General features: G+C 45.5%; 2 protein-coding genes and 1 long non-coding RNA gene across 10 annotated transcripts; 2 read left to right on the top strand and 1 right to left on the bottom strand.

Moving 5' to 3' along the window:
• Positions 1-4898: 4898 nt before the first annotated feature.
• On the top strand, positions 4899-11704 carry LOC127308380 (uncharacterized). 8 transcript variants are annotated; one of them, XR_007856467.2, is made up of 7 exons: positions 4899-5433; positions 5647-5809; positions 6418-6461; positions 6731-7040; positions 9781-9888; positions 10906-10985; positions 11423-11704. It is a non-coding gene; the product is annotated as an uncharacterized lncRNA (long non-coding RNA). The 8 variants fall into 8 exon arrangements; XR_011746632.1 differs by having other exon boundaries at positions 6418-6493; positions 11426-11704; XR_011746628.1 differs by having other exon boundaries at positions 5647-5847; positions 11426-11704.
• Positions 11705-22543: 10839 nt separating this feature from the next.
• On the top strand, positions 22544-43410 carry LOC127310606 (uncharacterized). The gene is made up of 5 exons (XM_051341265.1): positions 22544-25066; positions 25604-25689; positions 25945-26033; positions 42184-42438; positions 43142-43410. Exons 1-5 carry the CDS (start codon positions 22544-22546, stop codon positions 43408-43410), a joined length of 3222 nt encoding a protein of 1073 aa, XP_051197225.1.
• On the bottom strand, positions 43407-44061 carry LOC127310607 (probable glucuronosyltransferase Os04g0650300). Its single transcript, XM_051341266.1, has 2 exons — positions 43840-44061; positions 43407-43739 (listed from the first exon to the last, which is right to left on the bottom strand). Exons 1-2 carry the CDS (start codon positions 44059-44061, stop codon positions 43407-43409), a joined length of 555 nt encoding a protein of 184 aa, XP_051197226.1.
• Positions 44062-72089: the final 28028 nt, after the last annotated feature.

The following is a 72089-nucleotide window of genomic DNA, read 5'->3' as shown; positions in this document are numbered from 1 at the left end:
TGGCAAAAAGATTTATAAAATAATTTTAAATTTTATAAGGGCATAAAACCTAGGAATAGCTTATTTAGCTCACAAAACACTATCCAACTTCAGCAAGAAAAACTTATACCTATGTATAGCTATTCAAATAAGGATCCTCACAAAATTAGATTCACTAATTTGGAAGCCATAAAATAATTTCTAGACTTGTTATACTAAAAAAGGGCTCTGTTTTGTTTCACAAATTCCTATAAATAAACTATATCTCAAAAAACTATGCCCTCTGGCACACTGAAAGCCTGAGGAGATACTAATCAAAGGGAGTTGGTTTTGATTTAAAACAATTTTATTTTTCAGAATAGAAATCACACAAAACCCTACTGGTTAGACCTATTTTTATAGACTACTCAAAAACCAGGAAACTCCATCACCCCATCTAGGGGATTACGACAAGGTGACCCATTATCACCTTATTTATTTCTCTTTATTGTTGATGGTCTCTCGAATATTCTCCAGAAATTTTCAATGGAAGGGAGAATTCAACCGATCAAAGTGTGTAGACGGGCACTGATACGTCTCCAACGTATCGATAATTTCTTATGTTCCATGCTTGTTTTATGACAATACCTACATGTTTTTTTCACACTTTATAACGTTTTGATGCATTTTCGGGAACTAACCTATTAACGAGATGCCGAAGTGCCAGTTCGTGTTTTCTGCTGTTTTTGGTTTCAGAAATCCTAGTAAGGAAATATTCTCGGAATTGGACGAAATCAACGCCCAGCATCTTATAATTCCACGAAGCTTCCAGAACACCGGAGAGGCACCAGAGGGGAGCCCTGGGGGCCCCACACGTGTGGGCGGCGCGGCCCAGGGGGGGCGCGCCCCCCTGTTGTCTGGCCGCCTCGTCAGCCTCCGACTCCGACTCTTCGCCTATAAAAGCCTTCCTGACCTAAAAACTTCGGACGAAAAAGCCACGGTACGAGAAACCTTCCAGAGCCGCCGCCATCGCAAAGCCAAGATCTGGGGGACATAAGTCTCTGTTCCAGCACGCCGCCGGGACGGGGAAGTGCCCCCGGAAGGCATCTCCATCGACACCACCGCCATCTTCATCACCGCTGCTATCTCCCATGAGGAGGGAGTAGTTCTCCCCCGAGGCTAAGGGCTGTACCGGTAGCTATGTGGTTAATCTCTCTCCCATGTACTTCAATACAATGATCTCATGAGCTGCCTTACATGATTGAGATTCATATGAGCTTTGTATCACTATTAATCTATGTGCTACTCTAGTGATGTTATTAAAGTACTCTATTCCTCCTCCATGATGTAATGGTGACAGTGTGTGCATCATGTAGTACTTGGCGTAGTTTATGATTGTGATCTCTTGTAGATTATGGAGTTAACTATTACTATGATGGTACTGATGTGATCTATTCCTCCTTTCATAGTTTGTCGGTGACAGTGTGCATGCTATGTTAGTACTTGGTATAATTGCGTTGGTCTATCATGCACTCTAAGGTTATTTAAATATGAACATTGACTGTTGTGGAGCTTGTTAACTCCGGCATTGAGGTGCTCTTGTAGCCCTACACAATGAATGGAGTTTGTCATCCAACAAGAGAGTGTAGAGAAAGTAGCATTTATTTATTCAGTTATGTGATCAATGTTGAGAGTGTCCACTAGTGAAAGTATGATCCCTAGGCCTTGTTTCCAAATACTGCAATCATCGCTTATTTACTGTTCTACTGCATCTTTACTTCCTGCAATATTACCACCATCAACTGCACGCCAGCAAGCTATTTTCTGGCGCCGTTACTACTGCTCATATTCATTCATATCACTTGCATTTCACTATCTCTTCGCCAAACTAGTGCACCTATACATCTGACAAGTGTATTAGGTGTGTTGGGGACACAAGAGACTTCTTGTATCGTGATTGCAGGGTTGCTTGAGAGGGATATCTTTGACCTCTTCCTCCCTGAGTTCGATAAACCTTGGGTGATCCACTTAAGGGAAAACTTGCTGCTGTTCTACAAACCTTTGCTCTTGGAGGCCCAACACTGTCTACGGGAAAAGAAGCCAACAGTAGACAGCAAGCTATTTTCTGGCGCCGTTGCCGGGGAACGAAAAGCTACACCACAGAGATTTCCTCCCACATCAACCACGCGCCAGTTGTAGACAGTCAGGCACCTGGTGTTTCACACCTTTTATTTGCTGATGATAGCTTGCTATTCTTCAAAGCCACTCTTGATCAACCAAGGGCCGTTAAGGAGGTTCTGCATATATATGCAAAGTGTACGGGGCAATTAATTAATGCTTCAAAATGCTCCATGTTGTTTAGTGAGTTTTGTCCAGAAGATACACGGAAGAGTATTAAGGAGGAATTGAAAGTGGATCAAAGCCACTTTGAGGAGAAGTATCTAGGACTGCCGACCCCAGAAGGGCGTATGAAAGCTGAAAAGTTTCAGCCAATTAAGGAGAGGTTTTCTAAGAGACTCACGGATTGGTTAGAGAAATATATGTCAACAGGAGCTAAGGATGTTCTGATTAAAAGTGTCGCACAAGCAATACCCACTTACGTGATGGGGGTGTTTAAGATGTCGGCACAATTTTGTGAGGACTATATGAAGATGGTTCGTGATTTTTGGTGGGGAGATGAAAGAAACAGAAGGAAAACCCACTGGTTAGCTTGGGAGAAACTCACATGTCCCAAGACATATGGTGGTTTAGGATTCAGGGATATGAAATGCTTTAATTAAGCTCTGCTAGCGCAACAAGCATGGAGATTAATCATGTTCCCAGAGAGCTTGTGTGCACGGGTTTTGAAAGCGAAATACTATCCTAATGGGGATCTACTAGACACAGCCTTTCCTAAGGATTCATCAACACCATGGAAAGGAATTGTGTATGGCCTAGAACTCCTGAAGAAGGGTATGATTTGGCGAATAGGAAATGGAGAGGCAGTAAAGATCTGGAGACACCAATGGCTTCCACGTGATTCAAAAGTTAGGACCATTAGCAAAAGGAAATGGAATAGATTGACATATGTGAAGGAATTGATGATAGAGGGGGAGAAACAGTGGGATGAACCACGTGTTCGGCATTTGCTGCACCCTGAAGATGCTGAAGCGGTACTGAAAATTCGAATCCCCCAGAGAGAGATGGACGACTTCCCTGCATGGTATCTAGAGAACAACGGCTTACTCTCAGTGAGAAGTGCGTACAAGTTTGCATGGTCTCTCTCAGATGTGGACGTGCGAGCTGTGTCATCGAGTCACGCACCTGATGGAGAGAGGAAAATCTGGAAAGCTCTATGGAAAACAGAAGTTCAGCCGAAGATCAAGATATTTGGGGTTTGTCCCGTGTGCGGACATGAAATTGAGGACAGTCACCATGCTGTTATCCGATGCACTAAAGCAAGGGCACTTAGATATGCAATGAGGAAGGTATGATCATTACCAGATGAAAGTATGTTCGAGTATACAGGACAGAACTGGTTGTTAGTGCTGATGAATACGATTCCAAGCGGCATACGCGCAAACGTCCTGATGCTTTTATGGAGATGCTGGCACCTCCGTAACAATGCAGTTCATGAAAATGGCAATGCGACAATCGCAGACTCAGTCTCCTACCTGTCCAATTATGGTGCATCTTTGGCAGCACCTAGTTTAAGCCATAAAGATAAAGGGAAGGGACTATTGTATGCGTGCCCGGCACCCCCTAGCGTTGAGGCATGGGTGATGACAGTAGCGAAGCAATGGATTCCGCCTCCTGAGTATTGGGCAAAGGTTAACGTCGATGCGGCTTTTAATCAGGAAACGGGTGACTCGAGTGTTGGAGTAATTGTAAGAGACTGCAGGGGCCTGGTTCTCTACGCGGCTGCACGACCTATTCCAAGATGTGTGTCAGCGGTAGAAGCTGAGGCCCTGGCGTGCCTACACGGTGCAAAGGCGGCTCTAGAGAAAGTACACATGCCAATAATCTTAGAGGCTGACAATGCGGAAGTTGTCACGGCTCTTCAGCGACAAGTATCGAACCGTGCGAGTTGGTCTCCGGTGATGGCGGAGATAAGGGGTACGTTTGAATGTATCCAGCAGGTGCAAGTGTACAAAGTAGAGAGTGTTTGTAATAGGGCGGCTCATGATTTAGCTAAACTGGCAATGAGTTCGAGAGTTGATTCGGAGTGGATCCTCCATACTCCTCCGATGATTTCTGAACCGTTACGTCAAGAATGTAATTCCCTGTTTCGATAATTAATAAAACTCTCTTTCCCCTAAAAAAAACCAGGAAACTCCTGCAAGTGAGGCTTATACCAAAATAAATCCACTTGGATCTACTTTACAAAAAAATTGTGTTGGCTCCCAAAAAGCTTCTAAAACTTTAAATATTGAATTTATAATGCTACTGCATATTTTCGAAACATTGATTACAGTGAGATACATGAGACAGATATGTGGTGGTTCTTGGTCTGAGGTGTTTGAAAATTATCGGGGGGACATTACAAAATTGAAATCACTTGATTTGGAGCAATACGCGATTTTTGGTGAATTAAAAGCTACCGGATTCAATCAGACAGGAATTATACAGAGAATGACAGAAACATGAAAAAGGGGGAAAAGGGCCGGGCGGCACCGTGCAGCGCTGGACCCAGCTGGGCTGCCAGTGGCCATGCACACAAACAAGCTGGATGGAAGAAGTCAAACAGTAGTTCACGTTGCATCTTTACTATTATATTAGAGTTGGTCGTAGGTCATACAACACGTTTGGTGAAGGAGATTGAGATCATCCGGACCGTTTAATCTACATCCAACAGCACCGTTAGTCGATCTAATGTTTGGCTTAATAATTACGTACATGTGCCACCGATAAGTGAAAATACCGCTTCGGCAAACCCAAAAAAAGGAAGCAACGACCCGACCTCCCCCCATCGAACCCTAGCATAGGGATAGGGTCCCGCCGCCGCCGTCACATTTCTCCCCCGCCCAGCCGCTCGAGTGTTGTCCGCGCCGCAGGAGGAGTGGACTGCGAGCGCGCTTGTCATGTCATCCCCACGCGCCCCACGCAGCTGACCCCCGCCGCCGCCTCCCACGCAGAACGCCGCCGCCGAGCTCCCACGTACACCGTCGCCGCCGGCCAGCGCTCTGCCCCGCCCTCTGTCGAGCTCGCTCGGCCCTCTGCCACCTCACCCCTCCCCCCGCCTGCTCCGGCCCGGCCCTCCTCGCGCGCCCGCACGCTCGCGGCCGGCCCGCCATTGCCTCCCCTGCCCTCCACCGCCGCCCCCAGGCCTCGAGCCGCCGCGTTGTTTGCTCCCTCCCGCTTGCCCCCCCCTCCCCACGACCAGCTCGACGGCATGGCTGAGCACCACCGCCGGGTCGTCCCACGGTAGGCGCGGGCGGCCCGCTGCCTGGCCGACCACCTCCAGCCCGATCCCATCCTACAGCCCGAGCGGATGAGGTGAGATATTGTCTTCCCTTCGTTCTCCTTTTCCTATTTTTTTTTAATAATCATCATGAACCCCTGGAAACACATATGTTGGGTGGTGCTTTAGTGTGGTGGACTGCATCTCATGAACATTTATTCTTTTTTTCTTCTACTCTTATAGCACAGTTTGTATTCTCAGATTATTGCTTTCTGCTAATATATGCCATCATATTTGATATTGGACAGGAGATAGGTTTTCTCTTCTAAATTGTGATGAATGACTACCAAATTTCCTGCTGTTTCCGATATGGTGATTTAATTGATGAATCCGTAGCTTCAGCAGAATGCAACAGAGCAACCATGGGTGGTGTAGGCGCGCACTGTTTCTTGATGCCATTGATTGGCCAAGGTGCTAAACAACCTTCCTTTCCGTTTTCTGTGCATCAGGTTTGGTGCTTCCGACTGGTCAAGTGCATTGATTTTCCTTTCTAATACCCCTTAAGTTGGCTTACACATATGCATGTGCTAGCGATGTTATGCATAAATGGTCAGCTGCTTGTGTTCATAGTATAAACATTGTACATAGTATTGTGTTCAAATGACCATATATGGTACCAAGTAAAGCATTTCTACTTTTTAATTACCTTATCTTTCTTCTCCATGAAGCTCAAATAAATCGTTCCATCGATCAAGTCCAATTGGATATCGCCATCCACCATAACCATCATACACGCAACCCAAACCTGACTTGACACTCTATCGATCAAGTCCAATTAGATATCGCATATAAAACATGTCACATGTGTCGCAAGAGAACAACATTGTCACTGCATCCATGTTTTAGCATAGTTCTTATGTTCTCTTCAGATCGCTTGTTTTGATATACACGAAGCGTGGGGGGCTCCCTTTGACTCTTAATTATTGGAAGTAAACTTGACTGGTTGGGACGCACAATCCTGTCCAAGAATAACTTAGTTATCTTGAAGAACCCACTCTAAACTTTATGTGTTTCTGTAGGTGAATCTATCTTCCCCATCTGAAGAGGGCTGCATATGTAAATGGTGTGTGTTAAAAAAAGATTAAATTTTCAGTAGTGAGTATATTAATCAACTTTTGTGTTATGTTACATGGTTGCATACTTTTGTGTACTTTTTGGTTGGGGAATCATGTACGTTATTTTATGTTTAAGATGTTGTACTGTAATTTCTATTGCTCACCTCCCAGACTTCTTATAGGTTGTTGGAGCTGTTATGGATACTGTGTGTTTTACTGCTACATAAGCTTAATTTTTCATATATGTTTGTCTTTTAATACATGTTACATTTTCCAGACAGAGGAAGTAGAAATACACATATCATCATTCAACGATGCAGGCCAACGCCCCAACGTACCCAGCTCGGTCGTCGTTGATGCCCCTCACCTCCATAGTGGACGCCGACCGTCCTAGCGCTGGCCGCTGCCGCCTACCGTACCCAGCTCGCCCTGCCTCCAAGTCGCCGGCCTCCATGACGCTGTGTTCCCGGATGCCATGTTCCAGGAAGAAGATTCCCTTCCCGCAGCGAGGACGCGGGCGCCCCTCACCCAGCTCGACGGCGTACTTCTCCTCCAAGGCGGTGGGCTACCATCTCTGCAGACAGAAGGTACCTCAAGTGCATATTCTGAACCTACCATCTCTGCATATCGTTGTGCACATTTTCAAATTTAAACCACAATTATGCATACGGAAGGTATAGATGTGAGAATTGGAAACTGACACATCAGGAAATGCATGATTTCTAGGGCATAATCGTTCTGGGATTACTTGTTACTCCAATTACATGATAATGTTAGCACGTTCGATATTTACTGTTTTTCTGTCAATTTGATGCATAGTTGTTGGCTTCTATCTGTTTCTAGGCAGCGTTCGATGAGCTCATATGAAGTTCCAGCCATCAAAACAAGTTTCATAAACCAGCTATCAAAACAAATTCAGTGAATTTCTGTGCACGCATATCATCTTCAACAATTTGTTTCCTTTTGGTCTGTTTGTGCTTCGCCATATTATCCACATCGGATGAAGCCCGGTGATCAGGGGGGTACGTGAGCACCCCCTAGCTGCTCAACACGTGTCTAACACCATCTATTAATCCGTTAGACATGTTTGGCTGTTGTCGTTTCTATCCGACGCAGAGTAGAGAAAAATGATTATTCATGTCCCATCCGTGCTTTATCCCTTCCACCACTCATTATCTCTCTGGCTGGAGTAGTAGTGCCGTGCGGAGAGGCCGACGAGCACGCAGCTCGGGCACAACATCTCCACAACATCTCCCGCGCGCATGGTGGCTGCCGCCCGCGCCTCTCGGAGCCCTAATCCCATATCTCTCCTCCTACTATTTTTCTCTACTGAGCCGGAGATGGAGCAAGTTCCTGCCAAGGTCAACGGCCGAAAGAGCAGAGGCAAGGTGGTTCAGGGGCATGGCCGGCGCCGCCCTCGAGGAGGAAGGCCGTCCGGCCGCGCCGGAGGAAGGAGATCCTCGCCGGCAGCGGTTGCAGGCGGCGCTGAATACCTGCGTCGCGGGGTGGGAAACGATGGCACAACGGCCGCTGACCCTCCTCTCCTGCTCTACATGCGGTGCGGGGTGGGGATGAAAAGAGCTCGTGGTCGACGCCCATCTCCGTTCCTCGGGGGCGGACTTGATCCCTTGCCGCCGCCCTTCCTTCCAAATCGCCGCCCTTCGCCGCGGCGGCGGCGCGGCGCTCGGCCTCCCCCGATGCGTACTCAGCGGCAACGACGGTGGCAGCAAAGGCGGCGGCTTCGTCGGAAGCCTCCTCCTCTCGCTCGTTGGTTGGGCTGCGGTGGTGTCCTCGCACCCCGACCGCCCGGCCGCCGCTCGCCACCGCCACGCACGCATCGGGGGAGGGAGCCGCCACTGCTCACGCATCGGGGAGGGCGCCGCCACTGCTCACGCATCGGGGAGGGCGCCGCCGCTGGCCGCCACCAACCACAAGCAGATGGTGGTGCACGTGATGAGGCGATTAACCTGGCAATGAGGAAGAAAGTAGTGGTGCGCATCCTGCCCCGGCGCTGGACCTCGCCGGAGCTCCCAGCCATCCGCTCGCCGACGCCGGAGATCCGGTCGAGAAGCTCCAATAGGCCACCTCGTCAAGCCCCGCATCAGCTCGAACTCGTCCCCCTCCTTTTCTTTCGCTTTGCACTGTCGACATTTGCAGCTCGCCAGGCCCGCGTCGAAGAAAAGTAGATTCCAAGCTGAAAAGTTGACTTCACGCCGTGTTCTCACCGTGAACATCTCTGTGCTTTGCCCACATCTCAAAGCAAATCGGACGATAAACAGTGCGTGCGCACGTACCCATCTGAACACCAAATTCACTCTCTTATCCACATACATGCGTTGCACTCTTAAAATGCTTTTACATCACTTGCGGTAGTTGATTTATGGCATATATAATAGTGTGCAATTATAGATGTACACAAGATCAGTGAAGTACGCTATCCCAAGCATTCATAGCTGTCAGTGTGTAGTCCTTGCCATCGGTGGTTGACATGAAAATCACATAGAGCAACATGTTTTAAACCTGCTGGGAGACCTTTAAGTTTATGGAAAAACTGTATGTGCAGTAACTTAAGACTACAGAACAGTAGACGACTCTCTCCGAAACTTAAAAACCAGTCTTCCAGTTGTTTCACCTGACTGTCTTTCTTAAACAAATTTATAATCATGCGAACCTGCATGTTACATATAATCATATATATAATTTCAAATTCTAGAGAAATTTATAACTAAAATTATACACAGACATTATATATAATGCATCAACTGAAGATGAATTTTGTTGCACTTGCAGACTTTAGTTAAGTATAAGGAACCGTTGCTTCTCTAACAATGCAAACAACATGGGCCGAGCTTATCCGAAAAGAACACAAGCTGCAAGAGCAAAGTACAAACTTTGCAAGAGCAAGCTTGAGGATAGAAGCATCTATTTTTACTTGACCCATGCAGAATCATCTGTGACATTTCACTTACTAAATTAAAAAGTCAGGGAGTGCTATCACAAATGAATCGTTCGCCATCTCCTATCAAAAAACCACAAAATGGAACCATCACAGTTAATTTTCAAGACACCTGGATCTTCTTTATGTGGAGCTTGCCATGGAGCGCTTGACATCTTCTTTCCATCCGAAGACACCTTGTATCCAATCGTTAGTATCCAGCATGAAAAACCAGCAGCTCAGGGTCTCTGATTTGCATTTTATTCCTTTTTCTGTTTTCATAGCTATTTGGATAACAAGACAATTGTTTTTACTATGTGCATGTATGCAGAATCATTGGAGGCTCTGTGTTTTCTTGGTAATACTGACACTGTGGTTGATGTAATGCCTAGCTTGCTAGATGTTCTCCGGTCATGCAGCCATTCAGGAGAAGCAAAACGGTGGAGACTGGAGACTGACGTCATCAACATCGGTATGAAAGCTTACATATATTGATGAAGGTATACATGAACCAAATCTGAACTGATCCTTCTGTTTACACGAGCTGTGTATGTACAGTAGTAGAATTTTTGCTCACTTATTCATATAGCTATCGATATAAGTATGCTGTTGAAGCTTGCTGGGAACAAAACGTTTTTTGGAATAATAAGAATGGCATTCTTCACCGATGAGATATTTAACCTTTTTTTTGTTGAAGCTCCTATCTCCATCACTGTAAATAGGTCTAGACAATGGTGTACAGTTAATGATGGGTACCTATTATAAGAAATATATATACACTTTACCTATTTGTAAGAAAGCTGGTAACGTGTTATTCATTTACTATATGAGAGGCGATCCATATAAATAGTAGGGCAATGAAAATTATTTATGTTTTTCTTCATGAAAAAATGCTATCTTCATGTTTTCAGTAACAATTTGTTTGGTATACAATGGCGTATATCTCAATAGGAAGCCAAGAAAGTGGAAACTTCTACCGGAGTATCTTATTCTCACATGACAACTGAATACTTTTATTTATTGAACCCCAATTGGGATATTTAGTAGCACTGATGGTCAGATGTATATAGCTCAAATATATTGTGTATATTCTCAAGCTGTAGAATTAGGTATTTATGGGTGTATAAAATAACTCAGAATGCTATGCCCTGAGTGTGTCATGATGGATCTTGCAAAGGTTTGGTAATTTGCTTAGGTTTTAAACTAGGTTTAGTGTTTTTCATTGATCCATAGATGTACGATTCGGCAAAATAAAAGCTGTGTTATGTTAACTTAGAACATAGTACCTCGCTTAACTTTCATATTCCTCAGCAGATCACTATTCAGTAGTTGGTTTTGATGTTTCAAACTTTCAATGCTAAAATATAATTATTGTGTTCGCCAATAGAAAAAGATAATGACTTTCTGGAGGGTAAATTTTAATAGGTTACAGTAGACTTGTGGAAGATAAAAACTCAGATATATTTTATAAAACACCCCACGATATTTATTGTTTACTTCGATTGTGAAAATGACAGGAATATATGGTACAAGTCTCGGAATGTGGTGAAGCACTTCTTATGCATCATAACATGTTGTTTCAGAGAGATTTGATGTGGTACGTATTAGAACACCATTTTGACCCTCTTAAGCTCAGTCGTCCCATTTTAAATCATATTCTTGCATTAAAATACACATTACCCTTCCATGCTGTAATTAGATGAATTCGGCCCCTTTGTTTTTTTTCTTTGAGCTTAATTTTTCTTCTGCATGATTTCCGCTCATTTTACCGGTAGATTTGTTAATTAATGGTAGATATATATGTTGTCGCATCTGTTGTGTTTCCTCCTTGCTTACTTCTGATTTTATATAGAAACTTGACATGGTCAATTATTGTTATAAATACAATTTCTGAATGTGACGGGAAGATCCATCAAAGTAACATGGACCATTTTCCTGTTTCTTCATTGTGTGCCTACCTAGGCTCACACTATATGCAATCTTGAATCAAGATTCAGTATCATGTGCCACCTTCACCTACTTAGAAAATAATAGCAGGTGGTGGACAACATGAAGAGGCGTGACGAAATGAATGACAGTAAGAAGGATGGCGTGCTACTGGACGCGTTCTTCATAATCGTGCATCTCGACCTTGTCTGATGCTTTCCGTCCTGTTGTGTTTGATGCAGGTTTTTTCTCATATTATTGCTCCAGTAATTAAATTTGTTTGGTAGAAACTTCACAAGTAACATTGTAGATATTATCCTTTTCTCGTCTTTGATTGAGTAACTATGAATATAAACATTCTATGTACACATGTTATTAAAATGCTGGAATATTCATGTGCATTATGCTTACTTGTGTGGTGAGGTACAAAACTTGGGGGTCCGTAGCAACGCACGGGCATTCAACTAGTATATATACAGTGGCAATTCAAAGCAGACTAAAAGAAAAACTTTAATTTACATCGATCAGAACATACAAGGCACTGCAGATTTGGCCAAACATAGCCGGCCCGGAGCTGCGCCACTAATTATACTCCCTCCATCTTAAAAAATGAGTTGCTCACTTTTTCTTCGAACGTATCTATAACTAAAATATATCTATATGCATCTGAATCTAGATAAATTTGAGCAGCTTTTTAACAACGGAGGGAGTATTTCCTCTTCGTGATCTGCAGCAGCATCGCCCTCAGTAGCGCCGCGCCTTGATGCCTCGCGCGGCATCCAGCGTGATCGGCGATGTTAAGACAGAGACCTGCAGCACAAATAAGCTGTATGGCGTGCTGTCCATGGTCTTGAAGAAAGAGGCACCCTGCGCCACGCTCTCGGTGATGCTTGAAAAGGAACCGGTTTCGTTAGAAATGACTTTTCCTGGTTACTATGACAGTGACCAGTGTCTCTTTACTGTCTAGCTCTTTTCATCACGGTCGGGCAATTCCCGGCCCGAGCTTTTACTGCGTGCACAACAATTTATTCCGGTACCTAAAACTTCGTCTTGATACGGCCGGTTTCGTGCGTGGAAAATGATCACCTCAAGCCATCATTTCGGAATTCGACAATTGTGAGCTTGTTCGTGGGTTGTCACGTATTGTAGGCCGGAGAGAGATGAGTGTGTGTGCGTGTTAATAAAACGGCTAGAGAATTTTGAATTCGGAAATGAATGATCTGCTTGTTGTAGAATGCTTCCCGGGAGAAATCGGTACACACGGACGTGTGGCCTGCTTGTCGGGCTACAAACTTGGATCGGTACAGCGGCGGGTGAGACCACGAGACAACGACGATGATCTCATCAGCCGAGACGGTTTCTGTACATGGTGCTTAACAATTACTTTCTTCGATTTCTTTTAGTTAACTTAAATTTAGTACAATTTTATATATAATCGAGTTAATTAAAAGAGATTGGAGGGAGTACATTTCATTCTCTGACCATCTTACACCAAGACCAAGTAAACCGTCCTACAATTTATTTGCTCTTCTAGAAGCCAAACATGGCGCGACCAATCACACGAGTAGTGAGTACATGCAAGGTTGTGTGTATAAGTGATTCCTGATTCCACGGGTGAACTTACTGGATGAAGGCCCAATCAGCGAAAAGTTTGCATCTTTAGCCTAGTTATAGTGGTTAGTATCATACAGCAGCATGATATTACTGAATGATATTGTCTCTATAATGCATGGTGTCAATACTTTTATAGTCTTGCTAAATTTATTTATTTGTATAATGTTAATGCTTAATACAAAATAATGTACAAGATCTATTTGACATTAATTATTCTTGTTCTATGTACAATGATACGGTAACTACCTATAATAGCACTAGCATCACTCTTATCATAAATTACAGTGACACATAAGTTTTACATGTATGTAGAACCCCCACTAAACAGGATGTGGTCAAAATAGTGGCGCGGGAGCAGTTACACCGCCATACTCACGTGTTGTGCTTAGCTGACGTACATAGTGGGCAAAGTGTATTGTGTATGTACAAGTGAAAGAGCAAGCTCTATCTTTATGTTTTGTGTGTTTGCTAACAACACATGAATGAATTTTACCGTGTGTGCTCAAGTGTGTAGGATTCAATTAATTTCAGCACTACGGATGATAACCCACATTTTTCTATAGTTTCATTATCTAGTCATCTGGTTTATTTACTATATGTTTGATCTCTGGTAATGGTGGATGTATAAGATGGACATATATTAAATTTACGACAAACGATAAAATGTAGCAGAAAGTGTATCCGGAAGGTGTGCGATCCATCTTCTCTATTATCTTTAATTACCCACCTCCAGTCAGTTAAGTGCATGTATAAGATGAGGATACCATTCATCAAACGTTATTGAGCTTGATTCCCATGTGATAAGACAGAATCATTTTTTACTCCTTCAAAGTGCATTAGAAAGAGAATTACACTTTTTGTGGATAAAAGTTGAATGTAAAGGTTCACTTATTTGTGGATGGAGAGTAGCTAGCACATCTCCAGCTTGTGATCTCTATGTGTTTTTGGTTGAGTGCCACTCATAGGATACCATGAAAATAATATTTAACAAATCTCCAATGCAAAAACTACATCAAGCGAGGATAGTAATCAAGATATTAAAAAAACTCAATATAATATAGATAGTGACATAGTGTTTTGGCTCATATGATGACCGATTTCCTTATCGTACCCCCTCCTCCTCCTTTAAATTGGTTTCTTTAGTGTATCGAAAAACTTTTGTGCTCGGACTTGGATGGCCTTATGTATGGGTATATACTATATTCAGAATACAATACTTACCATGGTTTAATTTATTTGATCGTTTTTGTTTCAGCTGAGCCCCCTCTCCGTTCATACGACACCAGTGAGTGATGAATAAAGTTCTTGTTACCTGCATTTAGAAGAAGATATTGCTCTTTTATTCATCGACTATGGATTGGGATATACAATACGTAGAGTTTACAAGCCAAAGATTGTGTAAATCTCATGAGTGAGTAATCTACATGCAAGGTCATTTTGCTTAATTAAATGCTTTCTTGTATGACATGCGTCCTAGTTGGAAAAAGGCACAATCAACAAAATGCTAGGAAATTCGGTCAAAACCAAAATGTAGGGGTGGTGATTGCCATACTAAATAGCACAAACCCACCATGCTCATACAATGGAGCTATGTTATCTGGTTTTCTTTGTTATTTTTGTATCTTGGATGATGGAAATCAGATAATTGGTGTTATTTGTAATGGGACTTTTGTCGTGTGATTGACTCATTTTGTAGCCTGGTAGTAAAATGAAATAATCATCCCTTTATTCCTTCGGGTAATATTTTTGCGTTGTTATACTCATAATGATTTATGTTGGAAATATTTAATTATCTAGTACAATTTCACAATGGATATATAGTCCACCCTATAGGGTTCAACTCCACTGAACTCCAAACTTGATCAACAATGATTGTATACAATATTTGCGAACTACTGGGAACCCAGCAGTTGTATGCTCACTGTACCCAAGGATGTGTCCCAAGATATGATCACAATCAACTCAGGCATATATACATGAACCCTGAACCCTAGATTCTCCACACCATTTTATATTTCTCTTGACAACAAATTTTACCAATGCGGCAACATATATGTTCCCTAGTGCCTCCCATTCCTAACATCATTTGAACATATCCAACTTCTAGTATCGTCTGGAATATCGACCATTCTTGCTAGTTATAAGGGCAACTAATTCAAGGAAATCATCTAATATATATGTAGGAGGATGCATTTAAACAAACTACATGCACACACAAGTGAAAATGTTAAGATAAGGCTAGAGGCGGTAGTTCTTTATAAGATCGGGTCATGCTTGGACATGGATAGGATTGTAGGTGTCATAATTAGCAATCATTGCACCAACAATCAACATCGATGTAAGATCATACCTTATAGTTCTAGTCGTCCACCCTAAATCCAAACAAAAGTTTATTTGGTAATAGTTTATTTTATAAATTCGTAAGGATTTGGTTCATAATTCATTCCAAAGAAACCACCTAAAAAAATTTGTACTCTTGAAGGCAATTTCTTAAAGCATATGTAATTAGACCTGCTAAACACTAGCAATACTCCTCGCTATACAAAACACTCTATAAAAGCTTTGAGTATTAGAGAAAAAATTAGAATTAGGCTGTAACACATCATGGAGAGCCTAACTGTTTTGGAACCTACAAAATGGAGCGAGGTCTAGTTTAGTGTGCAAATATATGTGCCCAGTTGTCGTGTCCCGCCAAGCAGAGGTAGAAGGCACAAGTTGGATCCTTAGGAAGGCCAAGTACTAGTGGGTTACTATCCATTTTCCTTTTCAAATAAGAGAGTATTGGAATCCGATCTTGAGTAGTTTGTGACCTAGGCTAATGCACTGCCACATGATACCTAGTTTTAGAGGGAAGCATAATCTAATGCCCGTCTATGAGTATGAGTGTGCCTAACATCATCATCCTCTTTTATTACTACATTAGAGCATTCCCTTTTATGTTGCTAAATCCAAATCGGCTCACGGGTGCATACTCGTTAAGTGGAAATACATTTTGAAGTGCCAATTTTTTTTTTGCATGTATATCTAGATATTCTATGTTCACCCGCAAGTTTTCGGGGAAAAAAAATATTTTTTGTGTCTTGTGTAAAAAAGATTAATTTTGATGCTCCAACACAACTATGTATAGGATATTTTTTTGTCTTTTTACATGCCACATAAAATATTGTTTTCCCACAAAAACTTGTGTATGAACATAGAATGCCAGGATTTACACCAAAAAAATTATTTCAACATTTTTTTGGCATTTTAGAATTTATTTTTTAATTATTTTGTATAATAGGTTCATATGCACCTATGAGCCAAAACTCCAACTCCTTTATGTTCCTCTTCTTTACTTTTATGCTTGTAAATGAATACTTCTATTTGTATATCTAGTTTACCTAAAACACAAACTTACGAGTTCAAGGTATCTTTTGAGACATATATTACACTAATATGTGGGAAGTGTAGTATTTGCATGTAAGAAAAACGACCCACTTTTCTTGGCAAGTGGCATCAAAATCATGTGGATCATCACCCCACCATCCTCTACTTCGGTACCCCTTCCCTGTCTCCGGTGTCTTAATCAAGCACCTTCCATCTCATCAAGACCTTGGTGACCACTTGGAGCTGGGAAAATGCTTCCTCCAATACTCATTTAGGCATTCTCAGTTAGAGATTTGAGTCATGCCATGAGCTAATTTAAGAAGATATCATATTAGTATCTACAAGGGAATTGTTCCTTGGTGCCTCCCATTTCCAGCATGTTGTGCATGTTCAACTACTCCTAGTTCACATTGTTGATGGGTATGTATAAAGTGTAAGCACAAGACTGGGAAGGAAGTGGGAGTATCTCCTTTATGATAAATTTTATGGTCATGTTTAAAGAAGAGTACATGTTGGTGGGTACATTAAATAATATCAACCCTAAAATACATCCATGTTTTGTAGTAAAAAGATCACTCTCAAGTCTTCATGGCCATGCATACACTTCTATAAAGTCAGAGCATGTGGATGCTTGCTCCAATTCAGTGTACTCTACGCCTAGTGAAAGCACACGAGATACATCTCCAGAATGAAATAAATAAAGCAAGAAAATTTAGTTGTTGCTGCCTGGTTCACACAACTATGTGATATGTGTTAGTGTGTTTGGGTGTTGTGTGTGTCTACTTGTATGCTTGAAAATTAATGACCATGTTTTAGTCCAACATGTAGCTAATAGAATTAGACTTGTTCACATCCCTTATTGTAAGCTTCTTACTAACATGCTCCATCACCAACATTGTCACCACATAATAAAATCATTACATAGCCCCATCCACAAGAAATCATATACCTAATAATAAAGGAGCTAAGGTTTCTGCTAAAAATTTCGTCCAACTATTTTTAGGACAGTTATATACCCTCCCATCAAACCACATAAGGGCGTGTTCAATAGTTTAGACAGCCATCGACTGTAGCATTCCTCCACGTCACCTATAGACGATTCTGTAGACAGCTTGTGCAGTGGGACTGTATTTTCAGGAGTCTGTAAAAGCAACTAACAATCGAGTTCGTGGAGCACTGCAGAGAAGTTGTAAACTACGAATATCGACAGCCTATGGTACAATGGGGAAACAACCGTGGATAGGGAGCGCTTTTTACGCGTATCGATCGTCTGTCGAGTTCCAGACGACCCGAGTCTCTCTCCTCGTTTTCCCACCTCCACCTCAGCCGAAATCTTACGTGGATGCTCTTATAGACAGCTGACGCTGGATCATTGTACATGCCCTAAGGGCATGTACATTTGTTCCGTCGCCGGGTGTCTGTAAAATTAGTGCATGTCACCTAAAGACAGACTAGCAGACAGCGTATACAATTGAGAGTCTATAACAAACCAAAATTTACGGGAAACATGGGCTTAATTTTCCTAAGGAACAAGATCCAACTGACGTAATGAACCCGTACAATGGGAAGGAGGCTGTCTGTAAGCTGCGTTTTTCGTGGCTGTAGAGTGTAGACCGACTGTAATTTTACAGACGGACCAGGCAGTTGGTGCTTTTCTCTCTCTCCCACGTCATCTAATTTCCTATGTGGACAGAGTTACAGACAGCTGATTAGATACCACTGTATATGCCCTAATACAACAGAATGCCACGGTACCGGTTCGTAATACCGATTCATATACCGAGCCACCAAACCCAGCCCCTTCCCTCTCCCCCGCCGCCTCTTTCGCACGACCCAATCAAGCTCCTCTCCCGTGCGCTTCAATCTCGAGGGAAACATCGTTCCCCGTTACGGTCATCAGCATCGCGATGGAGGAGGGCTCTGCATGACCGTTCCCTCACCTCACCTGTCGGACCTGGGCTGGTATGCGCCGGATCTGGCGTCCACGTGTGGCTCGCGTCCGTCGTTCCTCTTGCATCCACTCGATTTGTTCAAATCGCCGCCGCGAGATCTGGACAAGCCATCACAACTCCGCCCGATCGTGAAGGGAATGGCGGAGAACAGCGTCTGGCAAAGGCAGTTGACTAGGATCTGCGCCGCGCCCCTGCCGGCACTAGACGACGACGAGGCGTCCCCGATCTAGACGCTGCTTTCCCAGAAGCAGGATGTGAAGTCCCTCATGGCCTCATGGCTCCGCCACATCTCACGTGCAGACCTCTGTACAAGAAAACAACACATCAGTGTCCGTCTGCTCATTCCTTGCCAGCCTTTCTTGCAATCAGAAACAAGCGCCCATTGTACATGTTCTATGGTCTGGCTGAATCGTGCTCCTTCAGACTCAATCGCGGAATCGAATAAGTCGATGGCCTGGAGAGGAACTTGTGGCACGGCGGTGGCCAGTGATGACTGACAGTCGTTGGTTGGTTCCCCTGTTTTATTGTTGCTGGTTCAGATCACAAGACTTACTAAGTCACTCCCATAAAAGAAATTATTTGTTTGTGCATCTACCCATGGAACATTCTGGCGGAAGCAAAGCCTTGCCGCATCAAGTGCGCCTCTTCACTCCATATCGAGAACCATGGAGGCACCGTCGAACTGTGCTATACAGTTTCATGGTTGCCCGGATGTTATTGCCATCAGTGTTTGCTCATTCGTTATCTGATGTTACTGTGCAATTGCGTGTTGTCTCCGCGAAGGAGTGTCCCTGGGCGGTCTTGATCCCCTCCTTCATAGTACGTGATCTAGCAATTCCCCTTTCGCCTGCCTGCTAGCTAGCACCGCTGGGAGTAGCTGCTCTCTGAACTCTAGATTGCATTCACAGTGTTTGTGTTCTGGAATCATCTTGGTTTCCCTATTCCTAGCAATTACACTGAAATTTTGATACTAATTCAGGTACAGTGAGAACAACCGCTGGTTTGATGAAGTTAAACTCAACTATAAATCATCTAGATTGTGAGCATTAGTTTTGTCTGAAGAAATATCCGTTGTGAGTAGTTTCAGAGTAGTTGATGCATGTGATCTATTTTAGATGGCCACACTTATTTCGTGCACAAGAGTTAACTGTCGGACTACCTCCGTTTCAAAGAATAAGACGCACATGTATTTCAAGATGAACTTTGACCATAAAAATTGAGCAACAAATTCTTGATTATATTATATGTAATTATCACCGTTGGATTCGTATTGAAAAGCACTTTCTAATGATGCTAATTTCATATAAATAATCTTTATATATTTGAAGTAATTTTTGGTCAAACAAAAGCACGTAAAACAAGGACGCCTTATTCCTTGAAACGGAGGTAGTAATTTATTTTTTCACGCTTGTGGCAACATTGATTTAAAAGAACATGCAGATTGGTCGGACTAGAATAGGGCTAAGGAGTTCATCCACACGTTTTGCTTGGCGACAATGGCAATAGAGTCTCGTGCAAGATATGATTTTCACCATAACTTGTTTAAAATTCATGTTATGTGATTTTCAATATTGGCGATGTACAAAAGACATGTCGATCAAGAACTCCATGCGTTCGATTGATGTAAGGATTTGAAAATACTGAAATGTTAGTTCATTTAATTTTGGTTTGCGTCCGTTGCAACGCACGGGTTTTTTGCTAGTCATTATAAAAAATACTAAACAACATTTATTGTTTATGTGTGGACCATCACTCGATCATGCAAATTAATACGTTGAGTATAGATGCACTTACATATACTTGTAGAAGTGTGCGCATTTTAAGCTAACTTGGCAACGTAGGTTCTACCCTATGATGTCAAGCGTCTTTCTGATATTGGGATCTATAAAAACGAAATCAAGAGTTTTTAAGTGGAATGGATTGTCAAAGTCAATAGTATCTGATAGAAACTTGGAAGTATTATATAGTTGAGAAAAAAATTAGTAAACCACAACATATGGCTTGACTTGATCAAGCACACATGCAGGTTGCTGCAGTGCAGCCTGTGTATAACATGTCGCTCATGTGTGTACTTTAACTCTAGCAGGCTTCCGGTTGTATTATTCATAACTGCCAATAGGGAAAGTAACTTCTTTGGTATGTATTAGCTAAAGCCTTTCCAATTCCTTAATTTTGAAAGTTAACCCTAATTACAAAACACTCTTCTCAATATAGTGTAGGTCACGCGTTAGCAGAAGCATAGAGAATGTGATTGAAGTGAATCTGATGTTGCACAGTCTGTTAAAGAGAATACAATATATCGAGACCCTTCTCTATAATAGTTTTAGATAACCAACTTACAAAATACAGTATTCGGAAATCAGCAAGTCAACTATTTTTTCATAAATCATATTGAGTATCTCCTAAAAAAGACAAATTGAACCAGCAACTATTTTTGCTCAAACGTGTTGCACTGGCTAGGACTCTCCATATCAAACAAATATTTGAGGACTTAATTTTGGGTGGTGCATTTTGAGTACTGAGTTTGTATTTTTAGGGTGAAAATACTAGGTTTGACATGCATTTGTTGTTCCTAGATACTAGATGATACCCCGCGCGTTGCTGCGGATACTTGTAGTATTTTATTAAATTAAGTCTAATGTTTAAGTTAAAAAAATTTAAAAAATATCTCTAAGGGGCATTACACAATTAGCGCAAACCCAAATAGAGAACATATAAAATGCTATTATTTGTTGGATTAGGTGGCAATATTGTCATCGACAGTACTACTGAGGGAAATAACATAAGTTTGTTTTTCCGTGTTAACTCGGCAGGGATAAAATTCTTCCAACCATTACACGTTGAAGGGCTCAGTCACAGAAACATCTAAAGGTCCCTCGGCAAAAATTTCACTACACGGTAGTCCTTTTTTCTCTTCCCAAAGCTCAGTTGCAGATAAAATATTGAAACCTGTGGTGCAGAAATGGTTGGATTAGAAGTTGTCGGGCCGTTAAAAGTGTTTAAGGAGTATAAAATCTGAAGTGACTTGTAATGCTATACCCACAAAAGGTAATTAGTCAAGAAGTCTTGAATGTATTAGCTAACCGGTTACATTTCCTTAGCCTGCAATAGATCAAAAGGATACTCAACTGGATGATTACATAGGAACAATAGGTGTCAAAAAAAAAAATACATGGGAACATGATCAAATTAGGTTATGAAGACCTACATCAATCACATCAATGTTGAACGACATGTGTTGAATAGAAATTAGTAAAACAATTATCTAAGGTGGCACATGGAATTAATTATTTGGAAATTTCGACAACTGAAAACATAATAATAATAGTGGTGGGACTGTTAGAGTTTTTCTTAAGAGAGAACAAAACACATGTTAAAGTGATATTTTAATCAGGAACTCAGCATCTGACCTGGCCTCAGCGTGGCCGGATCAGCGCCCCCATTGCCCTGTTGCTCATCATGTTGTTCAGCTTCTCCATTAGCGAGGCAACATAGATGGAAATACATGGACTAACATTGCTGAAAGAGTTAGTTTATAACTAAGAAAATCAGAAAGTTCCATGATTAGCGATTCTGTCAGATATAAATCAAGCTAAAATATCTATCATACCTTTGAACACAGTGCATACGTTATATAATATTCCAGCAAGAAGCGACGGCTTGGAGTGGTGATATACCTGACGTTTATGTAGAGGAGCGCACATCTAATCTGTGATCGAGCTCTTTACCTGTTGAGATGGAAGATCTGAGAATTTATAACTGCTCCTTTTCGTCTTTGCTTGTTCAAATGAATAGTTGTGGCCAAAATCCATGAGCCTGCTGCTTCAGGCCTGCGACAACGTATCTACAGCAATAATGAAATAATCCCATATTATTTTGAATAAAGATGGTCCAACAAAAAATCCAACCAAATCAGGGGAGGCAAAACATCAAGCTGCTTTCGAGTGGTAGAGCCGCCCCATTGATAAACATTAGAGAGGCCCTGAGGCGGATAGAATATAAAGGGAGAAGCGAAATCTAAAGCCGACAACTACCAGAGTAGAGAGTGGTGCTCGATATGAGCGCGAGCAGGCATGGGTAGCCTTTTATACATGGAGGCGGCACCTGCTCAGTTTAATCTCCCGCGGACCATCGCCGTACGGATGAGTTCTTGGGAGAACTAACCCAGGCGGTGGCTGCGTGCAACTACCCGGTTGTTATCGGGGTGGATTTTAACCTCATTCGGACTGCTGATGAGAAAAACAACGACAACATCAATTGGTCGAGGGTGAGGCGGTTTAATGAGGCCATCGCGGCAATGGCCCTTCGGGAGCTGGAGCGGACCGGGGCTCGCTTCACTTGGACTAACAAGCGCCTTAGGCCGACTAGGTGTGTCCTCGACCGGGTGTTGGTCGCGCCGGCCTGGGAGGCGGCTTTCCCCCTGTGCTCGCTCACGGCGATCACACGGATTGGTTCGGATCATACACCTCTCCTCCTGTCTTGTGGCGAAGAGACAAGGCGTGTGCCGCCGAGATTCTTCTTCCAGACTTGGTGGTTTGGCGTTCCGGGGTTTGGGGACCTTCTCAAGGCGAAGCTGGGTAGCTTCATCACGGAGCGGGGCCCGCACAGATGTCACATTGAGCTCTGGCAATGCGTGGCCCGCAATACACGACAGTTCCTCAAGGGGTGGGGAGCCAACCTGGGTAGGGAGAAGAGGGATTTTAGGGAAAATCTACTTCTTCAGGTCACTAACCTAGATAGGGTGGCCGATACTTCTGGGTTGGATGAGGTCGGCTGGGCGCTGAGGTACCACCTCGAGGACCAACTTTCGGCCCTGGACAGGGCCGATGAGGAGTACTGGCGTCAACGCAGTCGGGTGCAATGGACGCTTCGGGGAGATTCTTGCACGGCTTACTTCCATGCCATCGCGAACGGTCGCAGGCGGAAGTGTTCGATCCCTAGGCTGCTCACGGACCAAGGGGAGATCCATGAGCAGCGGGAGCTCCTGGAGCACATCTACCTGTTCTATCAGGGGCTTATGGGATCGGAGGGGGAGACCAGGAGGTTTGCCCTGGGACAGGATCTTTGGGAGGGGAACCAAAGGGTGTCCTTGGAAGAGAACCATGAGCTCGAGCTGACCTTTACCGCGGACGATCTGGATGAGGTGCTAGCTAGCATGAAACAGGACTCGGCTCCGGGCCCTGACGGCCTCCCGGTGCTTTTCTTCAAACGGTTCTGGGGAACCCTGCGAGGACCGATCCTGCAGATCCTCAATGACTTTGCCCTAGGGAGGGTTGACGTGGCGCGTCTTAACTATGGGATTATCACTTTAATCCCTAAAGTGAAAGGGGCGGATCATATCAGACAGTACAGGCCGATTACGTTAATCAATGTTATCTTCAAATTTGTGGCTAAGGCGTACGCGATTAGACTAGCTCCGGTGGCGCATAGGGTCATTGACCGCTCTCAATCTGCCTTCATTAAGGGGCGTTGCCTACACGAGGGGGCGCTTGCCCTACATGAGATTGTGCATGAGTTACACATCAGGAAGCAAAAGGGTTTGCTCCTGAAGCTCGATTTCGAGAAGGCCTACGATCGGGTCAACTGGGACTTCTTGCAGGAGATACTACTCAGAAAAGGGTTCTCCGCAAGGATGGTTCACCGCTTGATGCAGTTGGTCAGGGGTGGCCATACGGCGATCAATGTTAACGGGGAAATAGGGCATTTCTTCCGGAACGCGCGCGGAGTGAGACAGGGAGACCCACTCTCGCCAATTCTCTTTGACTTCCTGGTGGATGGCTTGGCAGCGATCATTACCAAGGCCAATGCCGCAGGACATGTCAAGGGGCTTGTGCCGCATCTCATCCCAGGAGGGGTGACCCAACTGCAGTACGCGGACGACACCATGATCTTGGTGGAACCCACGGGGGTGGGGATTGCGAATCTGAAGACTCTGCTCCTATGCTTTGAGAACATGTCGGGTCTAAAGATCAACTTCGACAAGAGCGAGGTCGTGGTCATGGGGGTCTCCACGACGGCCCAGCAGCGGGTGGCCAACCTGCTGAACTGTCGCCTGGGAAAATTTCCCATCACTTATCTGGGGCTACCCATTAGTGATAAGCCGCTTAGGGTAGCGGATTGGAGCTTTCTTCCGGAGGTGGTGGCTCGAAGGGTCGACCCTTGGCAGGGGATGTACCTGGGGGCGGCAGGGCGCCTGGAGCTCACTAACTCCTGCCTGTCTAGCCTGCCTCTGTTCGCCATGAGCATGTACTTGCTTCATGACGGCACACACAAGGCCATGGACAGGCCGCGCTCACGCTTCTTCTGGGAGGGCGTCGGGGACAAGCGCAAGTACCATATGGTGGATTGGGCCACGGTTTGTAAACCTAAGGCGCTGGGGGGCCTCGGGGTCATGAACACCAAGTCCATGAATATCGCCCTCATGGTGAAATGGATTTGGAAGCTATATCAAGGGGCGGAGGGTCTATGGGCAGACCTGATCAGGGCTAAGTATCTGAGGGGCAGGGATCTATTCGCGGGAGGAGTCCCTGCCCACGGCTCTCAGTTTTGGAATGCGATACAAAAAGTTAAATGGCACTTCAAGCTGGGGGCTAGACATAGGGTCCGGAACGGGAGAAGGACCTATTTCTGGACGGACTGGTGGACGGGGAACGGACCACTTAGGGTGAGATTTCCCAGGCTCTTCAGCTGCTGTGAGTCTCCATTCATCACCGTCGATGGGGCAAGGGTGACCGATGGGGTGCCAGGGGAATGGCGCCTCCGCTTCAGAAGGCAGTTTGGCCTGGCCGAGACGGTGGAGTGGGACAATCTGTGCAGGGAGGTACAGGGGATTCCTACTAGCCCGGAGGTGGATGAGGTGTCCTAGGCCCTGGAGCCTTCAGGCATCTTCTCCACTAGCTCTGTTTATGCTAGTTTGGCGCAAGGGGCGACTACCGCGTCCTTCAAGGACGTTTGGAGAACCAGAGTACCACCGAAAATTAAGGTGTTTCTCTGGCAACTGATCCGTGGACGGCTGCCCTCGGGAGAGCAGCTGCTCAAGCGGCATGGTCCATCCAATGGGATGTGCGCGCTCTGCGGTGCGTGGGAGGACTGCAATCATATCTTCTTCACCTGCCCAACTGCACGACTGATGTGGGCTGGGGTGAGGGATCTCCTTTCGTGTGACTGGAACCCTGCAGGGGCAGGCGACTTCATCGCACTCGCTCAGGGCTTGAATAACCCCCTCCGTAGGCTAGCTTGGTTTACGTTTGCGGCGCTATGCTGGACTCTTTGGAATATACGGAATAAGTTAGCGATAGAGGGAAAGTTGATCGGCAACCCAGCTGATATCTTCTACCAATTGTCTTTACATATGCAGTGCTGGAGGGTTCTGGTCAGACAGAGGGACAGGGACTTGCTGGACTTGGCGGTGGGCGACGTCAGGAGGCTCTACGCTCGGACGCGGTCTGAGTCGACATGAAGACAACACCCCTACCGGGACCACACACGATGACTTCTCCACTTCGAGGGACCTGGGGTGTTGGTGCTGTATCATGTCATGTGTGGCGGGGAGCTATTTGAGTGTATGAACTTGTATTCGAACTTTCGATGGAGTATGTGGGTGTGGAGTTGTATCGAACCTTGTGATGTGTGGCTTTATATATAAAGCTGGGCCGGAGGGCCTTCTATTTAATCTTGAAGTGTCATGTTTATTTGCAGGGCAATCATGGCTGATGAATGCTGGGCATCATGTGGAGGTTTCAAGAGCATTTTTAGCGAGGAGAGCATGGGTCGCGAGAAGAACATAGGTTGTGGCGGCGGTCAAATACCATCGGGATTCGGGGAACACGAACACGAACGGACAGAGGGAAGGGCAAGCGAGTACAGAGCGCAGCGGCGATTCATCCGGCCCATGTACGGGGGTCTTGTCCAGCCCAATTGGGGACGCCCATGCCGCATACGAAGAAGCGACGCGCAGCCCATGAAAAAATGCGGACATGGAGACATCAAACCAGCTACCGAAGAGCGCAAAGCTTTGGCAAATTAACGATGACGTGGAGGCAGGAGAAGATAGGAAAATCAGGTATTGGGAGATTGCTATTTAGAGATAAAAGATTAGGACTGCTTCCTCTTCCTCTTGTGGAGTGCATTGACTTGAGGGCTTGGCCTTTCTCCATGGGCAAAACTTAAGATATGTTGGTCGGGTGATAAAAACACGTATGCATTGTTCTCTCTTGGAGGCATCGCCTTGGTAGAATCTCTTTTGTAGTCCGGGTGCTTTCGTTGGTGGTGGCTTGGGTATAGATGCTACTAGTCGTTGAGCACTCTGGCAGGTTTTTCTTTTGTTTTTCTTTCAGGTTGTATACATCCTTGATGTCTTGATTTGTTCTTGATATTATGTTGGCGAAGAGACTAGGCTTAATTGATATTTCAGATATTAATATATTCACGAAAAAATCTCTCCTTCCTCTGTAGAATTGACTTTGCCAGTGTACGGAACCAGATCTACACTTCATAAGCTCCATTTCAACAGATTTTGTGCGAACCAGCGGATGGTCTTATCTCTTATGCATCAGTATAATACTTCGAAATTTGATAATAGGATTAATTTACCAGATTGTTTCTCTAGAACTTGAGGTCCCTCCCCGCTCACCGTTGACCAATAAGTAACCAATAAAGCTCTTATTTATTTCCCTTTCTTTTGAGAAGAAGATCTTTCTCTTTTACTAATCAACTATGGATTGAAATACAAGGTTCGGAGAGCTTACAAGTCAAACATGAATCTTAGGAGCGAGCGAGCTACATTCAAGGTTTTTTTTTTTTGTTTAGTTTAAGTGCTTCCCAATTCGACCAAATACCTTCTTGGATGAAGGCATGATAAAAAAATGTTAGGGGCTCTGGTCATAATCGTGAATAGGGGTGGTTACTACCAATACTGAATATCACACAACAAACACATTGAGACCGTTATAGTTGACCTTGATGTTGGAAGAGAAGATTAGTCATCGGCACTATGAGGCTCCTGAGCACGCTATAGCTTCAACTTAAAGGATTATGGTTTTGTAAGGTTTTCAATCACATGAGAAAGAAGCTCCCCAAGTAGGCGCACAGGACATCCAACGACAAACCGAACCAACCGCACCCTAGACACTAAGGCATGGACTACCCTCCCGTGGGTAGAACCACCCACCTCGTTCTTTTATGCTGTGTTTGGATGCATAGAAAGTTGGCATGGAATTGAATTGGAGTAAGATTCCAAATCTGAGATGGAAATGAATTGGCTTCTAATTCAGTTCTGTTGTTTGGATGTCTTTGAATTTTGCTGTTGGAATTAAAGGACATAACTAATTCTAAATCCTGTTTGGATGTACATAGTATGGAATTTGATATTTTGTTGAACTTGGGATGAATCTGGGCCGGAGCGTCGAGGACGAGCACCTGCCGGCGAGCGCACTGGTTGGAGCTGCTAGGAGGGCCGCCTGCCGGCAAGTGCGCGGGTTGGAGCGCAGCGCCCATCTGGCGGCGAGCGTGGGTTGGAGCTTGGTGGAGGGAGGCGGGGAGGGCTACCTGCCGGCGAGCGCGCGGGCGGAGCATCGAGGACAGTGACCTGCCGGCGAGCGCGGCAGGGCGGAGCATCGAGGAGAGCCACTATCAACACCCGGATTTTTAAGTCCGGATGCCTATTATGTCATACATCGCAATCCCAGGAATATTGTTGTTGCGAGGCATAATAGTTAAGTATCACAGTCATCATTCATTACAAACCATAAGTCTTACAAATTTGGAATCACATGATCCATATTACACGAATAGTTGATCTATCGATCAACGAACAAACACAAGTTCATAGTTCATAGCGGAAGCGTAAGATACAAGGACTCTCTAGTCCACAGGCCAACGCTTGACGTTGGAAGACTCCTAGTTGTCGTAGGCGTCCTGCTGATCATCTCCTTGTTCATCTTCATACTCTGGCCATTTGAATAGCCAGGGACAAAGCCGTGAGTACTTTAAGTACTCGCAAACTAATACTAATGTAAATGCTAGACATTCTAGTATGGTTCGCTAAGCTCTAGTTTGTTTGCATAAAGCTAGTTTTAGTTCACAATATTTGAGAGAAGCTTATTCAAGTGCTAACTAACTCAAGTGGGAACATTAGTGTCATTCCCACCATTCAAGTGGTGATTTCAATTCAATTCACCACAAGTCATTTCACCATCACCTTTCAACACCATTTTCAAAGATATGACATCGGAAACTGTATGGCCTTTCCAACCGTCCGTAACCGTGGACGCGGCTATTCGAATAGGTTTACACTCTGCAGAGGTTGCACACTTGTGCCACAATATTTGATTTCATCCGTCGGGATTACCCCGAATCATCGTAACACAGTACGCGGATCATCAACCATAACCTTTCACTTACAAATCCTAGTATGAGCACCTCTCCCCATGAGCTTGGCCTCCCAGTGAAGACCAACTGTCAACCTGGGAACTGCACAGGGCTTGGCCGTACAATTCACCTCAACTTCACATCATTTCTCAACAACGGAGGCAGCCTCAAGCGTAACCCCTATGATGTGTGTTTAGAGGGAACCCATACTAAGACGCATAAACTTCCAGTTAAGCCCTACCCATAATCAGGTATTGTGGGGGTACTTAATAATTGGAAAGGTATCGCATTCAAACCAACATCATTGTTTATCAAAAATCACCATCTTCTCTTGGTCATATTCACCTTCAAAAATCATTCAATGGAATGTATCTTCATTCCAAGGTTTAAAAATTCATTTCAAATTCGCATTGTTCCCATCTAGAGTAGTCAAGTTTTATTTCATTAGCACTAGCTCTAAATCATGAGAGGTGCTATCTTGCTTTGCTTGGAAGAGACTAACTTCACTACTCTAGTAACCAACTTGTACTTTGACCAAAGTTAACTATAGAAGTAACTCATTTAGAAAACAAGTAAAACTGGTAAAGTAAAAACTTGGGCTAGGCTCATGTAAGAAAAGATAAGAATCATGGTGCCTTGCCCCAAGGGGCTTTGCACTTTGCAAGAATATTAGCTTGCCTTGGTAGTTCTCAAACTGTTCCTCCTCCTCCTCTTGGTAGCAACCTTCTTCTTCGGCGTACTCTCCGGTGCTACCGTCTAAATTTGAATACGAGTATAATTACTCACTAATTCAATGGCTATTCCATACATCACATATAAACACACAAACTATTCTATGCACACAAATAATCTACTTAGGGTGCATGGGGTGTGTTGTTTAAATAGAAATCACTTCTTTGTAATCCATATGTAAATGATAGTTTCCATAGGGTTTTTGAGAAATAATTTCCTCTCATTGAAATCTTCTTAAGATTTAATTTCTCCAACAATCATATATGAACTCATATTGACCTAAGTCAAATGTTCATCATCATTATTTGGAGAAATGATTTAAATGAGGTAGGTCACCTCATATCATTTAATATCACTACATATGATTTAAATCTCAAGTAATTCATATAAGAGAGTTTGGGACCAGGGGTCCAAACATCCCATGAACTCATGTGAGACAAGTTTAAATGAAGTATAAGACTCCACATAATTTACTTTAATAGTTTTGGACAATATCAACTAGTAAAACTAGTCCAATGATCCATTAATTAAACTAGGGCATGATCATGCAAAGTGACCACACCATTTTATTGCATAAACAATTAGTGTAAGTCAAATGTGAGCTATTAGAGTTGGAATTAACTTAATATCTATTTTGGTTGATTTTTAATAATTATTTGAATAGGGAAAAGTTCCTGCCTTGTTATTTTTATCAAATTAATTCTACAAAGAATCTGGTCATGGGACCAGTGGCATGTTGTAGATAATTTCTCTAGCTTTCCAACAATATAAAGTTCATCAAATTTGGTTTAGCCAATTTAAAACTATTGAATTTCAAAGTGGCAGCAGTATTGAAATTCATTTGTAATTATTTAAACTGGATTTGAATTAACAGGCCGGCGGGAAAACTAATTGGGCTGAAAGATTTAGAAACAGCCCAAACCAACCCAGTCCAGCCCAACCACGGTCCACAGACGCGCGGCGCGCTGACAGGGTGGGGTCCGCGCGTCAGTGACTCACTAAACCCGAATCGGTATGGGCGAGTGTGGTGCGTTGGATTAGATCGAGATCTAACGGACGTGGTTCATCGTCCCGCCGGCGAGAGAGTTCACCGGCGGCTCAGGTAGGGGGTCGGAGGGCTTACGGTGGCTCCAGCTAGGGTTGGCAATGTGCTCGGTGGAGTGGTGGACGACGGCGAAGCGACTGGTAGCAGTGGCGGAGCTCGAGGTGGTCTGGTTCGCCGTCGATTTCTGCAGGGCTTCCGCGGCGGCGATATTGCAATTGGCCCTTCTCCGGCGTGAATCAGATGAACGGTGGGGTGGTTGAGTGGCTGTGAGAGGTGGGGAGTCTGGTGGTGTGCTTGGATCAGCAAGGGGAGCTCTCCTTTTATGAGTGCTGCGGGGCAGGGTGGCGGTCGACCATGGCGCGGCGCTTCCGGTGGCTGGTCGAGCTAGGCGAGGGTGTAGCGGTGTTCTACGTGTCCAGGCGAGGTGAATGGCGGCGACAGCTTGGTCGGGGAGGGCCTGGTTGTGTCGCATTTCTTCCAGGTCTGTCGCGCCCGCGGCGGAGCAGGGTCTCCTTCTCCGGCGGCGGTGGGTGTGGGTCGTGGTCGAGGCGTTGTCTGGCGGCGTCCAGGTGTCGTGGTGATGCTCAAGGCGTCGAGAGCGGGTCCAGGGCGAGAGCGAGGTGGTGGCGCGGCGCGTGTACTGTGACGTTCGCGCGCATGTCCATGCGCGACGTCACCGGCATGGTGAGCGCGCTCTGGGCGCGCGTCGTCCGGTCCGTGTCGTCCTCGAGCGTGACCATGGCGATGCTAGGGTGGCGTAGGAGGTGCGTTGGCGTGCTGTGGCGAGGCGGCCAAGGCAGGGATGCAAGGGGAGAGAGGGGAGGTCGTCGGGCTCGGCGACATGGCCGGCATGGCCATGCCCTAGCTGCTCTCCTCCTCTCCTTAGCATTACTATGCATCATTTAGGGTTTGAGGGGACCAGGGGACACAATGGTGTAGGTCAGGGTAATTTAGGTGGAGTAGAATCACTATTTGCAATAGTTGCAAATAGTGCCCGATTTTGTAATTTGCAAAAATATCCAAATTTGAAATAATTCAAATGGTGAATCTTTTTGAAATGTGAGTGTTGATATAAGTTGTATTTGACCAGAGGTGAGTAGAGGTGGTGGTGGAAATTTAGAATTCAAGAATTGGCAAAAAAAAGCTAAGTGGAGAATGTTGCATATGTTATAAAGTTGTGACTTTGGATGAGCATTGCTCATGATCAAAGATAATTTTGGCATGGTGATCTTTACCAAAGTTGTTCACCTTGATGTTGACTTTGAAATGGTGCAAAGAGTTAGCAAGAGTTGGTTTGGGAAAATTGAATGGCAATGGCTCAAAGTGGTGATCAGACTATAATTGTCAATTTTGACCATTATCATATGTGAGCTAGATTTGTGTTTGAATTTCATTTGAATTGTGACTCTTTGATTCCAAAAGTTGTAATAAGTGTTTAATAACATTATTCAACTAATGGTGAAGATCAAATAGGTCTAGGGTCAAAATTTATAAAAAATGCCATAGGGCATATGTTAGGGTTTTTAGGGTTTTCCAATTATTGGTTTTTCTTCCTCTTTGATTTATTTGGTTGGTGATCTTCATATGATCACATTAGGGTTTTAGAGCATATCAAATACAAGTAATAACAATCATCATGGCATATCACTCAAATGCACAAGTCCTATACATGGTACTATATGCAAATTAAAAAGTTTTTGTTGGTTTGAAATTTTGCTTTCTGGAATTCTCTAACTTTCTTTTTATTGAAAATTGGGGTGTTACAAACCCTTCCCCCTTACAAAAGATCTCGTCCCGAGATCAAAAAGAAAGTTAGGTACTAAAGAGATCTGGGTACTCCTTCTTCATGAAGTCTTCGCGTTCCCATGTGGCTTCATCCTCGGTATGATTGCTCCATTGTATCTTCAGAAACTTGATGCTTCGGGTGCGGGTGGTTCGGTATGCTTCTTCCAAGATGCGAATCGGCACTTCACGGTAAGTCATATCCTGGTTGATATCCACCGATCGGTGATCGATGTTCTTGAACACTTCGGTCTTCTCCGGGACTTCAAGGCACTTCCGGAGGAGTGAGATGTGAAACACGTCGTGCACAGCCGACATCTCTTCAGGCAACTCCAGTTGATAAGATACTTCACCTCGGCGGCTGAGGACTTTGAAAGGTCCGACATATCGGGGTGCGAGCTTTCCTTTCAGTTGGAATCTCTGCATTCCTTTCAAGGGGGATACCTTAAGATAGACGAAGTCTCCGATCTCGAAGGTCATCTCCCGACGTCTCTTGTCGGTGTAGCTCTTCTGTCTCGATTGCGCCGTCTTGAGGTACTCGCGGATCTTGTGTACTTTCTCTTCGGCTTCACGAAGAACATCTGGGCCAAAAACTTGGCTCTCTCTGACTTCCGACCAGTTCAGGGGGGTACGGCATTTCCTTCCGTACAAGGCTTCAAAGGGGGCCATCTGTAGGCTGGCTTGATAGCTATTGTTGTAAGAGAATTCTGCGTAAGGTAAGCAGTCTTCCCACTTGGATCCGTATTCCAGTACGCATGCTCTAAGCATGTCTTCCAGTATCTGGTTTACTCTCTCAGTCTGTCCGTCGGTCTGAGGGTGATAGGCGGTGCTGAAATTCAGACGGGTGCCTAGTCCTTCATGCACTTTCTACCAGAACCTTGAGGTGAACTGTGATCCTCGATCTGACACTATCGATTTGGGGGTTCCGTGCAGGGCGACTATTCTGGAGATGTAAAGTTCAGCTAACTTTGGGCCTTGATAGGTGGTTTTGACGGCGATGAAATGGGCGACTTTGGTCAATCTATCGACAACTACCCATATTGAATCATTGCCTTTGCTGGATTTGGGCAGTCCGGTGATAAAGTCCATTCCTACGGAGTCCCATTTCCATTCTGGAATCTGGAGTAGCTGTAACAGTCCAGCGGGTCGTTGATGTTCTGCCTTGACTCTCTGACAGATGTCACACTTAGCGATATAGCTACCGATTTCTCTCTTCATTCCGTGCCACCAGAATTGTTCCTTCAAATCTTGGTACATCTTGGTACCTCCGGGGTGGATTGAATAAAGGGTGTCATGGGCTTCTTGCAGGATGACTTGTTTCAAGTCAGAGTCCGATGGTACGCAGAGACGTTCTTTGTACCAAAGAACTCCGGCTTCATCTACGGTGAATCCGGGGGCTTTTCCTGCGGCTATCTGTTTCTTGATTCCGTCGATGCTAGCGTTGTCCTTCTGGGCTTCCTTGATTTGGCCAACCAAGGTGGGTTGCAGTTCGATGCTGGCTAGGAATCCTTCACTCACAAGTTCAAGTCTGAACTGTTCAAACTCTTGATGTAAGCTGGGCTGTTCGGTTGCGAGCATGGAGTTCAACTGACACGGCAGTCGACTCAAAACATCCGCTACCACATTGGCCTTGCCGGGGTGGTAGTGAATCTCCATGTCGTAATCCTTGATCAGTTCGATCCATCGGCATTGTCTCATGTTTAGCTCCTTCTGGGTGAATATATATTTGAGGCTTTTGTGGTCAGAGTAGATCTCGCATCGATTACACATGAGGTAATGACGCCAAACTTTCAAGGCTAAGACCACGGCTGCAAGCTCGAGGTCATGGGTTGGGTAGTTCTGTTCATGTTTCTTGAGTTGTCTTGAAAGGTAGGATACAACCTTGCCTTCTTGCATAAGCACGCATCCAAGTCCAGTCTTGGAGGCGTCGCAATATACGTCAAAGGGCTTTGCGATATCTGGCATGATCAGGATTGGGGCTGTTGTCAGTCTACTCTTGAGCTGTTGAAAGCTCTCTTCGCATTTGTCGGTCCACTCAAACTTCCTGTCCTTTTTCAACAATTGGGTCATTGGTCGAGCGATGCTCGAAAAACCTTCTACAAATCTGCGGTAGTATCCGGCTAATCCAAGAAAAGCGCGGACCTCGGTTTGTGTGGTTGGGGCTTGCCATTCCATAACGGTTTTGATCTTTGCGGGATCTACGGCAATTCCTCCTGCAGACAAGATGTGTCCCAGGAATCCCACTTCTTCCAACCAAAACTCACACTTGCTGAACTTGGCATACAACTTGTGCTGTCTAAGGGTTTCTAGGACGATCTCCAAGTGCTGTTCATGCTCCTCTTCGGACTTGGAGTAGACGAGAATGTCGTCGATGAAGACAACGACAAACTTGTCCAAGAAGTTCATGAAGATCTTATTCATGAGATTCATGAAGTAAGCGGGGGCATTGGTCAGTCCAAACGACATGACGTTGTACTCATACAACCCATATCTGGTGGTAAAGGCAGTTTTTGGAATGTCGGTGGCTCGGATCTTCAGCTGATGGTATCCAGTTCTAAGATCTATCTTGGAGAAAACTTTGGATCCGGTGAGTTGATCAAACAAGTCTTCTATCTTGGGTAGGGGGTATTTGTTTTTGATGGTGACATCGTTAAGCTTACGATAATCCGTACATAAACGATTTGCGCCATCCTTCTTGTCCACAAACAAGACGGGGGATCTCCAAGGGGATGCACTTGGTCTAATCAGACCTTTGGCCAACATATCATCTATTTGCTTCTTCAGCTCCACAAGCTCGGTTACGTTCATGCTGTAGGCTCTCTGGGCTATGGGTCCAGTTCCGGGGATTAACTCGATGATAAACTCGATATCCCTATCCGGGGGCATACCGGGTAGATCATCCGGAAACACATCAGGGTAGCGACAAACGACCCTAATTTGATCCAGAGTTGGCTTGGATACACTTTGGTTGCAGGTGAATTTTCTGGGTAGTTTTTCAGAGACGTGCTCTACTACGATACCGGTGCTGCTGGTCATGGTTATGGCTTTCTTGGAACAATCTATCAATCCATTGTGTTTTGACATCCAGTCCATTCCTAGGACAACTTCCAAACCTTTGGTTCCAAGTATGATTAGATTGGCATAGAAATCTTCATCATGGATTTTGATTGGTACATTTTTGCAAAATTTTCTGGCTTTGGTGGTTGATCCGGGGATTTGAACTATCATAACATGCTTCAAACTAAGGGGTTGAATTTTACTTGTTGATGCAAAGTCTTCGGTGACAAAAGAATGAGATGCTCCGGAATCAAACAACACTCTGGCAGGGATGTGGTTGACAGAAAACATACCCAGTACAACATCTGGTGCTTCCTGGGCTTCTTCGGCGTTCATGTGGTAGAGGCGGCCGTTGCGGTTATTGGGGTTGTTGGGGGTGAACTTCTTGCCGGTGGAGACACGGCGTTGCTGCTGAGCAGGTGCAGCGGTGTTGCCAGCGAGCTTGGCAAGACGCTTGGGACACTCGTTGGAGTAGTGCCCCACTACACCACACTCATAACAAGTGATAGTGGTCTTGTCCTGCTTGTTCGCAACGGGCACGGCATTGCTTCCGGTTCTGGGAGCGGTGTTGGTGTTGTTGTTGTTGTTAGGGGCTCGGGGTGGAGCGCGGTTGTAGTAGTTGTTGTTGTTGTAGTTGTTGTTGTAGCCTCCTGACTTGGAGTTTCCTCCACTCCGGTTCTGATAACCGGGGCGAGAGTTCTGCATCTGGGGTTTGTTGTTTCTCGGAGTGAAACCTCCGCTTGAGCTAGGGCGAAACTTCTGGGGGTGGCTTGATCCACTCTGATTTGCCATGCGGTGCTTGCGGTTCTCATTGGCTTGGTTTAACTTGCCCTCCATCTGGATGGCGGAGTCGACAAGGGCTTCAAGGTCAGCGAAGGGGATGTTGACGAGGACAGTCTGCATCTCATCATGCGGTCCGTTCAGGAATCTCTCCTTCCTCTTCTCAACGGTGTCGGTTTCATCAGGGGCATACCTCGACAGTGTAAGAAACTTGTCGCGGTATTCAACCACCGTCATGCGACCCTGTTTCAGTTCACGGAACTCATCCCTCATCTTCTTGATAAGACCCGGGGGTACATGGTACTTGCTGAACTTGAGTTTGAAATCCTCCCAAGTCATGAATTGTCCTCCGTTCATGGCACGGGTGCTTGTCCACCAAGCGCGGGCTGGTCCAGCGAGATAGTGAGTGGCGAACAAGACTTTCTCGTTGGCCTCCACTCCGGCTACCTCCAGATTGTTCTCCATAGTCTGGAGCCAATCGTCGGCGTCGAGGGGTTCCTCGGTCTTGCTAAACACCGGAGGGTTGGTGTTTTGGAAGTTCTTGAGCTTGGATCCGGGGTGGTCATGATTTCCATGGCCTTGGTTGGCGATGTTCTGCAAGGCGATGAGGTTGGCTTGGCGTTCGGCTCTTTCGGTTTCCCGGTCGGCAAGCATGGTTTGCAGCAGTTGCAACATCGCGTCGTTGGTGCGATTTGGAGGGGCCATCTGAAGATATAGAAGATCATGAGATAAGAGGGAACATTCTATGGTTCATTTTGGTTAAGTTTGAAAAATTATTTGAAAACTTGTAATCTTTTCATGACAAACATAACATTCATTCATTCATTCCACACATGATACAAACTAACACACACATACTCCAATGGTTTTAAGAACCATTCTCATGCTACGATACAAAGGACGGGATACAACTCACACCTACATAAGTGAGACTAGTGCAACTACTCCTCATCCTCGACATCGATCGGGACGTAGTCGTCGGGTCCTGCCTCCAGGAACTCGTAGTCCTCCTCCTCGGTGTTCTCGTCCTCCTCAAAGTCGTTGTCGTTGCTCAGGAAGGCGTCTCCTCCCTGAATATCGATGCCTCCATCGTCATCCTCCAGCTGACGAATCTGATCCTCCTGGGCCTTGACAGTGGCCTCAAGTGACGCGATCCGGGCGCGAAGGCGACGAATCGTAGCGTCCTTCTTGGCACGCTGCTAGCGAAGGCTCTTGCGGTCGTTGTTGAGTAACTTGATCGCCTCACCCTGATCGGTGATGTGAGCATGGGTCTGGTTCGCGTAAGCGCGAGTGGCGTCGAGGTCCCTCTGAGTCTGGTAGAGCATGAAGTCCAGGTGCTCAGCATGGTGCCTCAACTCCGGGTGCGGCTGCAGCTCCATGGGCACTCCCGCGGCATCACGCCTCACAAGGTGGGCGTAGCGAGAGGCGAGGATGCGCACCACGTTCTGTCCACAGAGGCGCACAAGTGCCTCCTGAAGGCCACGTGCGAGTCCGTCGAGCCAGTTGCTCTCGCGGAAGGAGAAGAGGATCCTCTCCGAGGTGGGAGGCTTTGCCCCTCAAGTCGGCAGTGATCACCCACTGCAACTCTCCTCCGGGCGTGTCGTCCAGCTGAACCCCGTGGAACTCGGGGTGTGGGCGCCCAAGGAAGTCAGAGACGGCGTTGAGGTAGTGCTCGAAGATCAAGCTCCCTCCGTTCCCAAGCTGATAAAACTTGGTGTTGATGGGTTCATTCGGCTCCATCTGAAAGAGAATTGGATGAGTAAGTTAGAGAGTGCAAAGTGTGGCAAAATTTTAAGTTGATTCAAATAAGATAGAACATGATTCATCAAATTTTGGCAAAGTCTCAAAGACAAGAGTGTAGTAAATTTTCACAAATATTTTCCTTCATTTGATTTCAAAGTTAAGTTTTTCAGAACGCCCATTCTAACTAAGGTCTTCTAAGGTCAAACAATGGCTCTGATACCAACTTGTCAACACCCGGATTTTTAAGTCCGGATGCCTATTATGTCATACATCGCAATCCCAGGAATATTGTTGTTGCGAGGCATAATAGTTAAGTATCACAGTCATCATTCATTACAAACCATAAGTCTTACAAATTTGGAATCACATGATCCATATTACACGAATAGTTGATCTATCGATCAATGAACAAACACAAGTTCATAGTTCATAGCGGAAGCGTAAGATACAAGGACTCTCTAGTCCACAGGCCAACGCTTGACGTTGGAAGACTCCTAGTTGTCGTAGGCGTCCTGCTGATCATCTCCTTGTTCATCTTCATACTCTGGCCATTTGAATAGCCAGGGACAAAGCCGTGAGTACTTTAAGTACTCGCAAACTAATACTAATGTAAATGCTAGACATTCTAGTATGGTTCGCTAAGCTCTAGTTTATTTGCATAAAGCTAGTTTTAGTTCACAATATTTGAGAGAAGCTTATTCAAGTGCTAACTAACTCAAGTGGGAACATTAGTGTCATTCCCACCATTCAAGTGGTTATTTCAATTCAATTCACCACAAGTCATTTCACCATCACCTTTCAACACCATTTTCAAAGATATGACATCGGAAACTGTATGGCCTTTCCAACCATCCGTAACCGTGGACGCGGCTATTCGAATAGGTTTACACTCTGCAGAGGTTGCACACTTGTGCCACAACATTTGATTTCATCCGTCGGGATTACCCCGAATCATCGTAACACAGTACGCGGATCATCAACCATAACCTTTCACTTACAAATCCTAGTATGAGCACCTCTCCCCATGAGCTTGGCCTCCCAGTGAAGACCAACTGTCAACCTGGGAACTGCACAGGGCTTGGCCGTACAATTCACCTCAACTTCACATCATTTCTCAACAACGGAGGCAGCCTCAAGCGTAACCCCTATGACGTGTGTTCAGAGGGAACCCATACTAAGACGCATAAACTTCCAGTTAAGCCCTACCCATAATCAGGTATTGTGGGGGTACTTAATAATTGGAAAGGTATCGCATTCAAACCAACATCATTGTTTATCAAAAATCACCATCTTCTCTTGGTCATATTCACCTTCAAAAATCATTCAATGGAATGTATCTTCATTCCAAGGTTTAAAAATTCATTTCAAATTCGCATTGTTCCCATCTAGAGTGAGGGGTGCTATCTTGCTTTGCTTGGAAGAGACTAACTTCACTACTCTAGTAACCAACTTGTACTTTGACCAAAGTTAACTATAGAAGTAACTCATTTAGAAAACAAGTAAAACTGGTAAAGTAAAAACTTGGGCTAGGCTCATGTAAGAAAAGATAAGAATCATGGTGCCTTGCCCCAAGGGGCTTTGCACTTTGCAAGAATATTAGCTTGCCTTGGTATTTCTCAAACTGTTCCTCCTCCTCCTCTTGGTAGCAACCTTCTTCTTCGGCGTACTCTCCGGTGGTACCGTCTAAATTTGAATACGAGTATAACTACTCACTAATTCAATGGCTATTCCATACATCACATATAAACACACAAACTATTCTATGCACACAAATAATCTACTTAGGGTGCATGGGGTGTGTTGTTTGAATAGAAATCACTTCTTTGTAATCCATATGTAAATGATAGTTTCCATAGGGTTTTTGAGAAATAATTTCCTCTCATTGAAATCTTCTTAAGATTTAATTTCTCCAACAATCATATATGAACTCATATTGACCTAAGTCAAATGTTCATCATCATTATTTGGAGAAATGATTTAAATGAGGTAGGTCACCTCATATCATTTAATATCACTACATATGATTTAAATCTCAAGTAATTCATATAAGAGAGTTTGGGACCAGGGGTCCAAACATCCCATGAACTCATGTGAGACAAGTTTAAATGAAGTATAAGACTCCACATAATTTACTTTAATAGTTTTGGACAATATCAACTAGTAAAACTAGTCCAATGATCCATTAATTAAACTAGGGCATGATCATGCAAAGTTAATACACCATTTTATTGCATAAACAATTAGTGTAAGTCAAATGTGAGCTATTAGAGTTGGAATTAACTTAATATCTATTTTGGTTGATTTTTAATAATTATTTGAATAGGGAAAAGTTCCTGCCTTGTTATTTTTATCACATTAATTCTACCAAGAATCTGGTCATGGGACCAGTGGCATGTTGTAGATAATTTCTCTAGCTTTCCAATAATATAAAGTTCATCAAATTTGGTTTAGCCAATTTAAAACTATTGAATTTCAAAGTGGCAGCAGTATTGAAATTCATTTGTAATTATTTAAACTGGATTTGAATTAACAGGCCGGCGGAAAAACTAATTGGGCTGAAAGATTTAGAAACGGCCCAAACCAACCCAGTCCAGCCCAACCACTAAACCCGAATCGGTATGGGCGAGTGTGGTGCGTTGGATTAGATCAAGATCTAACGGACGTGGTTCATCGTCCCACCGGCGAGAGAGGAGTTCACCGGCGGCTCAGGTAGGGGGTCGGAGGGCTTACGGTGGCTCCAGCTAGGGTTGGCAATGTGCTCGGTGGCGTGGTGGACGACGACGAAGCGACTGGTAGCAGTGGCGGAGCTCGAGGTGGTCTGGTTCGCCGTCGATTTCTGCAGGGCTTCCGCGGCGGCGATCTTGCAATTGGCCCTTCTCCGGCGTGAATCAGATGAACGGTGGGGTGGTTGAGTGGCTGTGAGAGGTGGGGAGTCTGGTGGTGTGCTTGGATCAACAAGGGGAGCTCTCCTTTTATAGCGTTGCTTGAGTGCTGCGGGGCAGGGTGGCGGTCGACCATGGCGCGGCGCTTCCGGTGGCTGGTCGAGCTAGGCGAGGGTGTAGCGGTGTTCTACGTGTCCAGGCGAGGCGAATGGCGGCGACAGCTTGGTCGGGGAGGGCCTGGTTGTGTCGCATTTCTTCCAGGTCTGTCGCGCCCGCGGTGGAGCAGGGTCTCCTTCTCCGGCGGCGGTGGGTGCGGGTCGTGGTCGAGGCATTGTCTGGCGGCGTCCAGGTGTCGTGGTGATGCTCAAGGTGTCGAGAGCGGGTCCAGGGCGAGAGCGAGGTGGTGGCGCGGCGCGTGTACTGTGACGTTCGCGCGCATGTCCATGCGCGATGTCACCGGCATGGTGAGCGCGCTCTGGGCGCGCGTCGTCCGGTCCGTGTCGTCCTCGAGCGTGACCATGGCGATGCTAGGGTGGCGTAGGAGGTGCGTTGGCGTGCTGTGGCGAGGCGGCCAAGGCAGGGATGCAAGGGGAGAGAGGGGAGGTCGTCGGGCTCGGCGACATGGCCGGCATGGCCATGCCCTAGCTGCTCTTCTCCTCTCCTTAGCATTACTATGCATCATTTAGGGTTTGAGGGGACCAGGGGACACAATGGTGTAGGTCAGGGTAATTTAGGTGGAGTAGAATCACTATTTGCAATAGTTGCAAATAGTGCCTGATTTTGTAATTTGCAAAAATATCCAAATTTGAAATAATTCAAATGGTGAATCTTTTTGAAATGTGAGTGTTGATATAAGTTGTATTTGACCAGAGGTGAGTAGAGGTAGTGGTGGAAATTTAGAATTCAAGAATTGGCAAAAAAAAAGCTAAGTGGAGAATGTTGCATATGTTATAAAGTTGTGACTTTGGATGAGCATTGCTCATGATCAAAGATGATTTTGGCATGGTGATCTTTACCAAAGTTGTTCACCTTGATGTTGACTTTGAAATGGTGCAAAGAGTTAGCAAGAGTTGGTTTGGGAAAATTGAATGGCAATGGCTCAAAGTGGTGATCAGACTATAATTGTCAATTTTGACCATTATCATATGTGAGCTAGATTTGTGTTTGAATTTCATTTGAATTGTGACTCTTTGATTCCAAAAGTTGTAATAAGTGTTTAATAACATTATTCAACTAATGGTGAAGACCAAATAGGTCTAGGGTCAAAATTTATAAAAAAATGCCATAGGGCATATGTTAGGGTTTTTAGGGTTTTCCAATTATTGGGTTTTCTTCCTCTTTGATTTATTTGGTTGGTGATCTTCATATGATCACATTAGGGTTTTAGAGCATATCAAATACAAGTAATAACAATCATCATGGCATATCACTCAAATGCACAAGTCCTATACATGGTACTATATGCAAATTAAAAAGTTTTTGTTGGTTTGAAATTTTGCTTTCCGGAATTCTCTAACTTTCTTTTTATTGAAAATTGGGGTGTTACAGCCACCTGCGGGCGAGCGCGGTGGGGGAGCGTAGAGGACGGCGACCTTCCGGTGAGCGCAGCGGCCATCTGCCGGCGGGGCCAGGGCAACGCGCTGGCGAGGGCGGGGCAACGCGCTGGCGGGAATGGGGGAACACGGCGGTGGGGCAGCACGGCGGCGGGGGCGTTTGGGTGGGGACGCGAGCGAGGCGGGGAGGGAGACGAGGCCAAGCGGTACTTCTCGATTCCGAGCGATTCGGAGGGGCTGAGCTTGGAAAGTTGGGACGACTATTTGCACGCAACGACTCAGCGCTCGGAATTTCGGCAAGTTTCCACGCGAGGATTCCGAGAGCAAACCAAACAGCAGAATTCGCGGAATCGACCCAAATTCCAATTCCATGTCCAGTTTCCATACATCCAAACACAGCATAAGTAAATATCGATCAAGTAAGAACTAGCAAAATCATACTTCATTTGTCTATAAATAGATGGTTTGTCGAAATCTGGATGTATCTAAACCATGGAAAAAAATAGCGCGCTATTCCAACGCTAATAGCACGCTATAGCATATCTGGAGAGCCGACGCTACGCTTAGCACGCTATAGCATGCTAATAGCGTATTTTTAGACCCACGCTATTTTGTTATAGCGCGCTATTTTTTTCCTTGATCTAAAGACAAGTAGATAAATTTTAGACGTTTATTTATAGACAGAGTTACTACTCTTTTTACCTAAAATCTTGTTGGCGTGCGGCCGCCCAAACGATGCGCCGAGCGGGCGGTGTCGTGGCCACCTGATCCTTTTCAGGTGTCGTATTGTCCGGTGGGTGTAACCGTTGCTCTCGTCATGGGTCCCACATGTCGGTGACTGGGTTGGTGGTTTCGTCGTGAGAAAAATAACTACACCGCTGTTTCGAATTTGGGGGATCGTGCCCACTTCTCCACTCCGCATCCCGCAGTTCCCCTATCTCCTCTCTCGGCAGCGGCGGACCTCGCCGGCGATTGCGCGGTGATTTGGTGGTTGCCGGAGGCTGTAGGGGTCGGCGGGGTGGCGCTCCGCAACGGGGGCGACTGGATCGGAGACGCCGACCTCGGGAGCGACTGCCGCGGCGAGGAGGCGGGTCGCGCTCCGCAACGGGGGCGACTGGATCTCAGCGGCGAGTCAATCAGCGCTGAGGACGTGTTCCGCCGCCGCGCCGCCGTGCATTTCCGTGTCGCGGTAATCACCTCCTTCTCCCCTGCAGCACTCTAACCGCATTTTCGGTAGTAGTTGGTGTCTACCCGCGGCGAGGTGGCGCGGAACTCTAGATTGAGGTCGACCGCGCCGAGGTGAGGTCGACCGCTGCGAGGTGGCGCGGAGAGGGTGGGGGTGCTCGCCTTCCCGTTGATTTTTGCGATGACGGTGGGCGTGATGGCGATGACGGGCCTGGGCGGGCCGTTCCCGCGGGGGCTGCTGCTGCGCTGCGCGGTCTGGACGGCGGCGAGGATGTGGTGGGCCTTGAGAAGCTCGCTGGGGTCGGGGTGGGGCCACTTGCGGACGCCGATGGTGTGGTGGCCGACGAAGACGGGGCCGTGGTGGACCTGGTGGTGCGCGAAGGCTTTTGGTCTAGGCGACTGTGGTGGTGGTGGTGACGGTGGTGGATGTGGTGGTGGTGATGGTGGCGGTGGCGTTGGAGCTGGCGAGCGTGAGCGGCGGGGTGACGAGCGAGACGAGGTGTGCGGCGGGGTTGAGTGGCGGGGTGGGGAGGAAGAGGAGGAAGACGACGAGGCGGGAGAAGCGGAAGCCCACGGTCATGGATGTGGCGCAGAAGAGCGTGTGCAGGATGAGCCAGGTGGTGGGCAGCGACGGCTTGGCCAGCTCCGGCGCGGAGTCCGGCGAGGCCACCGACAGCGGGAGCTTCATGTCGCCGGGCGACGAGATTTCCTCGTGGCTACTTCGGCTGGCGCGTGTGAACTCTGAACCGCTCAGCTTTGCGAAGTGATTGCAGGTTGGGTTTGGGTCAGGCGAGAGGGTCGAGGAGTTTTGAGGTTTTTTTCTGGATAAGTTGATGTTGTAGTTGCTTTTTGTACTCCTGTTATTGCTAATCCAGGTGTGTTTGTTGCCTGTAGTGGTAGGAAACTTGCTTATGCACTGGTAGAAAACATGCTTATGCAGTTATGCAGTTTTGCAGTGGTAGAAAATTTGCTTATGTAATTATAAAAATCAATACAACTCTGGGTTGAAGACCACCATCTAGGTTGTTTATGCATATTGAAAACATGAGGCTATGTCTTCCTAGGTTCAAGTCTAAAACCAATCACACCTTATGAATTTTATTAGTTTTGATTCAGTTGTGTATTGAAAATAAAGGCTAGAACCTATACTTGAGTTTTCTTATAGACTGAATGAAGAGTTGTATTGATTTTTATAATTTTGTATTTTTGTTTGTTGCTCAACTAGAATTTTTTTTTGCCTGCCTTGTACTGCTATGTTTTTTTTGTTGCCTGTAGTGATATGTTTGTTGCTCTAGTGCTATGTTTTGTTGCCTCTTGTGCTATTAAAGTTGATATGCAGAATGAATCTTTTTTGTTTTGCATAGTTTGCTTTTATTTGGGTTGTTATTGCTCAACTTTGCTATGTTTGTTGTCTGTAGTGCTAGTAAAGTTGCTATGTAGATTCAGTTCTTCCTCCTGTAATTTTCATGTTGATAAGGTTACCTACTTATCATTTGTTTTTTTAGCAAATAGGTGTGCTAAAATGGTAGGAACTGATCCGTCTGAAGTAGCTGGGTCTTCTTGGTCACCAAAGCAAGTTCAGGTTAGTTTTCCTTTTAATCTCTTGTTTTTTTGCTTTTCTGCATTTGTATTCACTTAAATGGTTGGGTCCCTTTTTCTCCTACAAACTTTTATATGTGTTTATATGTGTGTTGACTCCCCAATGCAGCCTACCAGTCATATTGCAATGAAACAGAAGGCTGCGACTGTCGAGGCATCCTCCAAAAAGGAAGAAGAACAAGGAGGTACCACAAAAGGCTGGGGATGCTGGAGTTCGAAGAAGACGACATCGAAACGAGAAAGAAAAGGAAGTTAAGAAAAAAGGATAGCGCAGATGTAAGTTTACTTGTACTCACGATGCATCATTTCTTACACAGAGCATTTTTGTATAATTGTTGCATTGGGTAGGTTCTTTTTGTAACATGCAGTAAATTTAAGAGTTGATTGGACTTTTAGGAGTAACTTTTTTTCTTTTTCTATTTTTTGTGCAACTTGGCTATGCAGGAAATAAGAAACAGGGCATCACCATCCCGTTTCTTTGCTCTAAATGGTGATCTTAATGCTGATCAAAGGATTGCCATACTAAAGATGGACTTAGGTGGTCTTCTCAACATCGGTGCATGCACTATGCCTATTGATCTCAGCCAATGGGTTATGAAGTGTTACAATCATAAGAATTCAGAGTTAGTGATACCCAACAGGGGGAAGATACAGATTGACGCTGAAAGTGTTTCAAGAGTTTGGGGCTACCAAATTCTGGGCTGAAAGTTTGTTACGAGATGAAGATGGACATCATCAAAGCAATCAATGAGGACTACGGTTTTCCTGGAACGAATGCTCCTGAAAAGACTGCATGGTGTAAGATGATAAGAGATATGAAAGGTCTTTGCGACGACCGATTTCTCCGAGCTTGGGCTATTGTTGCTTTTGATTGCTTCCTTGCGCCTACTACCGGCCTTAAAGTTAGCCCACGCTGCTACCCTGCTGTATATGATACCAAGCTTCTTCCTCAGACAAATATATGCCAGTTTGTTGCTGATCAGATTAGGGTTGCTTTCAGCGCCTTGGGAAATAAGAAGTCCTGTACATTGCTGCGTATTTCATTTGGTGGTAAGTGTATTATTTCCTATGATGAACACAATACAGAGAATAGCATATATGAGGGAAATTATTGTTTACATTCAAACATTTTTAGTTGCTAGTTTTTGAGATATGACCAGCCTGTGTGTTAATTCATGGTTCCACTGTATTTAATCTATGCTGATTGCTTTTTGGTACATAGTTTTTGCACATGTCTTTGCTGTTAGTTGCCTTGTTCAAGTCATAAATTGCCTCCCAACTATGTATTGCATAATCCACCAAGAGCTCTTTTTCTGGTTTTTTATCAATGAATTTGTTGCCTTCAATCCATATTTAGTTGCTTAGAAATACAGTTTTTTAAGTTGCCTCACATGAAGTTTTTTGCTTTTTCTTTTTTTATGATGTTTTTGTGAGCCAACAAGATTTTTCGACAGATTTCATATATGTTTTTGTTGCCTATATTAGTTGTGAAGTTGCATGAATAGGAATTGTAGTTGCCTATATTGGTTACAAAGTTGCTATTCACTTCAGATATCGATTATGAATTTTGCATGAAAATAGCTACTGTATTTGCCTTGAATTTTGCAGTCACTTTATAACCTCATGAAAATAGCTACTGTTTCTTGTTTCTCCAATGCTTCCTTTGCCCCCTCACACATCCCTATTTTTTGATGAGCGAGATCTTTGTACCTTGATTCACTAGAAGTTGATGAGGTTATAAGTGACGCAATCCTCGTGTTGATGCAGGACAGACTCATTAATCAGCAAGGTGAAGAAGAAGGATAGGATTAGCCCTGGAGTTTCCGACAAATTACAAGTATGCAATAGACCATAAACTTCTTTTTAATTTTGCTAAGATAACTTTTTCATTTCTTAGAAAGTTCACAGTCTTCTTTTTTATTGCCCTTACACTGATACATTTTTTCCAATTTTCTTTTATGCATTTAAAAACCAGCTGAAGGAGAAATACAGGGACACTCAACAGGGTGGTCTTTTTGGAGGATTGCTAAAGGCTGAACAGTTTACTGCGTCTAATCTGCCACGAGACTACGACCAAAGTGTGAGCACCTAAAATAATACTTATTTCTTAGTTATAGCATAGTTTTTATATCATTCTTTTTCCACAACTTATAATTGTTAAGAATTTTGTTTCCTGATTTCAATTGTTACAGAAGAAAAGGAAAATTTCTGCGTTGCTTTATGGTCTGTGCTCTGAATTTGAAGAGTCGATGGCAAAGTTTGTCCAGGGGATTGGCAATCTTGAGCAACGTACTGCTGCTGGAAGCACTACTCGTGCCAATGTAGTACCGAAGGAAAAACCACAGAGGCCAAGGAAGAGGCAGCGTATGAGTCAAGAAGAAGAGGCAGCACTTCAAGATGATACTGATGACTCCGCAAATTCTGATGACGATGAAGCTGACAACCTGGTATTGAATGATGATGATAGCGACGATGACAGAAGGCAAGTAATTATCAAAACTCAAATGCAAAACATGAAACATTATAACAGGCAACTTCATGATCATTTAGATGCAATTTTAATTACTATTACAGGCAACTAAAAGTACAAAGCAGGCAACTTCATTACCATTTGTAGCAATTAATTTACCAGTACATGCAACTAGAACTGCATTTATCTGCAACTTTCCCAAATTTATTTTCCATCGCAATTATATTGTGCAAGTAAACTAATAAACACAGGCAACTTCATGACCATTTTCCAGCTATTTTTTTAATAGCCATTACATGCAACTACAACTGTTCAAACTGCAACTTTACCAAAATAAATAATCTATGCATAGTTTTTTGATTCCCCTTTTTCGTGTTAACAGGGAAGAAGATACCGAGGATGACAGTGAGAATGATAACAACGATGACAACCGAGCTGACGTTGAGGATGATGGGGAACAACGTGATGACGCTGATGAGGAGGAGGTTGAAGGGAATGGGGACGATGACGAAGAGGAAGAGGAAGATGAAGAGGAAGAGGAAGAGGAACAGGGAGATGATGATGAATTTGATGGTAAAGGAGGTGATGACGGAGATGATGGCGGTGATGGTGATGGAGGCAACAATGCTTGCAACTGGCGGTCGGGGGGACAAAACGACGATATGTATGATGATGAAGCTAGTGATGATTCTTTGACCAACGCGTACTATCTTAATACCAGGAGTAAAAGGGGCGATGCAGTACGGGTGACAAGAGGAAAAAGAAGGATGATGCTTAGATGTTTTGCCAACAAAGAACAATGGAGGATGCATCAGTGCCTGACTTGTGCAGATTTGAGAAAAAGAGTAAGCTTGCAGACATCCCTCCAACGGAAAAACATGTTGTTCTTGAGGAAAGGTCACATAATATCAAAGAAAATGTGTCCAAAGAACATTCAACCCCCAATGCTGCACATGAGGATGGATTGGCTTTCATCAATGATATGCAAGGTAGCCCGGGGGCATACATGGAGTTTCTTGGTCGAACTCCTAGTCACATGACAGAAGATGTGCAACATGATGAGCTCACATTGGGTAAACATGCAAGTGCCATGAAAAACATCAACAAACAGTCAGCTACTGAAGCTATTCATGCAGGTTTGCAGGGAACACATTCAAATGCCGGACTGAAGGCAACATCAGTCACAGTTGTTGCAACTTCCAGTAGTATACAGGCAACTAATCTTTGGGCCCGAGGCAACTACAGCTAGCCCGAGACAAGCGCAAATCCAAGAGCCTTTCAAAGATGTTCGTCAGTCCAGCTGCATCATCCACCACAGCAGGCAACTCCTACCACCATGCAGGGGAATACACTGAGATGCCGCGCAACTCATGCTGCCAGGGAGGCAACAACACCTGGACCTGTTTGTACCTCACCAACTGATCATGCAACAAGTGTTGCAAACAAGGCAACTACCAGTTCACCTGCAGCAACAAGCCCTTTGGAACATGCAACTCCAGCCCTACAGGTGCCAGTTGTGCCCAGCAATAGGGTGCAGTTTAGTCCTCCTACACGTCAAACATGCCCACCGCCATCTCCACACACAGCTCCTCGAGGGTCTTTGTCGCAGGATGAGGTATACAGTTTGATCAACAAGAGCATCGCGTCACCGGACATGCCCCAGCATATGCAGCGCAGCAAATCTGCTGAGACAAAGTGGAAGGAACAAGGGAATTATAAGATGAAACTCCCGAGGTCCAGGTCTGGAAGTGAGCTTCTGGAAGGGTATTGCAATGCGCCAACATTCAATCTTGGCCCGGAATTCGATTTGACTGAAAATCAAAAGGCTGCAACATGTGCATCCGCAGATGAAGAGTATGATGCTTTGGAAGGAATTGATCCTGCAGAGATTGAGAGGGTTTGTATTGCTGCCGAGCAAGCACGCAGACCTGTGCACGAGCAACAAAGAAGCGAACGAGAATTCAATATCTCCAAACAGCTTTCAAACACCTATGAAAGAAGCGAGAGAATGTTGCAAGCTGAATCAATATCGGGTGGTACAGAAGCTCAACGGTTCCTCATCAATTCCAGAGGAGGATAATCAAGCTTCCACCGTGCAAAAAATCTCCATTTGTCAATGTTGATAGCACCAAAACGGTTCAGTGCTCAATTTGAAGTGAACAAACTGTATGCTATGGTAATCCAGTATGCAGTAAGAAGCACTAGGCAACAGAATTCAGATGACAAAAGGTTTCTCCTACCTACAACATGCACTAGTTTTCTTCCATGAATCAATGATGCATGCTTAGTTGCAAACACTTTTTTATTGCAACTTATCTAATTTGGGGTTGTCTTTCTCCCTTCAATTTCTTTACAGCCCTCATATCGTGGACTTTGGTGGATACCATATTACGGCCAAGGAACTCGCAAACTCAATGAAGCCAGGTGGTTGGCTACATAGTGCAGTTATGGAAGTGGGAATTCAGGCAATCACAAAGAACATGACACCATCATCTAACAAGGTCATCATGCCACTGAGGATAGGAGTAAGTACAAGTCATGTACAGTATGAGAAACTTTCTTTTGTGTTTTGGACATGAAAATGCTGATTACTATTTTTGTTTTTTTTGTTTCGTTTGCAAAGACTTGGTTGCAGAACCTCGACTTTAACCGCCATGAAATGAAGGAGCTGTTCAGTTATGAAAGACGTTTAGATAAGAAAGACATGGTATAACTTCCTTTCTTTTCTCTATTTTTTTAAAAAAAATCTATTGTTTTGCATTTTTTCATGGTTGCTGCTAACCATGCAATTCATGCTAAAAACATGCCATTAAATACTGAAGCAACTTTCTTTACATACAAAGTAATTTCAATCCCATTCCAGGCAACACTCTCTCTTGTTTAAGAAGCAACTACTTTTAGTGACTCCAGTATTATTTATCACCAACAAAAACATTTACAGGCAACATTCTTTTCTTTTGTATAGCAAATACTTCCAAACAATAAGTAATTTCAAACCATACCCATCCAACATCCTTATTACTACTATGTGTAATTTAGAACCAATTCAAGGCAAATACAGTAGCTATTTCCATGCAAACTCATAATCAATATGTGCAACTAATAATTTTTTTTAAACATGTTTTGTACTTCTGGTGTTAAGATAGAATGAAAAGAACTTTGTACTAAATTTCATGCAACTTCAAGGCAAATCTGAGCAACTACAGCTACTATTCATGCAACTTCACAACTAATACAGGCAACAAAGCACATGTCTTCTCATGAATAACCTTTTTTTTTACTAAATTTTTGCTCTGTTTTATTTTAAGCTCTGACCAAACAGTAATTATATATGTCAAACTACCAGGTCATGATACCTGTCTGCGAACCACTAAACAAGAAGACAAAAAATGAACCTCTCGTTAACCACTATTGGTTGTTAACTGTGAACATGAGGGACAAGAGGTATCAAGTGCTCGATTCATGGAGGTCATTCAATGACAAAGCTCTAAGGGAAACTTACAAGAAGATCCGCACTACTCTGTCCATTCTATGGGAGGAGAACTACAACAAGTCTAAAATCAAAATAGATGATTTCATCTTGCAAGAAATAGCAGTGCCAAAGCAAACCAATAAGTAAGCAATACCACTTGTTTTATAAACTATGTTTTTATGCTTTCTTTTCCACTTTGTGTTTAACATTCCATGGTCTTTTACTCACTGCCTTTTTATTTACTTGTTCTTTCTTTTGGTGGTAAGTGTATTTTTTTTCCTATGATGAACACAATACAGAGAATAGCATATATGAGGGAAATTATTGTTTACATTCAAACATTTTTAGTTGCTAGTTTTTGAGATATGACCAGCCTGTGTGTTAATTCATGGTTCCACTGTATTTAATCTATGCAGTTGCTTTTTGGTACATAGTTTTTGCACATGTACTGCTGTTAGTTGTCTTGCTCAAGTCATAAATTGCCTCCCAACTATGTATTGCATAATCCACCAAGAGCTCTTTTTTCTGGTTTTTTATCAATGAATTTGTTGCCTTCAATCCATATTTAGTTGCTTAGAAATACAGTTTTTTAAGTTGCCTCACATGAAGTTTTTTGCTTTTTCTTTTTTATGATGTTTTTGTGAGCCAATAAGATTTTTCAGGTAATTCAATTCTGTTTTGTGAGCCAACAAGATTTTCTCAGATTTTCATATATGTTTTTGTTGCCTATATTAGTTGTGAAGTTGCATGAATAGGAGCTGTAGTTGCCTATATTGGTTACAAAGTTGCTATTCATTTCAGATATCGATTATGAATTTTGCATGAAAATAGCTCTTGTATTTGCCTTGAATTTTGCCTTGAAATAAGCAGTGCCAAAGCAAACCAATAAGTAAGCAATACCACTTGTTTTATAAACTATGTTTTTATGCTTTTTTTCCACTTTGTGTTTAACATTCCATGGTCTTTTACTCACTTTGCCTTTTTATTTACTTGTTCTTTCTTTTAATCGCGTCTTATGGTGTTGCAGCCATGATTGTGGGGTTTGCACGCTCATGAATGAGGACGGCTGGGGAGGGAGATTGCCACGAGAATATAAAGCCGAGGATATCCCAAAGATAAGAAAGTTCTTTGGCCTTACAGTTGGGTTACTTGAGAAGATAACAAAGGAAAGCTGGAGGCAAATTCTAAACATTTGAAGAACAAGTATCTGAGACATCAATTCCTTTTTTTGGTTTCTACTTTTTAATAAATGTTATCGTGCATCATTTTTTCTACTTACATGTTATAATTCATCTCCTAATTCAGTTTTTCATACTCGCCAGTACATGTCTGATATCAATGTTCTCATAGTTGCTTCATTGTCATCACAATTTGCTTGCACTAGTACTGCATTTTGCATCGTTTTAACCTAAAAGTTGCCACAACACATAACAGCAAGGAAATTATTTCATATTTTCAGAGTTGCACACTAGACTACAATAAGGGAGGCAAAGACTTTTCTTTGATTTTTCAATAAGTCACAACTAATGTAGACAACTAAAAGAGAAAAAAAAATAAAGCTCGCGGAGAACTACAAATGACTTGTGTTTATAGCGATTACTACGAAACCTAAGCTTGCAAGTTGCAGAATTGTGCTCGAGCAGAACCACAAGTGTGACACCGAACTTTTTCTTTGGATGCAACTCAAGAGCTGAAGCTGTACGGTGCTCCTTAGTCCTCCCTTTAGTCGTTGTTTTTGCCGGGTCCCTAGGTTTCGTAGGCTGATCGGGTGCACTAGTGGACGGGACTTCTTGAGACATGCTTCTTCTTCTTGAGCGACTTGTTCAAGTGAGATATCTCTCGTTGCTGCAGCTCTCAAATGTTTGTTAACAATGGCAGTAGCTGCGTCTGTTCTACTAGCAATACGGGCAAGTTTTGTGAATCCCATATTAAGGTTCGCGTGCCGCAATTGCACTTGTGATTACGGAGGCATAACATACGGCTGTTCAAAGCTAGCTGCTGGCACATAACCACTCAAAGCACCTTGAGTCCACCTTTTTAGGATATACCTATCTGGTATCTCATCAACACCAAGGTGGGTGAAGATCTTTAAGATGTGGCAACAAAGTATACCATCCCTGTCCATCTTGGAGCACTCACAGTAATACGTCCCTTCTTCCTTATTAGCGGTTACCAGGTAGGTCCTAGTACCATATTTTGCGCACCATCCCCTGTTTGGCTCAAGCTTGTAAAAGTTGCAACCAAATGGTAACACATTGTACCTCCCAATCAGCTCAAACTCGTTCCGGAACCTCAAATATATGTCTCTGCCGGTAAACTTTGAAAGCATGTTCCTCAACGGGAATGGTGACCATGGACGAAGTTCCAAACAATCCGTCTGTAATCATTACCCCCTTCTTTCACAAGTACATGAGTCTGCAACTTCTCATCTTGTTGTACAAAGTGTAGTATAGACTTTTTTGGGTTCGTATAGCGTTTGAGAATGGCATTAAAGCCCTCACTTCGTTGCGTGGACTGCAGGAATGGGAAGAATCTGTGCTTGAAGTAGCATGGTACCCACTTAGCACGATTAGCATAGAGAGTCGTAAAGTAAGAATTTGCACCACCAACAACTGGCCACTTGCCTACAAACAGAGCCCATTTTGCCTCAAACTCCTCTGGTGAAAAGCTGAAATCGATGTAATCATTGAAATCTTCAGCTAAACCAGGGTTCCTACTTGATGTAGGGCCACATTTCAAGCTGTGCGTTACGCATTATGTGCAGCGACAATTACGGTGAACGAGAAGATGGGAACAATCTGCCAATCGACACCGCCATAGCACCATCTTGGTGCTGTGATAATATTGTCCGGGGCAAGACCATTCATGGCAATAAGGAAACTCTCAAACAACCAATCATAGCTTGTTGCCAATTCTTGCTTAACAAATCCACAACCCGACATGATGGACTGCCCATGTTTATTTATCCCAATGAATGGTGCAAAAGGCATCTTGTACTTATTTGTCAAGTAAGTTGCATCAAAGGAGACACGATCATGGTAAGCCTCTCGCATATGCCTTCCGGCAGCTCCATCAACCAGAAAATGTTTTCTACCACTGTCTTCGTCGTCCAATTTTAACCGGAAATAAAAGTCTGGATCCTTTTCTTCTTTAAGCTCTACAAAGTAGCTCACAACTTTAGCAGATCCCCATCTTTTGTTTCTTCTCTAGTCGAGTTGCACAAAGGTAGTTGGTGATTGTTTTGGTTGTGTATGGCACAAGCAACTCACGAACCATAAAATTCTGACATGATTTCCATCATTTTACCTGTTAATGAAAAAAAGTAGGAAATGGTTAGTTGGTTGTATTATAGTCCACAACTATTTGCCTCACATTTTCGAGCATTACTTTCCAAACTATTTTCTACACGCATTTTCTCCAATGACAACTTGCACAACATATCCTGGAATTTGACAAATAAACCAGGCAACTACCTAAACAATCCATGAAATCATAAAACCTATCTAGGCTAGTACCAAATCAACTGTCTGCAAGTAAATTAATAAAACAGGCAACTTCATGGCCATTCGCAGCAACTTATTAACCATTACAAGCAACTAGTTATCATTTTCATGCAACTTTTTACAAAATGCTACTGTATCATTCTTTTTTTACTTTTCCAAATGATTCTTACCAGCTGAATTTTATCTTTACACATGCAACATACAAATATTAGCAGTATCAAAACTGAAAAACTTACCAGCTGTCAAATTTGTATTGTGAAGATTCTTCACAAATTCCTTTTCCTCCTTTGGCATGCCTTGGTGTGACCTGAGATATTTTGTGAGAGATGGTTTGTGGATAAGCGGATGGTTATGCTCAGGCACAAAGTGGATAACCTCCCATCTTCCATCAATTAACTTCACAACCATCTGGGCCTTGCAAAACGTGTGCACAATATTTTCTCTTTTACGCTTCTTGGGCGCCTTTTCTTTCGCCCTTGAGCAGCAAGATCAGCCACAACGGAAGCAAGCTCTGCATTTTCAATATCAGCCTCATCTTCAGACAAAGAATCAGGAATTGGCCCAACATCAACTTGCAACTCAGCCCCACCATCATCTTTCCTTGGTCTCCTGAATTTGTTGCAAGTGAACTGCTGTTTCTGTTTCTCTCCGGTGATTGTAGATCTCCTGCTACTATTTACTTTCACAGAGAAACCTTTCCTTGCAGCATGTGCATTGTAGTGCTCCTTAGCACCCTCCAACGTATCATAGCGCATGCCAACATGAGGGTCATTTGGCTGGGACGAAGCCTCATCCTCATTTCCATCTTGTGCTATTGTAGTAGTGTCTGTAGTAGCAACAAGAGGACCTGTGTATGTATTTGTTGCAGCAGGTTCTACATTAACAACCGGGGCATGAGTGTTCCGGTGGCATTTGTGGTGACTCGTCAATTGCCTCATCCAACAGTTGTGTAAAATAATTGGGAGGTAAGATACCAGGTTCCTCATTGATATCAAAAGGAACCTCATTTAGATCAAGGAAATCCACTCCATGAGTACCAGGGACCTAGAACAAATGACCCATTAGCAAATACAACAAACACAAAATCTTAGGCAAATAGTCATCGAAAGCATGCAACTAACATGGGCATGGAAGCAACTAACATACACAAACAAAGCAACTAACAACCACAAACAAAGCAACTAACATGCACAAACATGTAGCAAAAAACAGGTGGGATTTGTAGGGAAGATGATGATGATGACAGTGAGTACTTTTTTGTTGCTATCAACATAATACTAATTTTTATGTTCATGCCTTACTACTTATGTATTACATCTGCAATATTTACTTCTTATAACTACATTTTTTTGACTTGGAACTAACACCTTGTTCTATAAACACATAGGCATCGTTGACAAAGAAGATATAAAGTGCAACAGGAATTGCAAAGGACAACATCATGACTTCCTCAACATCGATTGCTACTTTACATAGAACAGAGTACACTTTTCTTGGCTAGGTGCACGCTCTAGTTTGCAGATATGTAGATTTGTACATAGCATGGAGTTCTTCTAGATGTCAAGACCACTGTTGAATATGTGTTCCATTTTCTGGGTTGATGGATCCTTACTTCTACTTTCTACTATGTGACGTAGTGCGGACACACCAAATTACTTGTTGCCTGGAAACATTTACTTGTTGCTTCTATTAAGCATTGAATTTGCCTGCATGGTTTTACAAAAGTTACCTGCTTCTACTTTGTGTCATTTCTACATTACTTTGTTGCCTGGGGAACATTTTTTTGTTGCTTCTCTAATGCATGAAAGTTGCATGCATAGGCTAAAAAGTTACTTACTCTAATATTTTCATCTTATTTTTACAAGTTGCCAGTGAAACATTACTTGTTGCTTGTAATAGGCAAGGAATTTGCATGCATGGGTAACAAAAGTTGCTTCCTTTTGCTTGTTCATCCTAGAATTATTACCAGCTTCCTCATAGTACTTGCTTCAAATTGGTACCAGTTGCATATTTTTGCCCAGGTTTTTTGCCGATTGCTACGTGGGCACATAGTATGCAGGGCTAACAAGAACAAAAGTTGCCTGGTTGTTTTCCAATCTACATGGGAAACTTCAATCTAGATGCAGGAGCAAATCCTACTCATGTATAGGCAACAAAGTTCACAGACACTAGCAGGTATGTCCCATAGCTTCTCTTTGATGAAAAAAGAAGGCTATCAGGAGAGGAATAGGAGGATCTATAGGCAATTTCTGAAGGTTTATTCGGTTGTGTTACCTGATACGAAGATCTCACTTGGAAATCTTCTGTTACGGAGATGCACAGTTCTTGGTTCGTAGACATGGAGAGCTGGGAGGTTGACGAAGGGATTTGGGGGAGCTTGACGAAGGGAGCTTGGAAGGATACGAAGGGAGATGGGGAGCTCGAGGCGGACGAACGGCACGAACGGAGCTGGGAGCTCCAGGTTGACGAAGAACTGGTAGGTTTTTCGTTCTGTTTTTACGACAGATCTGGGCGTTGGGCGTTATATTGGATCTGGGATCTGGGGGGAGCTAGGTTTGGGCGGGGATTGGAGGGAGGATCTCCCGCCCTGTTTTTTCGGGATCTGGTGCGTGCCAGAAAGAGCCAACCGGCACGCAGGTGGTGGACCAGGTGGCTTTCCTTTTTCAGCCAACCAGACAGGTACTTTCCTTTTTGGGCCGGCCGCTCGGTTTGACAATTGGGCATGCGGCCGCCCGCTAGTCGCGTCCTTCCTCTTTTTAATGCTATTTTGCATGTGCACAAGTTTGACCATAATTTTACACCAATGAATTTTGACAGAATTTTTTAAAACGCACCCACAGTCAGTGCACCATCAGTATCCGCGTTCCCCAGGCAACCCCGTAGGTGCCACATTTTTTTGTCTTTGATTTTTTTTTTCAATCATTCTCAACGGTTCCTCTGCATCGGCGAGAATCCCTCATATATCGCGAGAGGAGAAAATAAAGACGTGTAGAGGAAGACAAGCGCGCGCAAGGCAAACTGGATCTCTACGGCGGACGGCGATGATGAGGAATACGTGGTTAGGCCGGCGGTTTCTCTACATGGTGGTCGAGAACTACCTTCACAGGCCGTCCCCCTGGTACACGGTGCACCGCATCGACCCTTCTCAGCTCTTCGACTCCTTCATTGTCTCGCCGGCGCCGGTGGAGAAAGCGCGCCTGCCTGAACCCGCCATGAGCTTCGGCAACCTTTCCGAGGACATAACGTTCGCGCTCGCCGGCCGCGGAAACGACAAGATTGTTGCACTCGACCAAATGGGCCGCGCCGTGCTCTACGACGACGACTTGCACGCCGTCGCCCCACTCCCCAGCGCGACGGCGCCCAAGCGTTGGTCCACCGTGTCCGTCCGCGTCGGCAGCGTCAGTGCCGAGGATGAGGGCAGCGTGTACGTCATCGAGACGGTCCCCCAGGCGGACCGCGCCGGCCGACGATCCGTCGAGGCGCTGGTGTTCGACGAAACGAACGAGCGCTGGGCATGGCGCCCCATCCTGCCGCCGCCCTACGTGCACGACCCAGGCTACGGCGACGACCGCTCCGGCGAGATCACCTGCTACGCGGAGGACGGCAACCGCGAGGGCGACGGCTCGCTCATCTGGGTATCGACGGCGGCCCGCGGCACGTACTGGCTGGACACGGCGACCGGCGCGTGGACCAAGGCGGGCGACTGGGCGTTGCCGTTCCGGGGACAAGCCGTGCCCGCCCCGGAGCTCGGCCTCTGGCTCGGGTTCTCTGCCAAAGACAGCGGCCGCATCTGCGCCTCCGACATGTTTGCCGCCCTCGACGACGACCGTCCGCCAGGGGTGGACGAGGAGTGGGAGGTCTTCAAGCTGCCAGAGGGGTCGAGCGAGCTACAGTCCTACCTGGTGCACCTGGGCTACGGCCGGTTCTGCGTGGCCAAGCTTTGCGACAGGCAGCGGCAATGGATCCTCAACTGCGGCTGCTGTGAGGACAGGGAAGAGGAGAGCTTCGCCATGTTCACCGGCGTGGAGGTGGTGCGGGGCGACCACACCGGCAGATGGCACCGCATGATCAAGCACAGGACCATCCGGTACAGCTTAGGTACAGACTTCCATCAGTGTGTACTTTAGTCACCAGGGAGAGCAAATCTAGCTAGTTTGGATGGAACTTTATTTTGGAACAAATATCTACAACCAAAGGAAAAAAAAAATATAATAATAAAAAAATGTGTGACTAATTCTCGTTCAAGTGATGTCATTTCTGCTTAATTAGTTAAATCAGTTGCAACTCCAAATGCAACCGAAAAACTTAATTGCGATCTATGTTACAGCTCATGGCTAGCATGAACTACACTAGTAGAAAAATCCACTTTAGTCCCGGTTCATAACGGGCTTTAGTCCCGGTTGTGCAACCGGGATTAAAGGGTCAAGACTAAAGGCTCTCCTTTAGTCCCGGTTGCTTACGAACTGGGACTAAAGGTCCATGGTTCCGCGCGTCGGGCGAAAATATCTCTAGATTTTTTAATTTTATTTTTAATTTTTTTATTCCATTTTTTTCTATTTTTTCGGTATTTCTATTATTTGCATAGTTTAGTCTCTATCTCTAACTACACTTATCTCTATTCAAATTACTTACTCGTGATTAAACTTCCCGCTCGGTTATCCATCCTCCCACTACTCTAGTACTAGCACGCTTAACTTCCGAGTTCCATTCTGTTCCGCATCCAAGTGCTTCACCCGCATGTATGTGATACTAGTATCATATCAATCCTATTAACATGTTGGTCGATGTCACATTTATTTTTTGTTTGAATTTCAAATAATTCTTTTAATAAACAAATGTAATGATGTAATAATAATCTTGAATAAATAAATAAACATTAACTTTTTAATTTGTATTTTTTTTTGCCAAACCTAAAATCTAAAAATTTGAAAATCTAAAAATTGGGTAAAAGTAATAGTAATCTTTATGCATGATGCAATTATTAATTGTAATTTTTTTAAAAATTAAAATATAGAAAATCTGTAATTTATAGAAAAAACTAAAATCTTCCTACTTTCGTATTTTCATTTGGAATTTTGAGAATCTAAAAATTGGCTAACCGGGTAAACCCTGGTGAATTCGGATGTAACTTTTTCCCACGATGATTTTGATATATTTCCAAGACCGGGGCAGGGGCCAAGGTCGGCAACTGAGGGGTGGCGGTCAGGGGCGTACCTAGAGAAAAACCAACCCGGTGTCCTCTTATGAGTCACGCATAATTATCACTTAGAGCTGCGGGTGTCATACGCTACAAATGCATAGAATATAGCAAGGAAATGAGATTTTACCCGGTGGTAGCACAACGTGGGTACGCCCCTGGTGGCGGTCCAGGGGCGACTGCTCGGTGCGGGGCGGTGGATCTTCCGCCGCCGCCCGGGAGGGGCCGAGAGAGGAGGAGGGCAGCGACTAGGTCAGGGGAGAGGAGGAAAACACAGTCAGTTAGAAGGACAGGAATTGAGAAGGGGATGGTGAAATAAGAAAAATTAGTGGCGTTGCCATGATGCCAACATGTCCAACCCGACCTACCAAACAACAAAATCTCAGGTGAGATGGGAATATCTGGGTTGACCCGGGGCTCGGCTATGATGCTTCGATCCGTGACAGATAGCACTAAAATTGAGAGAAGCTAGTGCTCAACTGATTGCTACTACAACCATATGTGGCTGAGTTGCCGTTTGAGTTCGCCAAATCTTACTTTTGTGTCGGTACTCAGTTACCGGGGATAAATTTCTCGTCAAGAATGTCTTAGATTTGTTAAAACTTGAATGTATCTAAACATTATCTAGTGTATAGATATATCTAAATTAAGACAAATCTATGACAACCTTCACAAGACGGAGGGGGTACTTGTTGTGTATGTTGTACCAGCTCCATGGAGTTTGTTTACTGAATTTTAGCTATTATGCCCGGTGGTAGTTTTCAACCACCGAAGCTAGGAAGAAACCATAAGGGGGGACACCGTGTGATGAAAATCATCTGAGTTTTGATCATTTAAATTTGAAATACTCCCTCCGTTCGAAAAAAGATAACGAAGATTCGTCCAAAATCTGATGTATTCATGCAGTCTTAAATTTAGACAAATTGCGTCCTCTTTTATGCACAGAGCCACAGAGGTAGTAGATTTGTTTCTGATAATTTTGGTGTTTGGGATATACTGTGGATTATGGGGGTAGAGTAGACAATAGAGTTAGAGCAGGTCTAACAGGCCCCTTATTTCTCTGCCCCGTATAGCGCGAGTTTCTCGCCCCGTATCCCAAAAGTGCGTCTTGCTGAACCATTTCGTCTAGCAGACCCCATATTTCGCCCTGTATTTTTAAAAATTAAAACCCCGGGAAAATTAAACCATAGTTCATCTTCATTGATCATACACTGGATCATACATATACATAGCGATCTACTGCGATCCTAGCTACTCGAGGATGATGAATGGCACGAAAGGCCCCCTGGCGGTAGCCTCCTCCTCTGCCCTGGCGGCAGCCTCCTCCTCCACCCTGGCGGCAGCCTCCTTCGCCTGGAATTCCGCCACGGCGGCGATGGCCGCCGCCTCCTCCTCTGCCTCCGCCCGAGCTTTCTCGGCGGCATCCGCCTCGGATTCGGCCACCGCACGCCGGATGGCCGCGTCCTCCTCCGCCGCGTCCTCTTCCTCCTCGCCGCCTCCGCGTCCTCCACCGCTGGTGCTGCCGATGGTCGCCCTCCATGCCGCCTTCGCCGCTCGGTCGCGCTGCCACTCGGCGAGCCACTTCTCGAAGGCTTCGCCGCTCATCGGCTTGAGCGGCGGATCTTGCCGGTACCACCGCCCACCCGCGGCGTACTCCCGGAGCGGATCCGGCACGTACAGCGCGCCGGCGTACCGGCACGCCGCACGGCGGCTCCCCGCGGCGGAGCGCTTGCACTTGAGCCGCCAGGCTTCCTCCACGGTGTCCGGCGAGCGGGATCGCTTCGATCCGCTCGCCGGCGAGGCGCTACTACGGCGGCGGGAGTCCATGCAGGTGGCGGCGGGTGGAATGCGGCGCGGGGTTGGGACGAATTGCTCGCCGGAGCAGGAGGAGGAGGCGGCGGCGCACGGCGGAGCTAGGGTTGCGCTCGCACCTGCGCCCGGTATAAGTAGGGGGCGGAGGGGCCGATTTCCTGGGCCCCGTATTCCGCTGAAACGGGGCGGCCCGAATACGGGGCCTGCTAGACGGCCCAAACCGCGCCTGCCCCGTATCTCGCCGGAATTTTACGGGGTGGGCGGGTTATAAGGGGCCTGTTAGACATGCTCTTAGAGCATGTCTAACAGGCCCCGTATTTTTTCGCCCCTTAAAACGCGAGTAGAGGGCCCTGTATCTAGTTTTCGCCGGCCGAAAACTCGGACGAGCTAGCAGACCCCGTATCCCTAAACGGTAAAAAAGCATATTCCAAGAATATGCCAAATTATTATTTTTTCTTTCCTCATCTTCCTTCTCTTCTTCTTCCACCTCTGGGCACTGCAGGCCATGGCCAAATCGCGTCTCCGCTCCCGCTCCAGCCGCCCCCGCCCCCGCCCCCGCTCCGGCCGCCGCCCCGCACCGGCCGCCCCGCACGGCCGCCCCGCCCCGCCCCCGCACGGCCGCCGGCCGCCTCGCCGCCATGGCCTGGCCGCCCTCGCACGCCCCGCCCCCGCCATGGCGTGGCCGCCTCGACTCCCGCTCCGGCCGCCCCCGCGACACCCTGGCCCCGCCCGCCACGCTCCGGCCCCGCTCCGGCCTCCCCGCGACGCCCTGGCCCCGCCCGCTCCGGCCCCGCGCGACGCCCTGGCCGCCGCGACGCCCTGGCCCCGCTCCGGCCGCCCAGGCCTCCGGCCGCCCCCGCCCGCCACGGCCTGCTGCTGCTCGTCGCGCCCTCCGGCCTGCTGCTGCTCGTCGCGCCATGCCATGCACCGGCCTCCGGCCGCCACGGCCCCGTCACGCGACGCCGCCTCGGCCGCGACCGGCGCGATGAACAGTTGATTTCCTGAAAATTCAGCCCGCCACGACTAGGGGGTTCGCCCTGTATTCAGCCTCCCACCCTGTACTTGTAAGGGGCGAGGAGCCGCCCCGTACCCAAAACTGTAAAAATTCGATACCGGGGGCTGATTTACGGGGTCTGCTAGACGGCCGGGTAGAGCTCTACCCCGTATATCGGCGGTTATTTTACGGGGTTGGGACTTTTAAGGGGTCTGTTAGACCTGCTCTTAGGCAACTCGAAAATGGAACTACCACATGAAGCTCCTACGATCATGTACACATCTTCATTGCTACGTTCCTCTGTTTGAAGAGGTGTGTACTCACGAGGAAACATAGATGAAACTCGAACTAGACTTACTAGAGAACAACAGAACGTGTTGAGTTTAGAGCCAATGCACGACCGGTGCTTGATCATGCGGAGCGCTCCCCACCGTCGCAGCTTGAGCACGGCGAAACCCATGCAAGGAGGGTCCAAGTCGTCGTAGCACCGCGCGCAGCGCGACGCCGGCGGCGGTTTCTCCATCTCGTAGAGCTTCGCGACGCAGAACCGGCCTCCGTCGCCCAGGTGCACGAGCTGCGTCCTCAGGTTGTAGGTGTTGCTCGGGTAGGAGTAGGACCTGGAGAAGACCTCCCATACTCCGCTCGCCTCGACCGGCCCGTCGGCGCCGGCGTGCAGGTCCCACGCGCCGAGAAGACGGTTGTAAAAGTAACGTCCGTCGTCTGGTAACCCGAACCAGAGGCCGTGCTCCGGGGCGTACACGGCGGGACCGCGGAACGGCAGCGGTGAGTCGCTGACCTTGCTCCACTCGGCCTTCTCCGTGTGCAGGGAGTACGTCCCGTTGCCGCGCGTGGACGCCCAGATGTGCGAGTCGCTGACCACCGTGTAGGCGGCGATGTCGTTGGAGTGGCGGTTCCGCGTCTCGCCGGCATGACCCGGGTAGGGAGGTGGCGGGAAGGAATGCCAGTACCAGTCAGGGTATTGGAGGCCGTCCGTACGGATTAGCCCCCGGACGAATACCCTGTGCTCCCGGGGTAGGCCGCCGTAAATTTCAAAGCCACCTCCAAAGCCGTACTTACCATGACCATCGCGGACGCCGCGGTCCTCCTCCTCCACCCCCACGAAGTAGAGGTCGTCACCGACGGCGACCGCCGACCGGCACGGCCTCGTGCGGGGGAAATGTGAGGCCGGGAAGCGCGACGACGGACTGCGAGGCGTCGTCGTAGAAGACGGCGCGGTCCACGGCACAACCTTCTTCTCTGTCTTGGTACCCGCCGCGGGCCACGGCGACGATCTGGTCCTTGTTGCGGCCGCTGAGTGCGAAGTGCATATACACGTTGGGAGAGGAGAAGGTCATGGTGGGGCGAGGCAAGCGAGCCTTCTCCGCATCGACATACGGCTCTGCCGCCTTCACATTCGCTGCTGCCGTCGCCGCCTCCATCGTTGTCGCCCTCGCAGCAGCAGTTGCTGCCGCCGCCGCGCGTTCCGGCCAATCCCTGGGGTAGAAAAGGCGGGACGGGTTGATGCGATGCAGCGTGTGTACGATAGGGGTTTCATGGAGCCGTTCTTTACCACCATGTATAGAAACCGCCGGCTCATCGTCGCCGGCCGGCCAAGATCTCTCCGGCCGCCTCGGTCCGCTCGGTAGATCAGTTTTGAGAGTGGACTTTTGGAGCAGGTGCTTGGTGAGCACCCGTATCCATACCGCGTATACTGCATCAAGATTCGTGCAAATTCTTTTTGTTTCCCTCTCAAACAATTTCTCATTTTTGTATCTCTCGCACCACACATTGTTTGAACAAATAAATTTGCAGATCACTTAAACATAACAACTAAAACATGGGAAAAATATTTTAGATTTTTTATTTCATTGTGTAAATATATATTTCAAGAATTTATTTTGAATTTCAAATAATTTGAAATTTGAAATTGCACAAAAAAATCCGAGCTATTTTTGTCTCATTCCATTTGTTATTTTTTAGTGAATTGCAAAAAATCAAATCAAAATATTACATAATTTGAGAGATATAAAAAAGAGAAAATGAAAAAGTGTGAGGGTGCGCTCTGCGCACCTGCTCTCTCACACTTTTCCCATCAGTTTTTGTTTTTTCGAGGTGCGATGACAAGTTTTCTCGACGAAGCTTTCTGTTCTAGTAGTATCACGGGACAATGGCCCATGGGCTGAACTAGAATTAGCTAGGGTTTAGAAGAATGCGCTAGAAGGCCCGTGTGTCTATTTGCCAAAACAAAATAAAACGCGGAACTACGGGTACCACTGGAAAAAACCAACTTTTGCAAAGGGAAAAACTTGCTCCGCGCGTCGCACGTCCGGCTGACCGCTGACACATGTCAGAAGTCACGAAACCCCGCGCGCGGCCGAGTGAACGCGAGTACGAAACCGGAGAGCCTTCCGCGAACGAAACTCCACCGCGAGTTGCTAGCTAGTTTAGCGTGAATTCACACCGTGCGAGGCTAGCTTGATTAGACTAGATGGCTGTACCTGTGCCAATGGTTGGCTAGTACTCGTTTGGAATGCACCGTGCACTTCTAAAAATCGGTCGGCCGGACAAAATCGTTTCGATGCATACGATAGTTGTACATACTACATATAAAAATGGATTAGCCGAAATACGAGTACAATTACATACGACACAGGAGTACAACTACGTATGACACACGAGTACAATTGCGTATATCACACGAGTACAGTTGAACACATGGACGAGTACAAATACAGTCATGCACACGAGCAGATACAGTTGCGCACACGAGCAGGTACAGTCACGCACAACACACAAGTACAGTTAAACACACATGCGAGTACAGGTACAGTCACGCACACGAGCAGGTACAGTTACGCACACGAGCAGGTACAGTCACGCACAACACACAAGTACAGTTGAACACACATACGAGTACATGTACAGTCACGCACACGAGCAGGTACAGTCGTGCACACGAGCATGTACACTCACGCACAACACACGAGTACAGTTGAACACACAGACGAGTACACGTACATTCACGCACACGAGCAGGTACAAACGCGCGTACGAACAGGTACAGTCGTGAACACGAGCAAATACATGTACATAAGTACAATGATGAACACGAGCAGGTACAGTCGCGCGTAAGTACATGTACAGTCCCGCACACGGGCGAGTACAGTTAGCGAGTAAATGGAAAAATTGCACCAAATACACTAAAAACAGAAGCACTTATCAGTTGAAACACGAGTACAGTTAGGTACACACCACAGGTACAATCATAATATTATTGGAAGTACGAAAAAAGTATCTCAAACCTATCAACATGAGATCTAGTTTTGAAGATCTCGACGCGAGGATCTCAAAAGTGAAAACGGTTCGCAATTTGGAAAATTACGGTTCTCACGATATTTAATTTTGAAAAAACGAATCTAGAAGAAAAAAGGAAAAACTGACACAGCCCAGTCTTCTTTCTACTCCCTCATCCCTACATTGCTTCCCCTTGCGACACGTGGCGAGCAGGAGACCACTTCCCACAGATTTTCTGGCACCACAACGCGTCACTTGTCGCGTGCAGAGCGAGTTGACTTCCCTTCGCGAAGGTCAGCCTTTTTAACGATTTCACGAAACTACTATTTTTTTCTTTCAGTTGGCTAGTTTTGGTCGGCTTCGGTGCGTAGATTTATACCTGCTTCGGTCCAACTAGTCCATTTACCCTTACATGACCTAGAACATATAATTAGGAACCCTCAAAATTTTTTTTAGGGCAGACAATACTGTAATTTGGTTACCGTCTATCTGCACTTGTTTTACATGAACAAGAGCATGTAATTAATTTAAGCGATTCTTAAAAAATGCAATTCAAGGAATAGTTCAATTGTGGTATTGAAATCATGTATAATGTATCCTTACCTTTTTTTTCACATAAGCATTCTAAAAAAACTAGTTATTAATGATTTCAGCATGCGTGACCCAAATAAAAACTCCTAATAGGGCAATGGTTAGTGAAAACTCATTAGCATTCTTGAGCCTCATTTTTTACGTTGAAAATCACACTTTTCAGTATTAAAAAATCTGCAAAAATAATTATGCAGCTACTACCTTCATTAGGGAATATAAAGTGTTCTCGAAATTTGAGCCCAATTGATGCTGCATAAATTATACCATTAGATTTATAATTTAAAAGAAGTTTTTAACTGTATATTTTTGTGAAAAAAAATTACACTTTGATAGTTAATGTTATTATAAAGTTAGGCTCAAATTTCGAGGGAGCCTTATAATCCCAACGGAGGTAGTAGATATATAATTTGAGATTATACGCCAGAAATTTGGTTTTAAAAATACATTATATTTTGTAAAGTATAAAATGATAGTTTTTGGACAAAAATGCTCGTACATAACAGTTCTATACTGTCAAAATTTGAGATTTTTCTATAGCCTAAAATATCACGAATTTTCTACCTAAACTTTTCACAGATGTTGGGACCATGCACAACTATTTCCAAAATAAAATTTGAAAGTTTTAAAATTCAAAAGTACACATTTCAAATCAAATTATTAAAACAAGGCACCAAAGTTCAGAGCATCTCCAGTCGCGTTTCCCAAAACCGTCCCCAAAGGGATTTGGGACGCGCTGGACAAAAAAACGTTCCCAGCCGCGTCCCCCAAAGTCTATTTTTGTCCGGCGCGGCCCGATACGGTATCCGGCGCCCCGAGCCCGTCCCCGCTACACAGGGGACGCTCCGGGGACGCCGGACACATCGAAAACCGAGGCGAAGCGACGCGGGGCCGACACGTCAGCGGCACAGAGAAAATTCGTTCGCCGCTCCCGCCAAATCGCGCCTCTCCCGCCACATCGCTGCTCTCCCGCCGCGCATTTCTACCATCCCAACACATTTGACCTATCCCGCCAGCCGATTCATTTCTCCCTCCCACCATCGCTACCCTGTTCCTCCCGCCGTCACCCTCTTCCCATCCATGGCGCCACCGACTGCCCCCAAAAAAATAGCCAAGAAAGGGACCAAGAAGCCACCGGGCAATGGGACGAAAGGGGCGAAGGCGCCCTTCGCAAAGCCGCGGAAGGCGCCGGCTCCGAAGAAGAAGCCGGAAGGCTGGACCGATGATCAGTGGCATCAAGACTGTCTGTGCCGGAAGCTGTCGACGGCGGAGCGGAAAGGGCGAAGGGCGGCGCAGTTGGAGAAGAAGGCGTCGGCGGCGCTCGCGCACCAGCACATTATGGTCGGGTGCATCGCTGCCACGAACGCGATCCCATGGAGTACGAATATGGCCCTGTACATTCCCGAAGTGTTGTCCCCGTCGACATCCGGGTTCTACAACGACGGCCCCTCCGCCACTCCTGTATGCTTGACACCAAACTTGTCGTCGTGGTACGAGGATGCGCTGCCTCATGGCGGCTTCAACCCCAACGCTATGTTCTACTCCCCGACGTACGAGCCAGGACCCGGTCCGGAGGGCGCCTCGTTCAATGGCCGGAGGGGCCGCATGAATTCGACGGCGCCTGTGCTGAGGAGGAGGAGGAAGTGGAGGAGGAGGAGGAGGAGGAGGGGAGGAGGACGGGGTGGAGGAGGGGATGGAGGACTCTGAGGACGACCAGGACAAAGAGGGTGGCGACGAAGAGGACGACGAGGGCACCGGTGAGGATGCCGATGATCTCGTGGAGGTTGACGCGGACGGCGTGAGGAGGAAGAAGAAGAAGGCGTCGGGCACACGAGGCCCCAAGTGGACGCCTCTAGAGGATCAATGTTTGTGAGAGTCATGGGCGACGGTGAGCCATGACTCCATCATCGGCGCCAACCAAAAATACGGGAAGTATTGGGCGAGGATCAAGGGCGAGTTCGATGAGCGCAAGCTCATCAACAAAGACTACAACAAAGTGACAATGAAGAGGAGCCAAAAGGCAATGTCGACGCGATGGACCATCATCGAGGCGTCGGTGAACATGTTCCATGGGTTCCATCATGACCTAGAGACCAGAGGCGACAGCGGCGCCGACGTCGCCCAACTGGTACGACTCTTTCTTACATAATCTGTAGCGCCTACAATGTGTTCGATGAAATGATAGCGCTTCCTTAGATTAGTTTGACAAGGCCATGAATTTGTACCAGAAAAACTCGGATGGGCATAAGTCGTTCGCGCTAATGCATTGCTATACCTAGCTCAAGATGAACCACAAATGGAGGTTGATGCGCGTTTCGTTGTCGAAGGGGAAATACGCCATTGATCTGGATGCGCCGCTGGCAATATCGACAGGGTGCCCTATCGGCAACAAGGCTGCCAAGGCCGCCTTGGCCGACGATGCGTCGGCCGAGTAGACGCAGGCGTCGCTCACGCAGTGCCTCGTCGAGGTCTCATCGACCTTGCTCTCCCGTGAAAAAAAAGGCCGAGGAAAAGGTGGGCGGCGCTGCTCAAGAGGCAAGAGGAGAAGATGGAGCTGAAGAAACGCAGGGACGACATGTCCCTACTGAGACAGTCGACAGAAGGGATGTCTCCCCGGACGCAGGCAATGCACAACTTTTTCAAAGGCCAGATCCTCGACGACATCGAAGCCAAAATGGCGGCGGCCGAGGCTGAAAGGACACGGATGTCGCCTAGAGGGGGGATGAATAGGCGATTTAAAACTTTTACGAGATGGGCTTAACAAATGTGGAATAAAACTAGCGTTTACTTTGTCAAGCCCAAAGCCTATATACTATGGTTCACCTATGTGCACCAACAACTTATTCTAAGCAAGGGTTCCCCTATGTGCACCAACAACTTATGCTAAGGAATACAAGCAACTTATGTGATAGCAAGATATATATAACTTCAAGCACGATGGCTATCACAAGGTAAAGTGCATGAGCTCGGGTATAGAGATAACCGAGGCACGCGGGAGACGAAGATTTATCCCGAAGTTCCCACTCTTGCGAGTGCTAATCTCCGTTGGAGAGGTGCGGTGGCTTAGTGCTCCCGAACGCCACAAGAGGCTCACCTTGAGGTGTGGTTGCTCGATGCACACCAACGCCACAAAGGCCTCACCCCAAGATGCAGTACTCACACCACACACCGAACGCCACGAAGGCGCCTCACCTAAATCTCCGGTGACCCTCGCCACAAAGGCCTAGGTCACGGTTCCACTAAGGGATTTCCTTCGAGGCGGAAACCGAGCCTTACACAAAGCTTGGGGCATGCATCCACAACTTAATTGGAGGCTCCCAAGAAATCGCCACAAAGGCCTCAAATCCGTCTAGGGTTCCAAGAACCCAAGAGTAACAACTTTCTTGCTTTCACTTCCACGAATCACCGTGGAGAACTCAAACCGATGCACCAAATGCAATGGCAAGAACACCACAAAGATGCTCAAGTACTTCTCTCTCAAATTCCAACAAAGCTACAAAAGCTATTGGGGGAATAAGAGAGGAAGAACAAATAGAAGGAGGAACACCAAATTTCTCCAAGATCTAGATCTAGTGGATTCCCCTCACAAAGAGAGGGATTTGATTGGTGCAGATGTAGATCTAGATCTCCTCTATCTTTCTCTCAAATAGATGCAAGATTCATGGGAGGGAGAGGGAGATAGCAAGCTCAAAGAAGGTCAACAATGGGGCAAAAACGAGCTCAAACGGATGGGGAACTTTGGGGAAGAAGACCCCCTTAAATAGGGCAAGAGAAATCTGCCCGTTATGCACAAAACTCGTCAAAACCGGAACTTCCGGTCATTTGGGGTGGAACTTCCGCCCCCGGAAGTACCGGCCAACTTCCGGGTGAAGTAGGGCGTACCCGGAAAGCTTACAGTATGTTTTCTGCGTGCAGAATCGTCATTTCCGGAAGTTCGGCGGAAGTAGGGCGGAAGTTCCGGCCGGCCAACTTCCGGCCAAAAAACTGCTTCACGGAAACTTGAATAACTTTTGCATCCGGACTCCGATTTTGATGATCTTGGGCTCATTTCGAAGCTAGTAACAAGCTCTACAAGATCATGCAGGGAACCATCATAGTCCAGTAAGTTAGGATAGAAACAAATGATGAAAGGTTTGACCTATCTAAAAAGACATACCGGTAAAACCTCCAATCTTCAAAATGCAACAAGTTGCCCATGCAAAAACCATTTTCGATGAACTAGTGCTTGTCATGACAATAAGAACAAGCTCTAAAACATAACATGGATAAGATCCAAATAAAACCAAGAAAGATGATGAACCAAACTCGAAAACGCAACGAGTGATCTATGCGAAATCCGTTTTCGATGAACTAGAGCTTGTCATGAGAATAAGCACAAGCTCTAAAACATCACATGGATAAGGTCCAAATAACAACCAAGAAAGATGATGCAAGGATGCAAAGGTTTGAGCTCTCTCCGAACGATACGATCAAGTTACTCACTCGAGAGCCCTCTTGATAGTACGGCAACTAAACTACAAACCGGTCTCCAACTACACTATGAGACCGGTGAGAAAGAAGCCCTATCAAGACCAAACCTTATACTTGCGCATTCCACTTGAGCTTGATGACGATGATCTTGACCTCAATAATATGGAACGCCTTTCTTGCTTGTGCTTGCTTGACGAAGTCTTGTGGATTGCTCCCCCATAATCCACCATGGGAGAGCTTCTTCTTCGGCGCATCTTCACATAACCATGACCACCATGTGGATTGCTCCCCCATAATCCACCATGGGAGAGCTTCTTCTTCGGCGCATCTTCACATATCCATGATCACCATATGGATGGCAAGACTCAAGGAAAGGATCTCTTCGAGATGGCTCATCTTGAACTTGCACTTCATTTCTCCATGGCAAGCTTCAAGCTTATGAACTCTTCGAGTTGGATCATCTTGAACTTGCGCTTCATTTCTTCATTCTTCATCATGTTGATGTCTTGAAGTAACTTGAGGGCTCACTTCATCTTCATCTTCAAGACATACTTGACACTTGATATCCTTCATCAAATTCTTCTTATTGCAACCTTGATGCCAACATATGGTTCAAGAATTGCTATGGACAACTCCTACAAATATAACTCAATGCAAACATTAGTCCATATGGATTGTCATTAATTACCAAAACCACACATGGGGGCTCCATGCACTTTCAATCTCCCCCATTTTGGTAATTGATGACAATCTCTTTGAGAGGGTTTATATAAGGAATTTAAGTAATAAACAAGTTGAATAAATAGAGCAAACTCCCCTATAATATATGCATGTGTGAATGATCTTGACTTTCATTGCATATATTGGCATTCAAAGCCTAGTGGAGTTTCCTCTAACTATTCAACTATGCAAAGCAACAAGATGCAATGCAATAAAGGCACATGCTTAAGCACAAAGCAAAGACATAATCAAATTCCCTTAAACCCTCCAAACTTCTCCCCCATTGGCACCAATTGCCGAAATGGGTGAAAAATTTAGAAGGCCAATATAGTGAGAGTTCCTCCATAGCGTGTGCATTTCTCATAATTTGAGTGGAATCAAATGCACGTATCCAATGACGAATATTCAGAAGGAATCACACTATAGATAGGATCAAAGATTGCAAAAGGATAACAAAGACTAGAAGCTTCAACAAATGAAGCAAGCAACCAAATGAACCGCAAAGAAGATACCAAAAGAAAGATAGATATTATGATAAGATCAAGAAGATTGGTCTAAATAATATGAGGAAGCTCCCCAAGGTTTGTGCACAAAACT

The sequence above is a fragment of the Lolium perenne genome, chromosome 6 (assembly GCF_019359855.2).
Source record: "Lolium perenne isolate Kyuss_39 chromosome 6, Kyuss_2.0, whole genome shotgun sequence".
In the NCBI taxonomy this organism is placed as follows: Eukaryota; Viridiplantae; Streptophyta; class Magnoliopsida; order Poales; family Poaceae; genus Lolium; species Lolium perenne.
The sequence above is the reverse complement of the archived record's forward strand: the minus strand, read 5'-3'. Positions and strand labels throughout refer to the sequence as shown.

Bases quoted from the DNA above. Each gene is read 5' to 3' on its own strand.
- LOC127310606 (XM_051341265.1), top strand. From the start codon at position 22,544: ATGGCCCTTCGGGAGCTGGAGCGGACCGGGGCTCGCTTCACTTGGACT. The intron at 26,034-42,183 runs GTTGTGGCGGCG...GGGGTGTTACAG, and splicing joins GGGTCGCGAGAAGAACATAG to CCACCTGCGGGCGAGCGCGG. The intron at 42,439-43,141 runs GTTGGGACGACT...CTCTCTCGGCAG, and splicing joins GGAGGGGCTGAGCTTGGAAA to CGGCGGACCTCGCCGGCGAT.
- LOC127310607 (XM_051341266.1), bottom strand. From the start codon at position 44,061: ATGAAGCTCCCGCTGTCGGTGGCCTCGCCGGACTCCGCGCCGGAGCTG. The intron at 43,740-43,839 runs GCCAGCTCCAAC...GCGCACCACCAG, and splicing joins TCACCCCGCCGCTCACGCTC to GTCCACCACGGCCCCGTCTT.